Below are 72,089 nucleotides of genomic sequence, written 5' to 3' on the forward strand. Positions count from 1 at the left end.
GTACCCCATTTTTTACGTAGCCTTTGTCTTTAATCCACCTAGGTTCTAGATAAACGCATATAATACCAACTAATTTTCAGTCTTAGAGATTATTTTATTGTATTCAAGTTTTTTTGGAGTTATATACATTACTTTTCAAAGAAAGAGAAAAAGAACGTATATATAAGTAATACACCCAAGTAAAAGGAAGATATAAGAACATTTAACTATTTATGGTACACTCGTATGTATTCAGTCTGTGTCTAACCAATGTTACTGTTGATAACATAATAGGCAAAGTGCAAGCAAAATGCGTTGAATCGAAAGAAGCAGCTTTACACGCACACTGGTGGTTCTAAAAGCTTGGCTAGGGCAAGGGAAGAAGAGGTAATATAGATTTGAAATCAAGTATAGGTGCCTATCATTGTCTCGAATAATTCTCTTTTTTTTAAGCAAATCATTATTCAGTTTTGATTTATAAGGAATTGACAAGTGATGCTGATTTCCAAAAAACAAATGCTGGAGCTATTAAAATAAATTTACTATTTAAGTATAATCAATTACTCAATCCTTGAAAAATAAATGGAGCAATCATTAGATACTTAACCGAATGAGGTAAAATAAATTGGTTGGTATGTAGTTTGGATTTATTTATAGAGTAGAACAAGAAAAAATTATTGGAGAAAATTAAATAAGTGAAACTTATGGTATAAACTGTATTGTCACAGACACAAAAACAAGGGAGGAGAGTTGGTAGGGGAGAAGTATGGATCCTAAAGCACAAACGACGTGATGGCACCTAGATACACGAAGAAGTGTAGAGGATTGCTGTAAGTATACTTAATCATTTATCTTGTAACATGTTAGGTTTAATTATTAAAATGTCTTGAGTACGCTATATTCCTAGTGTGATTGTGTATGGTTATTTACGTCTGCAGAAAAAATAATGAGATTGAGCAACTGGATGAAACTACGAGAATATTGTCTGAAAATGATTCCCTTGCCCAGGCTCTCAGTAAAGAGCGCTTGGGTAGAGTGCGTGGCATGGGTTTCGAGCCGACACCAAGTCAACTCTTTCGTCCGAGTTCGCAGCCGCCAGTGGATAAAGCTCAAACAGAAGAGGCCCAAAGGATGCTGTTTAAACTACAGGTGGAGGTGACGGTCGAGAAATTAAGAAGGAAGACAGTGGAGGATGAAGTAGCAGCAGAAAAATTGAAAAGGAAGGCAATGGAAGATGAAATAGTAGCAGAGGAAACAAAGAGACAGGCATTAGAGAGTGTGCTGAGTTATGTAGTCCAACAGCAAGGTGGGGAGCTCCCACCAGACATCGCTGCACAGATTAATTCTTTAGATGGACATGGTGGGAAATAGAAATTAGGATATATGTGATAGTTTATTTTTCAGTATATGTTTTGTTTATGTTACTATGCAGCATTAATTATTAGCCAAATACTTTACTTTTTTGGGTGACTATTGAAATACTTTATTAATATTACAATAAATATGTTAGTTTTTTTTTTTTGCAGTTAAATATTCTTGAGTCTTTTGCCTGCAATATAGAATTTGAGGGGAACGATAAGATTTTTAAAATAAAAGAAATACTCCATACGATTAAGAAATACTCCCAGGTTAATAAAATAAATCAAAATAAAATTTTAGAAAAAAAAAAGCACGCGTTGAACAATTAGCGGCGGTTTAAAACCGTCGCAAATAAAAACCATATAAAACACAGGAAGCAAATAAGGCGGTTTAAATACGTCGCAAATAATATGGCGAAATCTCTCTTGCCGATTTGCGGCGGTTATAAACCGCCACGAAACCAACCGCCGCAAAATAAATGATTTGCTGCGGTTGCTGGAAACCGCCACAAAATGTCATCCCCGCCCCCTTATGCGCTGCGTTTGTAGTTTTGTTGGTGTTATGTTTAGCGGCGGTTTAAAACCGCCGCAAATTAGTAACTAAACCGCCGCTATCCTCTGTTCCTGTTGTAGTGACTAATCCCTTGATCAATATGGCACGGCTTCACAGGAGAAGGTGGTAGGGCACTCTTTCGCAATTTATTCCACTTGGTGTATGCCTCCAGGAGAAGGTGGTAGGGTACTCATCCCTCAATTGTATGCCTCCTGGGATGCGCAGAAGAGAGACGATATCCGGGTTAGCTATTGGATGTATCGGGTTCTGGCAGTTTAATCGACACGTGAGCTCATGGCCAGTAGGACAGGCGTGCATTATACTACAATTTTTTGAAATTTCTTGGGTCTACATAACTGTTTTGGTTTGCCTAATTAATTTTTTGTTAACTGTTAAATGTACTATTTGTTATATTTTCTCTCTAATTGTGTTTATTTTGTACTGCTTATTGTTTGTGTATGATTTTACTATTGAGACTTGGGATAAATGGTGATTATGACTATGGGAATGAATGAGATCGGTGGTAGTTCAGAGTATGTTAAACTTAGCAAATTAATCCCATATTGATTATTATTTGTGATTGATATTACTGAACTGAATTTTGAACTGAGCAATTGAATATTGGGAGGAAAGATGGTGATGTATTGAGAATGATTGAGGCTAGAGGTAATTGATAGAGCTGAGATTTTAGAAATTGACCTTGTTGAGATTAGTTAAGACCCTACGCTTGAACTTTTGTGAAGTTGGAGATTTAGGATTGCCTAGTGGGTTCATGTCTCTTTATATAGTCTTTATTTGGAACTGTTACCTTACTGGGAACCTTTAGATTCTCACATGTCGTGGATTTTCTATTTTTCAGAGGTAAGGCGTAATGCACCCTGTTGAGTGTGTAGGACTCTTTTGGCGAAATGAAGAAGACTTTTGTTGATACTTCTTTTGTATATAGCATTTCTCCACTTTTAAAAGTATTATTATATATTTCTCTTAGAGACTTTTATTTTGGAGAAACAGGATCTTATTTTGCACAATTTCTGGTTTGTAATGTTCTAGCCGGTCTCTTCTTTGCAGGTTGAAACTAGTAAATATTATGTATATTATTCCGGAACTTATGTACCTATATATATATAAATATGTTTTATTTCTGTATACGACGTTCTCTTGCGTTAACGTGGTTCGAGTGTAGATGTCCGTGCTCTTTATTTATCTCCACAGACTCCTAGTTATATTGTTATTCTTCAAGTATTATGCATGTTTCTTTTTTTTAGGTATCGTAATATCTCATCACTTTTAATTTACGACTTAAGCATAAAACTTTGAGTGATAAAGTGTTACATCTTTAAACACTCTTCGTCATTCCAAACATGAAGTAAGCTCTAGAAACAAAATAATATAATCTAAGAAAATTATGGGTTCAACTCAATCACAATATACAGTTAACTAATACATGCTAATGTGTGGAGTAAAAGAAAAGAGTGTAACGCTTTTTTGGAAAATAACAAATAATCAACTATTAAAGATAAATAAATTATCGGGTTTTAAATTTTTTTATAATCTTACAAAAAATAGTAAATTAACCTGAGATTAGCATGTTATCTTTTTAAATTCCAACTATATTACATATATATAAAATATATATTAAAATAAAATAAATAAAAAATATATTTATATGAAAATATAAAATATCAAATTTAATAGCTAATTTGTTATGTATACATTATTTTATTTTATGTCTATTTACATTTAATTCAACTACTAGCTTCATGATGAATAATAATTTTTAAGTAATAGACTTAAATTCGTTTTAAACTCACAAGGAACAAAAAAAATCACGGGATGCAGAAAGCTTTATGAAAAAGATACGTAAATTCACGACTAAATTTTTATTTTGGTCTCTGAGATTCACGCGATTATCTATTTTAGTCTCCGAAATTTAAAATTATTTGTATTGGTCCTCTAGATTTAAGTTTGGGTACCAATGGAGTCCCTCGACTCTTTCCGGCGATGACTAGACAAACGGAGTGTTGAGATGACACCCTCTCTGTCATGTTGGACGCTGCAACGGTTAGCTGACATGGCGAGGGTTGTATTTGTACCCAATTAAGTCCCTGAAACCCTAATTATCTTATTATTTATCTGAGTTAGGTTCTTCTTCAACCTTCTCCTCCTTCCTCTTGTCTTTTTATTCCTCTTTATGTTCTTATTGTTGTTGCTCCTCTCCTTGTTAAAGCTTTGTCATTCGTCGCTATTAGTTGAAGCACCGTAATGGGTGGTCGAAGCATAACATCTGGAAGCTTGGTTTGCTCTCCTTTGAGCAATAACTGAGTCAAGTCGCAAAGCCAAAACAAAAGTGCAAAGGTGCCGGAATAGTGTGGGTACAACAGCCGTCCAGTTCTGCAATGGTCTGAAACAGAATCAAATCAAAACAAGTCATTTTTTGGATGTTCCAATTATAATGTAAGTTAAACATATGATCATTTTGTTTGTTTGTTCTTGTCTGCTTCATTTCATCTTTGGTTGGATCATTTCAGACAAGGAAAAAGATTTGGTGTAGTATGTTTGTTTGGGCTGATATTGGACAAGATGAAGGTGCTCGGATAGCAGATTCTGATAGAGTCAATGCTGAAATGAATATGAACCTAGCATGGAGGGTGTGGAGTTTGGAAGCTGATGTAAGGAGTCAAAAATTTATGATTCATTTGTTGCTGGTACCTGTGTTTATGATGGTGGTGTTTTTATTATTGATTTGTTACAGCTTTTGAAGTAAAAGTTATGGAAAGATTCATCTGTAACGTAATGTAATAGAAGGTGTATTGTGTGATGAATATTTAAATTGAAATGAATAGTTTAATTTGTACAATTTCTGTGACTCATACATAATTAAACAACATTGCAAAAAAATGCATAAACTAACAAAGCTAACTTATATTTAAATAGGATTACATAAAGCAACTTAAACTAATAATTCTGACTTAAATAGGATCACATACTAATGTTTATAACTTCACTAAATACATTTAATTAATTTCTTCAAATCTTCTTCCTTGGTGCCTTGAAACTGAGAGTAGGCACGAACTTCATGATACTTGGTATTCTTGATGTTGTTCCTGAGCTAGCACCCTGTAATGGATCGACTGTGGCATAATTTGCTGGTGGAGAACTTCTTCTTCTTGCTGGCAACTTTGCAAGCCTTATATTTCCAGCAACCTATATGATATAAAAATATTCAGGTTTCGAAGTCAGCTTACAGTAATAGGTTATGATATAATAATGTTATTTATATCTTTACCTGCTGAGAGTCCTCTTATTCAAAATAGGTGGGTTGAGACAACTCAATTTCGACTGGTTGGACATCACTAGCTGCCAGCAATAGGTGTTGCATCAGTAGGTGACACATTTCCTCCTTTAGCTTCTTGGTTGGTTCCATCAGAGACAGTAGCACATGTTTGATCGGCTGGTGGATCACTCCTTCCTTCGCCGCTTTTATTTTTTTTAGCAGCCTCAATGGTAGCAGCAGCTGCATCAACCAATTTTTTCTTTTTACAGCTTCTCTTGGTGTGACCTTTATCACCACAGTAGTAAATTTCCCAAGCTGCCTTTTCAAATGAGTGTTATCATTTTTCTTAATGTCAAGCCTCGATCTTTTTTCACCTCCATATTTTTCATCAGAATTCATTCTTCTTATTATCTTCAATTTTTCTGGTGGCCTCTTAACCTTTGGTGCAAGTGGCTTAGTGAACTCTGAAACCTCCCACAAAGATTGTCCAGGTATTGGATTTATGTGGTGGTTATATGTTGTCTTGTATAATTCTATGATCACCAATGAATGACAAAAATTTTTTGGTGGCTTGTTCATGCTAAACAAGGCAGTACATGTATGTACACATGAGATTCCTACAACAATTCAGCAAATACGAAAATATTGAGATAATAATACTAAAAGAAAAAGTAGTCCAAACACTATAAATATTATCAGAATTGGCATGTACATAATCTTTTTTTCCAAATTAACAACATAGTTTGTTAGATATCCATGAACCTCAAATTTTTTATATCCATCACTACAAAAAAAAAAGCTTATAGTCACGGTAAAAGCTAGTAAAAAGGGTGACCATAGATCTATGGTCACGATTTTGGACCTATGGTCACAATTTTTTACCGTGGCCTATTCTGTCATGGCCATAGGTCTATGGTCACGGTTTTTTATCTATGGTCACGGTTTCAATTTTCAAATTCTGACACTTTAGGCCACGTTTTTTCACCGTGACCATAGCCTCTATGGTCAACCCTCCTTAAATTTGTGACCATAGCCTTATCTATGGTCACAGTTTTCATCGTGACCATAGATTCTATAGTCACCCCTCTTTAAAACCGTGACCATATCCTTATCTATGGTCACGGTTTTTGCCGTGACCATAGATCTATAGTCACCCCTCCTTAAACCGTGACCATAGCCTTATCTATGGTCACCCCTCCTTAAAACCGTGACCATAACTTATCTATGATCACCCTATTTAAAAAACCGTGACCATAGCCTACTCTATTTTATGAGATTTATCTTTTTAAAGCATAATCGCATCCCAAATTTATGATAATCACAAAATAAGTCTAAAAATGAGAAATTCAAAAAATCTAGATCATAAAATTTATATTATAAGTTGGATATGTTTTTATTCATTTCATGTAATACCGAGTAAAGTCTGTTTACAAAAAATACATAACACATCAAAATATTACATTTAGATAACTATATATATATATATATATATATATGAGACCCATCTCATCTCATATTGCTATGGAAAATATTTTCTTCATATCATCTCCACTGTGTTTAGCACTGTGTTCAACACATCTCTCAATTAGCCTCAAAACAAAATTTGGCATCCCCAATGTGTTCAGCATATCCAATGCTTTCCTATGAGCACTCTACAGTAATCATTTAATGTTAACATTGCTAGAAACGAAATCTAAAGAAACATTTTAAATTTAGCTTTTCACCAAAGAAGAGACACAAGCTACACTTGTTCAAAACCAACTTATTAGTCACAAATGAAATATGCAAGAAAATGAACCATTTTTTCAAGAAGTTCTATTTAAACAACAATTTTGACAACTATATATAAATATACAAAAAGTAAATGAGATGTCTGTTTCAAACTTGTTATGCCGTTTCATTAAACATCATTCAAAAACTAGTTGTTTACGTGAAAGTTCAAAAAATATACTATTACATATAATCTATCATTCATAAGAGATAATAAAAAAGGGGATTATAGCTATACATAAACAATAATTTTAATCTAAGTGTTTGTTGATCCTATCTTTCATATCTTTCTGGCCATGGATCAGGTATATCATCATCGTATTAAATGTATGAAAGGAAGGCAAGGTAAGAATGAAAATACCTTCAAGAGTTCCCTTTGCCCATGTATTGATGAAAGGATGGTTTTCCCAACTAAAGTAAAATTCTGCAGCTCAAGCCTTGAGTTTCGAATCGATTGCATAGCTTGTACCTCCTCATCAAAGATCCTTAAAATATGGCTGGAATTCCCATTCTGCCACATCAAATTAACAAAAATCAAATCAATCATACATGCATCAAAATCAAGCAAGAACATAAAAATAGTAATAGAGAGAATCACCAAAATCAGAACATGATGAAGGTTTTGTTGGGAAGGAGCAGCAAAGCGGTATGTTAGTAGAGAAAGAAACCAAATTCCAATAGATCCAGCTGGACTCAAATTGTCTTTTGGTACTATGCTGTAACAAGACTTGTTATCAATTATGATGATCATAGTCCTAAGGTACAAATATTTTTTATGTGAGTAAAACATTAGTTCTATATAATAAATAAGTTAAGTTGAAGTATATTAGTATTATTATGAGGAAAAATGAATAATAAAGTGCATTGAGTTCTACAGCAGCAACAACAAAATTAAAATCAACTCTATTATATCCACCAGTAGCATAAAGTGTACCACTGACTCCTACAACAGCAACAACAAATCTTTGAAAATGCACACAATGCCCACATAATAATAATAATAATGCACACAATGCCCTGACATTCATATTTGAAAAAAAAATCGTCCTTAGCATTACAACAAATGTTAACATGATCGTTTCGTTAAGAAAGGAACAATAATAATAATAATAATAATAATAATAATAATAATAATAATAATTACAGAATTAAAAGACAAAAATTTCACCTTACTCTACCCCTACCTGGTACAATATCAATAATAGAAATGATCAATTAATCTACTCTTCATTAACAACAAGATTAATATTAACTATACACAATTAATTAATTAATTAATCAATTCTCTGTAGCATATGAACATGATAGGATCAAAGAACAAATTAAAGCAGGTAAATTTAGAGAAGAGTGATGAGAATGAAGAGAAGAAGAGCAGCAATGAAAGAGTACTTGATTGCAGCGACAAGAATGGCGAAGGAGATGAACAACAGCTGCCAGAGAACTTGAACACTCGCCCATATCAGAATCCAGTCAACCTAAGCGCAACCACGTTGTTTGGGTCAGGGTCAAAAAGGGAATTCCAACTCAAACTGAAAATTGTTCTTCTTTCTTTGCTGAAATTCTTCTTATCATCTTCTTCTTCTCTAGTGGAACCATTGGGTTTTTGTTCTTCTTTGTCTTCCACTTCCCTCATGGCTCCGTTATTCTCCTCTTCCTTCTGTCAATCTGTATAATAAGTATACAAACATATATTATTACATCTAATTATGATATGTAAATTGCAGCAAACTTTGAGTTGAATTTAATTTAACTTGAATGATACGCGCAATTTTTTCAGCCTAGGATCTAGAAAATAAATTGCTATAACTGAGAGTTAAATAAATTCTAATGCTAGTAAGCTAAGCATATTTCAGAAACCAACTCAATTAGCCAAAATTAAGGTATATATATATATATATATATATATAAAAGCAAATTAATAAAGCTTTACAATGATACTTCAAGTAACGATTCAATCTTTGTTATGCATTGCATACGATTCAATCTGGAAAAATAATACTTGGCGATGACCACGGACGAAGAGTGGCAGAGCAGGGCTTTGAGAGCTTTAAAGCTATCAGATTTAAAATTATCACATTACAACCTAATAAAACCCTATAGCTCAATTTACTTTTTAGCTTAGGAATTTGGTACATTGTTGGGTGAAGGGGTCAGAGGAAGAGGGTACAAATATACCTGAGCACGTAGACAGCGACGGAATGGAGCAGCAGCTCTGACGGTGGCGTAGACAGCCACAGCTACCTCCGGTAACTACACAAAAAGCGGCAACGGCGACGGGAGGCATGAACGGCGGCAACTCCTCCCCCTGGGCCACTGGCCTGCATTTTCTTCTCCCTCTCTTCGTCAACGGCGACGCGATGGCGACACTGGACGACGACAGCGGCAATCTTGACGACAGAGCGATGTGCGACAATCCCTTCAACGGCGGCGTGGATTGCGATGGCCCCCTCTCTCTCTCGCGTTTGGCTAAACGACGTTCCTCTCTCTCAACGTCTCCTCCCTCTCCTTCTCGATTCTGACAATGACGACGGCGACGGCGATATCCAGCCTTGCCGACACTGTCACCTCCCTCTCTTCTTCTCCCTGCTCCCTCTCTTTCTCTTTCCTTCCTTTCTTCCTTCCTTCCTTTCTTTCTTTCTAACCGTGGGTGGGGGGTGAGGGGTAAGGGTGAGTGGATAGGGTTGTGAGGGTTAGTGTGTAATTTGAATTTTAGGGTCAATATTTGATAATTTTAATTAAATTAGAATATAGAATAATTTAAGATTTAATTTAATTCTTTAAAACTTATTTTAAGATTTGATAATTTTTATTAAATTAGGATATAGAATAATTTAAGATTTAATTTAATCCTTTAAAAATTATTTTAAAAATATTATTGAATTATTAATTTCTTCTTGATTTTTAATTAAGTATTTTAATTTAAAATTGTAATATTTAAATTAAATTATATAATTTTTTATTCATTTTTAATTATTAACTCATTAAATAGTTTTAAGTTTTAAATAATTTTTTAATTTAAAGTTAATAGTATTTTACTTAATTTTTTATTTATAAAATTAAATTTAAAATTTTAATATTTAAAATAAATCATATAAATTATCATTAATTTTTAGTTATTAAAATTTTTAAATTTTAAATATATGAAATAACTAAAATTATAAAAATATATAAGAGTCTTAATTAATTTATATTTAGATGATCAAAATCTGATTTAGTTACAAAAATATTTTTGAATAGTAATTAGAGTTAGGGTTAGGGTTAGGACCAGAGTATTTTAGAAATTTTAATAAAATTAGAAAGTAGAATAGTAATTAAAAATCAACCATAATTTATTTAAATTATTTTAAAATATAATATTTATTTGTCAATTTACTAATTAGATTTAAGTTTTAAATAATTTTTAATTTAAAATTAATAATATTCAACTTAATTTTTTATTTATAAAATTAGATTTAAAATTTTAATATTTAAACTAAATCATATAAATTTTTTATTAGTTTTTAATTATTAAAATTTTTAATTTTAAATATATAAAATATTTAAAATTATAAAAAAATGTAAAAACTGTGATCATAGACCCCTTTAGGTCACCCCCAAAACCGTGACCATAAATCCCTTTAGGCCACCCTTTTTTAAAAAATCGTGACCATAAGTATTCTATGGTCACCATTTTTCTAAAAACCGTGATTATAGCTTTTTTTTGTCACGGTAAAAAATCGTGACAAAAAAAACTGTGATCATGGACCCAAAATGTTGTAGTGCATCATCTCCTGTTCATATAGGGTATCAGTTCTTGGATTTCCTTCTTCACTTTCTCCAATTTACTTTTGATAATTGGTGGTAGTTTTTTAACATGGTTGCTCAATTTGATTTTGTTTTCTACAATGATTCCATGACAAACATTCGGACCTTCTTTAAAAGAGTAATTTTATCTGTTAATTTTAATGATATATTTTATAATAAAAATAAATAATTAAAATTATCAAATACTAATATTTTAAAAAATATTTAATAACCTTTTTATATTATCGACTCACTCTGAGTCTACGATTGTGATCGGTCAAAGTGTGAAACTAGCCGGATCGGAGTGGTTGCTTCTTTGGACGGCTGCGATGCTTGTTTTGAATATATATGATAGGAAGCGTTTCCGGTGAGCTAGTGTACAACACTGGAAGAGCAGTATACTACGTACGAATAAGTTTTCAGTATTATATTTGTCCTTTAGTGAGGTGTTGAATGACCATATTAGCCTTCGAAATAGCTTCCAAATTACTTGATTGGTCAACTAAATTAAGGAGTTGCTAATCCATATTCATTAGAATTTAATCTCCCCTCTTCTCCTCTGCTGCCTGCCACTGCCGCGTTGCAACTTTGAAGCTTTATTGTGATCCCCTACTCTAGCTGCTTCGGGGTTCTTGGCCTTCTCCTTTCCATCTGTTTCAACTTTCAACATCTTGCAATTCTAGTTCTGCTCTACATTTGCTATTGTTGGTTCCTGTCGTCGATGCACCTCTTCTGATTCCTGCTTTAACCCTAGCTTCTTTGTGCTTCTGACCCTGCTGCATTGTGCCTTTGAGTTGTGGTGACTTGTGACCCCCTGCTTCTACTTGGTGCTTATACAGATCTGCATCGAGCTGCTACAATTTTATAGTTTATTTTTTTAATATTTGCCATTATGTTTGAGCTAGTCAGTTTCACAATTGATGTAATTTTTTATTTTAAATTATTGCTGGGCCAATTACAAGTTTACAGTGTCATAACTAACAATTTATGTAGCTGTTAGTAGGTTGGTAAAAATTGTTTATGATGGTTTTTAGTTTTATTTGATGATTTGACATTGTTGAAGTAGATTATTTAGTAGTTAATTCTAAGTATTATTATTAGATATAATGTGAATATTTGTGTAAAGAAAAGTCACAAAGCATCTAATAACTGATGGATTAAAAAGTCAGAATAAATTATTATGATAGATATGTTTGTGGTGGATCTTTGTTGTGTAATTTGTAAGATTTATGATAAATTTTTTGTCAAATTTTAAATTTTTTGTCAGAGTATTATTATGGTCTTAATGCCTTTAAATGGATAAACACCTGAACTGCCAAAGATGTTATTTATCTCCGGATGCAAAAAATTTATAATATCTATAAGTTTCTCACTGTAACTAGCTAGAATGTGAATTTTACCACAATTTCCACACATTCTCCTTTTAAATTAGGAGACAAGAGATGAGATAATCAAATGCATGAGTCGCACTGAGTTATCCTTCTCTTCACGCTTACGTTGATAATCATGTTCAAATATATATAAAGCATGTAACTCTTGGTATAATTCCTGAGGTGATAAAAGTAATTTTTATCAAAATTTCTTAGAAAGAAGTTTTTACTATATTTGAGCTGTAAATCACTTCAGGAGAAACAGTAAATATTCTTTTAACAAAGGAATACAATCACAACTGTAAATTGATCCCAACTTGTTGCGTGATCAATTTTGCCTCATCTCTTGATTGTATTTGAGGACTAAGTTTTCTGATAATTCTAAATTTACAATTAAAAAGAAAAGAAAAAAAAAAGAAGAAAAATGGTCAGAATACCTAACAATATAAAGATTTAAAAGATATTTTTTTGAAAAGCTCAACACTAAGACAAATCTGTGCCACCCCTCTTTATTAGAACCCTGTTTTGTGGACTATTCGTTGTGACCCTGTTGCTTCAACAGTTTCAACTCAGCTCCTCGAGCTAAGTTGATGCACATAATCCGTCGTGCCAGTGTGCCTCATAGTTCAAGTAATATTTAGTTGGGTTGGCGTTGTCATTGTAGAGATCCGAAAACCCTTAGCGGATTCATCACCTTCATCTAATATACTATGATTTGCTCTGACTCTCCCGTTGTATTGGTTTGCACATCATTTCGCTTGTACTGCTGTACGAGTGTTAATTTGATGACATTCTTAATCGAACTGCTGCTTTGCATTGCAACAGAGAGACAACTCATCCCCTTAGACAAAATCGACATCTTCAATATTTAAACACTCTCGCAACGAAAGAACCGATTGCATTTTCTCCGTGCATTTTTTTAGGTTCATATCTACAACAAACATGTTTTTCTCATTCTGAACCCTTGGTATATTTTACATTAAATTTAGTTGGTGAAAAAGAGCGAAAGTTTAAAATTCCAGTAAAATACAATGCCACACTTAAAATGCTTCCTATATGATATCACCTAGCCAACTTTGCTAATTAATTAGTTTAAATTTTCAAAAAAGTTAGTGATATTATGACGGGACTTTCCGTGCATCAGCATGACATAGACCCTCCTATTTGATTGAAGTGCGATGATGCACATGCGTGACTTTCCTTGACAGATAGTCAATCATGAGTGTTTGCCGAAACAGACTTATTGGATGGTTGGCGCATATTGAAAAAGAAGTTATGCTCCACTTTAATTAGAAGAAGAGTGATTTCCTTGTTTCTGGAAATTTTTTTGGGGATAATATTAAACCATCTTTTGTAGACAACGGGGAATGAGGAGTACATATAACCATACACATTAAGGTAGGGCCGTAGGGGCGGATCTAAAGAGAGGGCAATTAAGTACTGGTTTTGGTCCCTCAAAATTTTGAAAAAGTATATATATAACTTAGTAATTTTATATATAATTACTTTTAATAATATAATAAATTTAAGTTTTAATTATTTGTTTTATTAATATTATTATTTAATTAATTTAATATTATATATACAAATTTTTTTTAAGATTAATTTTTATATATTTATTTTTATAGAGTTTATATTATTATGTTTTGATAATTATATTATTTATTTTAGATATTTTTTTATAAAAAATACAAATTTTTCTTCTAAATTTATATTGGTAGAAGGAAAAACTTTCAACTTACTTTTTTAAGATAATTTATTTTAACTATCATTTTATTTTTAGTGTTGTACCTTGTATTTTATAAAAGTATTGGTATCTTTCAGATAATTAATAATTTATGATTTATCTTTAAATTTTAAAACTTTTAAAAAATTAATTTTAATTAAAAAGATGTATAACTTTTTAACTAAATATATTATAAAAATATTAATATTATGTGGTTTTATTAAAAATTATTGTTGATATTGTTATGTTTCTTTTATGTAATTTTTATGTCAAAAATAAAATTATTATAAAAATTATATATTTTTTTATATATTGATAAATCTTAAAAAAATTCATTAATTATATATCATGCGTAAATTATTTTTAGGGCAATTTACGTTAGTAAATTGTTTGATCCCCAATATTACGCAAATGCATTGTTTCCAAATTCAATACGCAAATGCGTTGTTTCACTAATTTATGTAAACCGCTACTGGCAGTAGCGGTTTACAGGAGTGCATAAACCGCTACAACCAGCCGCGATTTATGTGTGTGAGTGTGTGAGTGTGCCAGCAGCGGTTTACGTGCGTGTGTGTAAGTGTAAACCGCTACTGGCAGTAGCGGTTTACGTGTGTGTGTGTGTGTAAACCGCTACTGCCAGTAGCGGTTTACGTGTGTGTGTGTGTGTGTAAACCGCTACTGCCAGTAGCGGTTTACGTGTGTTGCGTTGCCTATATAAACCGTGGTTGTAGCCGCGGATTATGCATTTAGATGGTTTGTGGAGTTTTTTAGAGAGAGAAAATTCTAGAGAGAGGTCAGAGCAAGTTGTGAGCGGGTCCGAGGTATCTCAGCGGTGACATCTGGCCAGTTATCATGGCAGGCAGGACTCTGTACCGACTGAACGGTGTTGCGCATATTGCCGGTTCTATTGGTGACGAGGTTAGTTAACATTTATTTTTTTCTAGGCTTTGCATATGTTAGTCAGAAAAATGGTAGGTTAGGTAGACGAACTAGAATTTATAGATTATTCCCTCTAGTTTGAAATTAGGCTTCGCATGCTAGGATGTTACTTCACTGGTTAAGGAAAGGGATAGCTGACGTTAGTGAATTATTTTAGTTTGGTTAGGGCATTTGTATGATATGAAGTTTTAAATTTTAAAGCTTTATAGTATTTTAACATTTCTGGCTGTTATTTATTAAAGTATGGATGTTGTTATTTTTCCTATCGTGACTAGGGAATTTTTTTTATTTTTTACCTAGGAGAATCTGTTGATGGTTTAATATATTTGTATCCAGTTAGTTATGGCAAATTTTTTAAGGATAGGAGAATTTAATTGGACTCTGTATATCTTTCTTGTTCTGTGCAGCCCACTAGGTGTATATACAGTGTGAGACGGCAACAGAATATGCCCTTGCATGATAGGATCATCCCGTATTTAGAGAGGGTTGGATTGTACCATTTGGCCAGGCTAAATAGCGAATGGTTCTGGTTGGATGAGCCACTGGTTAGTGCGTTCGTTGAGAGGTGGCGTCCTGAGACGCATACGTTCCACCTGCCTTTCGGAGAATGCACAGTGACATTGCAGGACGTGGCATTCCAGCTAGGGCTGCCTGTGGATGGTGAGGCTGTGAGTGGTTGCCTTGGTGAGTTTGAGACATACATGGAGGGTGGCCGACCAGCTTGGGAGTGGTTTGAGGACCTATTTGGTGAGCGCCCTCCACCGAATAAGGTCAAGCAGATGACAGTACACTTTACATGGTTTCGCGATAGGTTTAGGGTGCTACCAGTAGATGCGAGCGAGGAGACTGTCCGCATCTACACACGGGCCTACATCATGATGATGTTATCGACTCAGTTATTTGGGGACAAGAGTGCGAACCGGGTACATATACGGTGGTTGCCATTTGTGGCAAACCTTGATGACATGGGGAGGTATAGCTGGGGGTCGGCCGCTCTGGCATGGCTGTACCGATGCATGTGTCGGGTAGCGAACAGAAATGTGACTAATCTTACGGGCCCGCTCCAGTTGCTACAGAGTTGGATATTCTGGCGGTTTCCGTCTTTGAGGCCGGAAGGGTTTGAGGCTTTCTCTTTCCCACTGGCATCCAGGTATGTGTTATATTTTATTACTGTTAACAAATTTCTTTGGCGTTTTTATGGTAGTTTGTGTCTCATATGACTTAAATTTAGGTGGTCTGCCTACTTACCTCCTAACGATGGAAAGGAGCAGAGAGTCATAAGGTATCGGCTTGCATTGGATCGATTGACCGCTTGTGATGTAAGTTTTATAGCAGTTAGAGTTTTTATTTTTGCTTCGCTATCTAAATGTGACTAGATATATACTTGTTCTTGTAATGTATGATGAGTTTTGAAATTTCAGATTGTATGGGAGCCCTACTCCGCACTTGATGTACTTGCCGTTGTCCATCCAGAGATACTTACAGAGGAGCATAGTCGCCTATGGCGAGCGGTGACCAGTTTGATATACTTTGCGGTCATTGAGTGGCATCAGGTTGACAGGGTTGTTCCACAGCTGGGTGGAGTACAGCATATCCCTGAGGACGCTTTGAACGTAGACTGGCTGCATGCTAAGGACAGGAAGGGAGGGGATAGGTGGTTCCCCCATTACTATCAGGTCTGGCATTTGCACTGGGGAGGGGATAGGTGGTTCCCTCTTAGGTCGGCTGGTGTCAGCTTCATCCATGTTGTTGCGGATGCGGGTGGAACGTGGTCGTCCTTCTCTTGCCCTTCTCATGCCTGGGTCGGGGATCACTGTCGGCCCGTCATATGGTGGCCAAAGCCCCTCTGGAATACAAGGTGAAAAGGACATTTGATACACCTTAAAGACCTCAGATATGGTGTAAACCTCATCGACATAAGTGGCCCAATCTCGCCGTGACTGCGCACAGCATACGAGGGCATGGCAACAGGGATAATGCAGCGCCTGGAAGTATCCACAATCGCAGGTGCGATCCCTAAGAGAAACCTGATAGCTACCCAAAGAGAATTTGCCGGTGGGCGTCGTCTCAGCCACTGTATAGTCAAGGTGATGTCTATCAAACACAGTCACGGTGAAGCACCTCGAATCCTTCAGGTTACGCTCAATGGCCTTAACTACTGCCTGTGAAAACCGGTGCCCGGACCCTAACTGTGCCTCTGCCGTCTGACCCCTGACAACAAACAACTCCGCCAATTGGAGATATGTCGACTTAACCAGAGACGTCACTGGTAGGTTTCTTGTGCCCTTCAAGACAGAGTTCACACACTCAGAAATGTTGGTGGTCATGTGACCATATCTTCTCCCCCCATCCTTGTGTTGTGTCCACCTCTCATACTCCGTTCTGTTTGCCCAGTCGCACATGGCCGGGTTCTCCGTCCTCATTATATCAAACCAATAGTCGAATTCTGCTTCTATCTTCGCATACGCGGCATTCACCAGCCACCTCCTCGCATCCTGTCCCTTGAAAGTGAGGGCAAAATTTGCAGCAACATGCCGAATACAAAATGCCCGATAAGCATGTGGAGGTTGCCAACCACTATCGGGAGACTCTAGTGCAGCCTTGATGCCGTTGTGTCTATCAGATATCACGAGAATACCTTCCTGTGGAGTGACATGCCTTCTAAGGTTCGAAAGAAAGTACGACCAAGACTCTGCATTCTCCCCCTCCACGAGTGCAAACGCAACAGGCAAAATATTCGAGTTACCATCCTGAGCGATCGCCAACAACAATGTCCCGCCATACTTGCCATAGAGGTGTGTTCCATCGATGCTAACGAGCGACTTACAGTGGCGGAATGCCTCAATACACGGAGGGAATGTCCAAAACATCCGATGAAAGTAGACTCTATCTTCATCAACTTGGCCACCCACCCTAATCGGGGACGTCTTGAGTAGAGCAACGGAACCTTCCATCGTGCATGAGACCCCAAGGATCCACCGAGGCAGATCAGCATATGACTCCTCCCAATCGCCATATATTTGCGCTACTGCCTTCTGTTTCGCCAACCACACCTTCTGATAACTAGGCCGGAATCCATAAGTCGCCTCCGTTGCCTCTTGCAACACCTTGATCGACACCGACGCATCAGCTCGAACCAACGGATAGATTCTCGCACAAATCACATGATAATCAAGCTGCTTGTGGTCGCTTGATATCGATGTGGCCATACACGTGTGCGGACCGTTGTACCTCCTAACTTTCCATGTGCTCTTCCTTTTCCGCATGACTATCCGAATCAACCACGTGCACCCGTTACCAAACTCTTTGCATCTCCCTTGGTATTTCAGATTGTCGGACTCCATAACCTTGTACTCAACTCCACGCCGAATATTGTAATCTTTTACACTCAACACGGCTTCCTCTTTACTCTGGAAAGATTGGCCAATCTGAAATTCAGTCATAGGTGTCCCATCATGCATGCCCTGCCCATCGAATGTTGCATCTACATTCTGCTGTTGGCCGACGACTTTCAAGTTCAAAGAAGAGAGGTGGGGAGGGTACTCTTGTGTTGCAGAACCGGAACCTCCATGAGCTGAAGGTCCACCTCTTGGAATATCATCATCACTATCCCCACCAATATCGACAGGCTCCGCATCTAAATCATCGTCAAACAGTGTATTCTCAACTCGATCCGGTCCGGCATCGCATTCAAAATCAGGAACAACATGACCAATATATGCATGAACAGCCCCAGCACGTTCGGGCTCCGCATTCGGAACGGCCACTGCTACCACAGGCATCGATGTTGATGCACCACCAGCTGGGGTCGACTGAGGATTAGGTGCTGATACTCCCGAGCTATCCACACCATCTTCTAACTTCGCAAACAGCTCAGTTATCCTCACCTCCGGAAAACTGCGCCTGCAGTGAAACAAGACCTGCAAGTCTTCATCCGATCCGATCACGAAGGTCTCATATCGCACAGCAGTTGAGACAACATCAATGGGAATCTTGTAAAATAATTTTTTTACCCACTTCATCCCACACGTACCGAGCTTTCGTAATATGCTTTGCTTAATCTCGGCCAACGTATTCGACGATCGGATAAAAATACTAAGCGGTTCTCTATCTGTGAATTTTACACCGTGCCTTTTGCTCTTTTGAATTTTTCCAGAGCAGTGAACCAGAGCTACAAAACTATCCTCCCCCTCCATTTGTGAATAACACTCTACCTCTCCACATTTGGCCCCTCTATGGTTTATATAGGCAGCCCCATTCAGCCCATCACACGTAAACCGCTACTGGCAGTAGCGGTTTACACACACACACACACACGTAAACTGCTACTGCCAGTAGCGGTTTACACACACACACACACATGCACGTAAACCGCTGCTGGCAGCAGCGGTTTACACTCACACACTCACACACGTAAACCGCTACTGCCAGTAGCGGTTTACATAAAATAGTGAAACAATGCATTTGCGTATTGAATTTGAAAACAATGTATTTGCGTAATATTGGGGGTCAAACAATTTAGATGCGTAAATTGCCCTTATTTTTATGTAATAAAAAAAACACAAAAAAATAATTAAAAAAGTCGTATAAATTCAATCACTGCATATTAAAATTTTTAAATTCGTTCCTTTATTATTAAAAAATTATTTATTTGTTTTATCCTAATAATAAGATTGCAATGTATCGATTTAAATAAATTCTCCTTTTTTGTCATATATATATATATATATATATATATATATATATATATATATATATATATATTTTAAAAATTCATTGATAAAAAATGAAAAAAATATATTTGATACTATAAAAAAAGGGATTTATCTATCTTATTTTCTAAGGACACATATTAAATTTATAAATTAAGAAAATTTTTATTAAAAATATAAAAAATTTAAATTTTAATGCATTTATTTTACATTTATTAATTGAAAATATTTAAAACTTTTTACTAATGATAAGTAGGGCCGTCAAAATGGGCTAAACCCATCGGGACAGCCCGTTTACCCATTTAAATGGGCGGGCTTTGCCTCTAAAATTAAACCCGTTTAAATTTCGGGCTAAACGGGCTAAGCCTCACTAACCCGAAAAAAATGACGGGTTAAACGGGCTAGCCCGCGGGCTAAACGGGTGGCCCGTTTATTTTTTTTTTATATTTTTTAAAAAAAGTATCACTTTTAGCTAATATTTCTCCCGATCCGACCCCAATATCCGACCCATCAACGAAAAAAAATTATTTTTAATGGTTTTTGACCTAAAAGTAGTATTTTTCATTTTTTTGTCAAAATATTTTTCAAAAAAAAAATAAAATGATAAACGGGCTAGCCCGTTTAATCCATTGGGCTGGCCATAAACGATCCGGGTTAGAAAATTCTGGCCCGCGAACCCGCGAGCTTAACGGACCGGGTCTAAATGGGCCGGGCTAGCCCGTTTGACAGCCCTAATGATAAGTTTATCATGTGCCCTTAAGACACATGTTAGCAAAACCCTAAAAAGAATATACAAAAAATAGAGTCATGCTACACATTCAAATCTTTCTGATAACCAAGTCCAATTAAGTTGGTCCAAACCCAACAAAAATCAAATTTCATTACTGAAATATACGCTCCAACTACATGAACGTTCTCGCGTTTCTCTCCTCATCTTCCTTCTTTGCGTTTTTTCTTCTTTTTCGCATGTTTTCTTCTTATCATCGGTCTTTTATTGCTGTTGTTGTATTTTTTCTTTTCTTCCTCATCTTTTTAGTGATTTTGCAACATTATGCGTTTCTTCTTTTTCTTTGTTTGATTTTTTCTTCTTTTTATTCTTGTTAAGAGAGTAAACCAGACGAATAATGAGAAGGTAAAATAACAAGAAGAAGAAGAACAAGAAAAAAAAGAAGAAGATGATGATAATGATGAAGAAAAAGAAGAAGAAGGAGGAGAAATTTTGAGTTCGGTGCATTCTGGATTTAAATAAGGTACACTTTTAGTTTAAACTTGTTTTAAACTGAGTTTGTTTGTGTGTCGTCATCATTAAAAAAATTTACTGCATTCTGAATTTGAACGGTTATACATATAAAAAGAGGATAACGATGATGAAAATAATGATAATGATGATGATAATAATGACGATAGAGGATGATGATGAGGAAAAGGAAGGAGCAGATCGAGAAAATTCAAATAAAAAAGGAAGGAAGATGAGTAGGAAAAAGAGGAGATGGAGGTGGTGGTGGTGATGACAATAACAAAATAGAAAGATGAGAAAAAAAAAAGAGGAGGAGGAGGAGGAGGAGGAGGAGAAGATGATGATGATGATAATGAAGAAGAAAAAGGATGAGGAGGAGTTTTGAGTTATCATTAAGTAATTTCAGTGCATTCTAGATTTAATTTCGGTGCATTTTGGATTTAATTTTGTTCATTCTGGTCTAAACTTATCGTTAAAAAATTTTGATGCATTTTGAATTTAAATTGTTATACATATAAGAAGAAGATGATGATGATGATGACAATAACGATAACGATGATGATAATAATGATGATAGAATAAGAGTAGGAGAAAAATGAAGGAAAAGATCAAAGAAATTCAAATTAAAAAAAGAAAGAGGAGGAGGAAGAAGAAGAGGATGAGGAGATGGAGATGGAGGTGGTGGTGTAGTAGTGGTGACGACGACAACAAAAAAGAAATATGAGAAAAAAAAAAGAAAGAGAAAAAGAGGAAGAAATAGTGACATGAGTAGAAGAAAGAGAAGCGACTGCGAAAAAAAAAATGAAAAGAAATGCAAAGAGAAGGAGAAAAAAAAATGCATAATGTATGGTAACAGTTATAACAACTTGATTAAGTATTTTATTTTGTTATACAACTTTATTTCAAAAGATATTATGTCGTTTTTAGTTGTGCCTACAATTCCGAGAAACAGTATATATATTTAGTCTCATGAGAGGAATGTATTATAAGTTCACTTCAAAATACAACTACATATACATTACATTACTTGCACCCCATCCTGCTTTAATTTCGTCCCAATTCACAAATGGCTCCCGCATCAGAATCCGATGCAAAACTACTTGAGCTCCTCAAGCTACCACAAGATGAAGAAGAAGTAGATGGCTTCTTGTTTTCTCAAATGGCATGGTCAATTGTGGTTCCAATGGCTTTGAGAACCACAATAGAGCTTGGTGTATTTGACATCATAGCAAAAGAAGGCGAAGGTGCAAAGCTCTCAGCAAAAGACATTGTGGATGACATTGGAACCAAAAACCCTGAAGCAGCATCAATGTTGGATCGTGTTCTTAGGCTTCTTGCAAGTCACTCATTACTGTCTTGTTCTGTTGTTGAAGATCCACAAAGCTCTAATAACTTGCATCAGAGGCTGTATAGTCTCTCCCCTGTTTCCAAATATTTTTTGGGTGATGCTGATGGTGTATCTTTGGGACCCTCGTTGTGGCTGCATCTAGATAAAGTCTTCACCCAAAGTTGGTTAGTATATAGAATTATAGATAGATGCATAGATATAATGTGGAGCCTGATAATAGCTACCATGACCGATCAAATTAACAATATTTAAAAACATTAAAATTAAAATCATATTTTTTTTTTATATTTAAACAATATTTTTTAGTTTTATTTTTTAAATTAAAAATGTTGTGAAATAGAAAAAAAAAAATATTACTTTAGTTTTTGCAATACTTTTATTAGGGTCATCATAGTCATTAAAAGGTTTAATTACTTTGTTGTTGTTTATAGTTTTACAAAATTTGTAATTAAGTTTTTATATTTTTTTATTGGATCACTACATTGCTTTTAACGTTGTAATTAGGTTTTTGCTAGTGTAAAAAATATTAGAATTAACAGAATATTTCTCTAAAAATTGAAGGTATCTGCAATTAAAAATATAATTAGATCTTTGACTATATATTTTTTTTGGAAGAATATTTCGTTAACTTTAACATTTTTGATATAGAAAAAATCTGATTACAAAATTAAAAATAGTATTGGAATCTAATTATTAAAAGGAAAAAAAGTATAGAAACTAATTACAAATTTGATAAAATTATAGGAACCAATAAAATAATTAAACCTCATTATTATAATAGACATCATAACACACATATACATACACACATATTGAGTTTAATTTTGATGCACTAACAGTGTAAAATATTTTATATAGTCGTACAATCACATCCATCTGTTAAGATGATCATTCATGCGGTCAATAAAAATTAAATAATAGTTGTTTTTATGATATGGTGTTACGTATTTACATTGATAGTGCATTAAAATTAAATTCTATTTAAAAGCATTGTTAAATAATAAAACTGTTACTTTAATTTAACCGTGTATATATATATATATATATATATATATATATATATATATATAGAAACTCAAGAAACATTACAAGCTCTCTCCTAAATAAAGAAAAGACAAAGAAAAAGAACCTCATAAAAATCAGATTTTCTATTTTAATTACAAAAAATTAGGTCATATTAGTAAGTACGATAAACTCAAGAGAAATATCAACAATCTCAACCTTGATCTTCAGAGAGAGAGAGAGAGAAATTCTATTATATCTATGTTTATGGTGGCTATGGTAATTATACAAGTGTTTTAAAAATTAAAGTCACATTTTTTTCTATTTTAGTTACACTTTTTTAGCAATCCTTTTTAAAAAGTGTTGCTAAATAATAAAAAAACGTTTATATATGTTAAAATACTAGTATACAAGCTTTTAGCATCACTTGTTTGTTTTCAATGATTATTGTTAAGATAGTAAACACCTGATTAGTCATACATTTTTGCTAATTAATAATTAATTACATGTTTTTGTAAACTTTTTATATTTATTAAATTCTGTTATAATATGTTGCTTCTTTTTATTAGCATAAATTTTTAGAAAGAATGATATTATAATATAGTATTAGAGTTTTAGGTTCGAAAGATGGGGAATTCGATTTTTAATAAATTCCAAAAGTATAAAAGAACACAAGACAAATAAAAAAAAAGGTCCATGCAAAATAATTCAAATAAACCTAAAAAAAATTCTTACTTAAAAGAAAATGTTAAAAATATAACTATTTATATTATCTTTTTCTACCAGTTTATATTGATCATTGAATCTATTTCTAATTAAAATAATTATTTTGATAAATGTTAATTCTTTTAAAAAATGTATTAATAGGAATAATTAATAATTATTATAAAAAATTAAGTAGACTTAACTTATTCTAAAAATTAACTCAAAAAATAAGAGTTTTCTCACACTTACAAGAATTATCAGACTTTTAATTTTAAACAATGTAAAATTTAATAATTATATTAAAAGATTTTCAAATGTATTTCTGACGTTCATCACTTAATTGTCATAAAAATAATTTAGTATTTTTAATTGTCAATGATTATTAAAAATAATTATTTTTAAAAACATTTAACAAGGATTTAATTATAAAAAAAATATTGATAATATTTTTATTGAATGTTATCTTTTACTATTAATAATAACCGAATATTAAGTATTTTAACATAGATGTTTTTACAATTAAGTGAATGTCAAAAAATTTAAACATTTTTTTATGTATATTTTTGAGCTCTATGTATGTATATATATCTCTCACTATATATAATATTCTTTAGAAAAAAATTACTGTAAAACATAATTTTTGCTGCAATAGAACATATTTTGCAACAAAAAATAATGTTGTTGCATATCTCTGCATTACAACTTGTTGCCAGTTTTTTTTTTTTTTTTTTTTTTTTTTTTTTTTTTTATTTCGAACGGCCGTTTGAAATACTAGACAGTAGACACTTTTTTTTCTGGATAATTTAGTAAAAATAAAAAATAATATTTTAAAATAGTTATTTTTTATACACTAATAATAATCGTAATGCTAAACTTTTCGACACTAATGCTTATTGTATTGTTTATGTGTTTTGTATCATTAGGAATGAATTGAAAGGAGCAATCCTTGAAGGAGGTATACCATTCAATAGGGCTCATGGCATGCATGTTTTCGAGTATGCAAAAATTGATGGTAGGTTCAACGAGGTCTTCAACAAAGCAATGCACAACTCCTCCACTTTATTAATGAAGAGGATTCTTGATGTCTACAAAGGTTTCGACCACATCAATAAACTAGTGGATGTTGGTGGTGGTGTTGGGGCAACTATCAAATTAATCACTTCCAAACACCCTCATATTCTTGGTATCAATTTTGATTTGCCTCATGTCATAGAATGTGCCTCAGCCTATGATGATGGTATGTGTGATACTTTATTATTTGTTTGATTTTATTATTATATATAGATTTTTCCTTTTAAAGGAAATATGACAAATGACAATTGTATTTTCTAATAATGTTGCAGGCGTGGAGCATGTGGGAGGAGATATGTTTGAGAGTGTTCCTAATGGAGACGCCATTTTCATGAAGGTGGGAGGAATATATATTATGCTTTTTCGGACTAAATTTTTTTTATATATTGTTTTAGTGATGGTGAATCACTTAAATATTAGTGAATCACCTTAAATTTAAATATTGGATGATTTAATATTTAACAATTTTTTAAGGGCGTCTGTGATAAAAATAATTTGTCAGAGATGTATTATAAAAAAGAATATTTTTTTATTAAAAAAAAATACAATTTGTGAAAGACGCATTGTGTTAATCTGCCAAATGCGTATTATGAAAAAAAAAATATTCATAAAAACATAATTCACAGATAACATATTATCAATCATGACACATACAGAAAATATATTGTCAAATTTCAACCTTCTACTAAATAGTGTTATTTTAATTTACTTAGCTGAGATAATTAGCCTTAAGAACTTAAAAATCTATTGTAGAAAGAGAGTCTGATTTGTTAACCATATATCATTTTTTATTAGGCTCTATTTTTTTTTAAATGAATAACTAACAAAAATGATGTGACATAATTCTTCTAAATGTTTCTTTAATCAAGGATAAGAAAAAGACTATCGATCAATCATGCATTTGAGGTTCATTATAAGAGAAATGATAAAATGATTTTTCTTTTCGGGGGTACATATACTTTAAATTTTAAATCTCATTATTTCATTATCATAGGATATATAAAACATAACATTCGCTAATAAAATAAAAAAAATATCTGCACTATTGTTATTTGTATATTTTTCTTATATACTTTTTTTTTGGATAAAATATTATTTTAGCCCTTAATATTTGGGTCAATTTTAATTTAGTCTCTAACGTTTTAAATATTTTATTTTAGCCTTAAAATTTTTCAAACGTCTTATTTTAATTCTAAAAAAGTTTTAAACAGATTTAATATTGTCCAACCATTAGATTTGATACAAATAATTCGCATTTTGAAAAATAAATAGCATTCGATTTCAGTATGTTAGTAAAATCAATCTACCAACGATCATTAATATAAATTTTTTTTTAATTTTAAAATATTAATAATTAATTTTTAGGATTTGAGGTTTTGTATATAGAGAAAATTGAAGGCAAAAAAAGTATTACAAGAAGATTTTGGTTATACACGTAAAAAAATATATGACTTAACTAATAACGTTATAATGTCTACGTCCCTTATATATTCTGTTAACTATTAGCGCCAATTTTAGTAGTAGGACCACATTAAAACTATTTAAAAGTTTTTGGAATTGAAATAAAACATTTGAAACATTAAAGACCAAATTAAGATCCAACCTAAATATTAGGGACAAAGCAATACTTTATCGTTTTTTTTTATATAAAAGACGAACATTTTATCTTTTTTCACTTGTTATCAATAGTTTTAATATCAAAAAATAAAAAATTCCACTATACAAAAAATAGAACCGTATACAAAGATAGTGCATATAATATTTTTATAAAAAAAAATTGCAATTCCCATAAACATTAATTATATAATTATCATATCACATATTTGATGTCATAGAATTGTCGAACCGAAAATTTTGTAGAGAATACTTTATGATTGGGGAGATGAAAAATGCTTGAAGATATTGAAAAATTGCCTCAAGGCTATTCCGAATGATGGGAAGGTTATTGTGGTGGAAACAATGGTTTTCATTGTTCCTGAGCCAACATCTTTTGCCAAGAATGCTTTTGGAAATGATGTTATCATGATGACTCAAATGCCCGGAGGGATTGAGAGAACAAAACAAGATTTCATGGAGTTAGCACATGGATCTGGATTTAGTGGCATAAGATTTGTGTGTTGTGTTTCTAGCGTCTGGGTCATGGAGTTCTACAAGTAATTCTACACACGCGTATGTTACTGCATTTTAGACTATATTTGTATTTTGAAATGTTTACGATGTTTCTTTCTAGTTGTTTCAATTGAACAAGTGTTTGTGATTGTTTGGATAGCATATCTTTTTTAAGAAATAATTTTTTTAAAATATAATTTTATATATTTAAAGCACGTTTCAAAAATACATTTTAATAGAGAAATATGAATTCAAAATAGACACATGTTAGTAAAAAATAATTATATTCGAAGGTTGAGATGGTTTGAGATGTTAATAAAGTTTCGAAATGGAAGTTGAGATCAAAAGAGATGCACGTGAAGGCATCGAATGGAAAGCTATTTGGCACGGATTCGATGGACATAGTAAATTGAATAGCTACTTGAATGAGGAAGATCGAAGGTTTTTTCGAGTTAAAGGGATTTTCAGTAACTGTCACACGTTTGGGCAGAAGAGCGGGAACAGTTACCCAAATTTTCGCACACAAGGGGGCATCATGTCATTAATGGTCGGTTATGGAAAAAGGGCTATAAATATTAGAAAGTAATAAGGAACCGAGGTTGGAACTTTTCTTCAGAAATACACTCGAGCACACTCATATCCCAGCAAATTTCTGATTCTGTATTCGAGTTCGATTTCTGTAGGGTTCCTTCCATCTCTTTTTCTTTTCAATTTACAATTTTAGCAAATTCTACTTTTCCTGTTCAATTTATCTTTAAAGCATCTTTTAATTTCATTGTCATAATTACATTTCAGTACCTTTAATTTTCAAGTCAAAAGTCCTTTGATTCAATCGGAGGCATTTTTATCTCTTTGTTTAAATTCAACGCAAACCATTTCAGTTCCAGTCATTTTTACTTTCAAAGCCTTTATTTTACACTTTTCCAGTCTTTTCCTTTAATTCTCGTCTAATTCGAAGGTCTTTGATGCACTTATAGAAAAACTGGTACCTGCAAGAGAGGAGTAGGTTTCGCTCCCAAACCATTAGAATTGAACCACCTTCAATTTGCTAAAAATCGACAAAACAAATTGGCACACCCGGTGGGACAGTTTTAAACTGAAGTCTGTCAAATGATTTTGGTTTCATTTGGTGTATGCAATTAAGAAGTGGAAGAATTATTCACATGGCGGATGAAATGTCGAATGTGAATGGTGGTTTGTCCACCAATGACAGCATACTAGTAACTGTACAACCTTCGGACGTTACTTCATGTTCAGAAGGCATAATTGTGAGTGAAAGTATAGTGGTTACTAATGTTCAGACTGGAAAAAATGGACGTAATATTCGTCCACGTAGTAACTTACCACCAATACAGCCTCCGGTAACTACTGGTTGGCCTCCTTATGGCCTTCCTCCTGGTTATACTCCGCCAGTGAGCGGTTTTGTTCCTCCTATCCTTGTTGGGAGTGTAATTGGAGTAAATAATTCTCAAAACCCACAACAACATTCTGAGTATTCTCGTGATTATAATGTGGACTCTACGTCGAACGCCTCCAATTCGATGGCAGCGTTTCGACAACAGGTAGAGGAAAGTCATCATGATTTGGTTATCTTATTGACTCAGCAAATGACCACAATTCTAAATCCTATGATGGCTGATTACAAATTGAAATTCGACTGTCTTGCAAGGCAAGTCGAACGGGTTGCTCGAATCGTTGATTATGATGAAGGAGAAAGGCATGATGCCAGGGGGAATAATGAGGGTTTCGAAAATATATTTCAAAATTAAAATAATATTTTAAGAAACAGAGAGAATCCTCAGTTAAATCCCCGTGGTCAAAATACAGATAACGTTCTGGCCCGATTACGCGCTAATCAGGGTGGTGAACATTATCAAGTTACGAGAATTGTGGAAGATGTGCTCAATAGAGTCGGTTTGAATGTCGGGTTCATGAATCGACCCCATTTTGTATCTGTTTTTCCTCAAGTTATTCAAATGGCCGAAGTGCCAAGAGGTGTGAAAATCCCGAAAATAATTACAAAATTTGTAGGAAAAGTTGGAGAATCGACTACTGAACATGTCGCTCGATATTTAGTCGAGATTGGGAATCCAGCTAATGATGAGAATTTTAAAATGAAGTTTTTTCCTTCTTCGTTAACGAAGAATGCGTTTACTTGGTTTTTGAATCTTAGACCAAATTCGATAATGACTTGGGCTCAGTTGGAAACTGCTTTTTATGCCCAATTTTATCGAGGGGAATTGAACGTAGCAGTTACTGATCTAGTAGCTTTGAAACGAGAAGATAGTGAAACCATAGATGATTATATGATACGTTTCAAAAATGCTAGAAGTAGATGTTATATGTCATTGCCTGAGAGTGAAGTAGTGAAAATAGCAGTTATGGGGTTAGGATTTTATATGCATCGAAATTTGTTTAATGTGCATATTCCTAACTTAGCCAATTTGGCAGAAAGGGTTCGTCAAGTCAAACTTCTGAAGAAGGAAAAGGAGAAATATGAGAATGAAAAAAGGCTAAAGAATAGACCTTTTACTCAAAAGGAAAAGGTTGCTTATGTGGCCATGGAATCCTAGGAGGAGGAGTCTGATTTAGAAGCAGAGGTTGATATAGCCGAACTTAATAAGGGTCCTCCATATGTTTGTTATTTGCTTAAAAAGCTCCCTAGTAATGAAACGAATAATTCAAAACTGAAGAGTGGAAAGAGATATAGTTTTGATATCTTGAAATCTGACAAGATTTTTGATGTGTTGCTGAAAGATAAATAGTTAATTTTGCCTGAAGGCAGAACTTTACTTTTGGTGAAAGATTTAAAAGGGAAACCTTATTGTAAATTTCACCAAGAAACTAGTCATTCGACTAACAACTGTGTTCGTTTCAGGGATCTTATACAGGAGGCTATTATGGAAGGGTGTTTGAAGTTTGATGATGGGAAAAAGGAAATGAAGATTGATTCTGATCCTTTTGATGCTGAAGCCAGTTTTGCGGAGCCATATTTTGGTGTGAATATGGTTGGAATGTCGTATGATTCCGATGCAGCTTTGGGTGATTTTGAATCACAAGTCCGATCTGTATACCCTCGTGTGGGAGACGGTTTGTTGGATTTTTTGATGCAGTAAAAGCTTAATGATCGGGACGTATCTCTGTGTCTCGATGCAATGCGGTGTTTGACGCTGAAGCCGCAGCGATATTTGAGAGAAAGAATGAAGAAAGAACTGGCTCATAGAGAGGAGCAGGCTCGTCAGAAGCAACCAATTCGACGAGTTGAAGGACAAAGCTCCAAGGCTCTTCATCAAAATGCTAGTGCACCAATAAGCCATTCTAAGGCTATGGAAGTTCAATGGATTCGAAATTATTAAGAATTCCAGAATCGAGATGCTCAATATAAGCAGAACCCACAGTGGGGACATCGAGGACTCCCTCAAGGCCAATATCCCTATTATCGTGGTCGAGCTAGGGGATACCCAAGGGGTAGAGGAAGAAGGAATCAACAGCAAACAAAGAAGCCTCAAACTGATAAAGGCAAGGGGGCAACGCCTTCGGTGCACTCTCGAATAGTCTTTCCATCCGATGGAGAAATATATCCAAAGGGTATTCCTTCCCCTGCAAAGTCGGATAAAGGCAAAGCAGTAGTTAGCACTTCAAGTGTTGACAAAGAAAAGAATGCTGACTTAAATGAGGAGTATTTTGAAGAAGGAGATGATGAGATGATTGGGACTATTTCAATTATCTCGACTGAGTATTTGGGTGAGTATGAAGGTGATCCTGAAGATGATTATGATATGGATGATGAAGAGGCTTTTTCGTTCATTCAATATGAGGATGAACCGGGATATTTTATGAGGCCTTCTGAAAACACAAAAGTCACATCTCCGCCCACTTCATATTACTGCAACTATGAGTGGAATTAAAGTAAATAAAGGACTAAAACCCCAAAGTGGTCCCTGAGATTGGGCGAGTTACCCATACTTGTCCTTGACTTTCAAAATTCCCTAAAAGCATCCCTGACATTTTGCTCTGGGACCCATAGTTGCCCTGCAACCCTTTTTGGTGCCAAGTCAGCAAACGGAGGGATGATCTGGCACCTCCAATGCCACGCTGGAGCCAAGTGAAACGACGCAGTATCAATTTGGCGCCCAATGAAAAAGTAAACGACGTCATTCCTAAGTTGGAGCCCTTGAAAACGGTTTTCCTTCAGCATATTTGTTTGAACAGTCTCACACTTCGTCTCCTCTCCTCCGCTCAGTCCTCGTCTTCCCATTCTTTCATCAATGGCAGCGACTTAGCCTCGTCTTCCCCGTCTCCTCCACTGTCACACTTCGTTTGAATAGTTTGCTGCTCCTTTGGAGGCAAGTGGTTTCTCTGTCTTCTGCGTCGTTGAAGGTATGTGTTGGTTGAAATAATTTTCGAATTTATTTCATGAATCAATATATGATGAAGGTGTATAATTGTCTTGTTACTGTGTTGGGTTGTCCTAGAGTTTCATGGCTGCATTACCTTAATGGATTATATTTAAGGATTTTTGTTAGGGCAAAGGGTTTGGTGTATATATGCTCTATTTTTTGGCAATGAAACAGAGATTTTTTCAATAGTGGGTTAATGCATGTTGGTGACTGTGATATTAATGTATAGGATTTTAATATGATGTTGAAGTCCTCTGGGACGATTGTGTGAGATTTAATCGTTTTGATTTGTTGGTGCAGATGGATGTGTTGTTGGATATAATGTTTCATCATGGAGGAAACTTTGAGAAAGATGATTAAGGAAATTTGAGATATACCCCTGATAACTTAACATGCCTAGGTGATCTGGATGAGGATACCTTGGACGTTTTCTTCATAAGGAATTATTACAAGGAGTTAGGCTATGACAAGATCCTTCATTGTTGGTGGCTAGTTTCTAACGTCCTCCCGGGAACTAGATTATTACTCACGTTTTCTTCTTAATCCAGTGCTACTCTCATTCGGCAAACCATGAGAGTAGCACTCTTGCGCTCCTCCATTTCCAGTACAACAAAGTCAGTGGGAAAGGCGAATGGCCCAACTCTGACAATCATGTCTTCAATCACGCCTGATGGGTATTTAGTGGAACCATCAGCAAGTTGGAGACATATCCGGGTTGGTTTAACTTCTTCAGTTAAGCCAAGCTTTCTGATAGTGGATGCAGGTATTAGGTTGATGCTTGCCCCAAGATCGCATAAAGTTGTCTTGGTGCAATTACCTTCTAATATGCATGGTATCAGAAAACTCCCAGGGTCTTTAAGCTTTTCAGGAAAGCTCTTCAGAATGACTGCACTGCATTCTTCAGTGAGGAGAACTCTTTCTGTTTCTCTCCAATCCTTTTTATGACTCAAGATCTCTTTCATGAACTTGGCATAAGAAGGTATTTGCTCAAGTGCTTCTGCAAAAGGAATCTTTATTTCAAGAGTCTTGAGATAATCTGCAAAGCGAGCAAATTGCTTATCCTGCTCCTCTTTCCGGAGTTTTTGAGGATAAGGTATCTTGGCTTTATATTCTTCAACCTTAGTTGTTGTAGGTTTATTGCCTACAGAAGTGGTTGAAGAAGCCTTTTTAGAGGGGTTGCTTTCAGCATTTGTGTGTGTCTGATCCCTCACTGGCAATTGAATGCCAGAGTTAGAGACTGGAGTAACGTTAGATGCCAACTCCTTCTCTGTTCCTGGCGTCTGAACGCCAGAATTGTGCCCATTTTGGGCGTTCAGCGCCAGATCCTGCCCATTTTGGGCATTCAACGCCAGATCCTTGCCCATTTCTGGCGTTGAACGCCAATCCTGCTTTGTTTCTGGCGTTGAACGCCAGTTTTGGCCATGGTCTGGGCGTTCAGCGCCAGCCTTCCACCAATTTTCTGGCATTTTAGCGCCAGAATTATTTTTCCCTGGGCTCTTACTGTCCTCAGGTGAATCTTGGGTGGTTTGCTCATTTCTTGGCTTTTTGCTGCCTTGAGGTGGGGTATTTAATATTTTCCCACTTCTTAGTTGAACTGCTTGGCATTCTTCTGTTATTTGCCTTGACAGCTGCTGCTTTGTTTGCTTAAACTGTTCGTCCATATGTATATTAGCCATCCTTGTCTCTTGTAGTCTATCTTTGAATTCGGCTAACTGCTTTGTTAGAAAGTCCAATTGCTGATTGAATTCAGCAGCTTGTTTTACAGGACTGAGTTCAGCAGTTGCTGTTTTAACCTCTTCTTTCATGGAAGGGTCACTGCTTAGGTACAGATGCTGATTCCTGGCAACTGTATCAATGAGCTCTTGAGCCTCTTCAATTGTCTTTCTCATGTGGATAGATCCACCAGCTGAATAATCTAGAGACATCTGAGCTCCTTCAGCAAGCCCATAATAGAAGATGTCTAACTGAACCCACTCTGAAAACATTTCAGAGGGGCATTTTCTTAGCATCTCTCTGTATCTCTCCCAGGCATCATAAAGAGATTCATTATCTCCTTGTTTAAAGCCTTGGATGTCTAGCCTTAGCTGTGTCATCCGTTTTGGGGAAAGTATTGATTCAGGAATTTTTCTGTCAGCTGTTTCCATGTCCTTATGCTGGCCTTAGGTTGGTTATTTAACCACCTCTTAGCTTGATCTTTCACAGCAAATGGAAACAGTAATAGTCTGTAGACATCCTGATCTATTTCCTTATCATGTACTGTGTCAGCAATTTGTAAAAACTGTGCCAGAAACTCTGTAGGTTCTTCCTGTGGAAGACCGGAATACTGGCAATTTTGCTGCACCATGATAATGAGCTGAGGATTCAACTCAAAGCTACTGACTCCAATGGAGGGTATGCAGATACTACTCCCATATGAAGCAGTAGAGGGGTTAGAATATGACCCCAGAGTCCTCCTGGACTGTTCATTTCCGCTTATGTCCATGATGGAGAAAGGGAGATGATGTAAAATAGAGAAAATATTTTTATTTATTTATTTCAAAAATAAAATAAATTAAAATAAAATAAAAAAATTTGAGTGAAGAATTTCGAAAAACTGAGGAGAGAGAAAATGGTTAGGAAGTTTTGAAAAGGATATGATGATTTTTTTTTTGAAAAAGCTTTTAAATTTTGAAATAAAAATCTGAATTTTAGAAATAGATTTCGAAAATTTGCTTTTAAAACAGAGAGAAAAGATATTTTTGAATTTAAAGAGGAGAGAGAAAACAATAAGATAGCACAAGATTTAAAATTTTTAGATCTGATGCTCCTTGTTTTCGAAAAATTTTAAGGGAAAAACACTAAGGAACACCAAACTTAAAAATTTTAAGATCAAGACACAAGGGAAACTCAAGAACACTTTGAAGATTCACAAGAACACAAGAACACGCAGGAAGAACACCAAACTTAAAATTTTTAGAAAACCAAACTAAAATTTTCGAAAAACACAGAGAAATCAACAAGAAAACACCAAACTTAAAGTTTGGCACATGATTTAATAGAAAAATTATTTTTGAAAAAGTTTTTAAAAAAAGAAAATAAGGATTCTAAAATTTTAACACGACACTAATATGAGACTCTAAACAAAAAGAGAAATTTTTCCTAATCTAAGCAACAAAATAAACCGTTAGTTCTCCAAACACGAACAATCCCCGGCAACGGCGCCAAAAACTTGGTGCACAAATTGTGAATCACACTTTTCACAACTCGTACCACTTACCAACAAGTGCACTGGGTCGTCCAAGTAATACCTTACGTGAGTAAGGGTCGAATCCCACGGAGATTGTTGGTTTGAAGCAATCTATGGTTATCTTGTAAATCTTAGTCAGGAAGTCAGTTATATTTATCAGTTGAATTGCGAATAACCAAGAGAGCATAAATTAAAGGTTACTTGTTATGCAGTAATGGAGAATATGTTGGAGTTTTGGAGATGCTTTGTCTTCTGAATCTCTGCTTTCCTCTGTCTTCTGATTCACGCATGCACGTCCTCCCATGGCAAGCTGTATGTAGGGGGTCACCGTCGTCAATGGCTACATCCCATCCTCTCAGTGAAGAATATGCTCACATGGTCTGTCACAGCACGGCTAATCATCTGTCGGTTCTCGATCATACTGGAATAGGATTCTTTATCCTTTTGCGCCTGTCACTAACGCCCAGCACTCGCGAGTTTGAAGCTCGTCACAGTCATTCGATCATTGAATCCTACTCGGAATACCACAGACAAGGTTTAGACTTTCCGGATTTTCATGAATGCCGCCATCAGTTCTAGCTTATACCATGAAGATTCTAATTAAGAGATCTAAGAGATACTCATTCAATCGGATATAGAACGGAGGTGGTTGTCAGGCACACGTTCATGGGTTGAGGAAGGTGATGAGTGTCACGGATCATCACCTTCATCACAGTTAAGCGCGAATGAACATCTTAGGTAGGAACAAACGTGTTTGAATGGAAAACAGAAATACTTGCATTAATTCATCGAGACACAGCAGAGCTCCTCACACCCAACAATGGAGTTTAGAGACTCATGCCATCAAAGAGTACAAAGTTTTGATCTAAAATGTCATGAGATCCAAAATAAGTCTCTAAAAGTTGTTTAAATACTAAACTAGTAGCCTAGGTTTACAGAAAATGAGTAAACTATAGCAGATGGTATAGAGATCCACTTCTGGGGCCCACTTGGTGTGTGCTGGGGATGAGACTTAAGCAATTCACGTGCATAAGGCCATTTTGGGCGTTCAACGCCAGGTTTGGATCCATTTCTGGCGTTGAACTCCAACTTTTAATCCTTTTCTGGCGCTGGACGCCAGAATTGGGCAGAGAACTGGCGTTAAATGCCAGTTTACGTCGTCTATTCTTGAGCAAAGTAGACTATTATATATTTCTGGAAAGCCATGGATGTCTACTTTTCAACGCAATTGGAAGCACGCCATTTCGAGTTCTGTAGCTCCAGAAAATCCACTTTGAGTGCAGGGAGGTCAGAATCCAACAGCATCAGCAGTCCTTTTTCAGCCTGAATCAAATTTTTGCTCAGCTCCCTCAATTTCAGCCAGAAAAATACCTGAAATTACAGAAAAACACACAACTCATAGTAAAGTCCAGAAATATGAATTTTTCCTAAAAACTAATGAAAATAAACTAAAAACTAACCAAAACATACTAAAAGCTATATGAAATTAACCCCAAAAAGCGTATAAAATATCCGCTCATCAATGTCATGGTCAAGTCGAATTCGGTGAACCAGCACATTGATCATTTGAGAAAGGCATTCATTACTATGCGAAGGAAAGGGTTAAAAATGAATCCTTTGAAATGCGCCTTTAGAGTGTCGGCAGGAAACTTCCTAGGTTTTGTTGTACATAAAACGGGGATTGCAATCAATAAGAATAAGGCTGATGCAATTTTAGCATTGACTTCTCCTAAGTCGAAAAAAGAAGTACAGTCGTTCCTGGGGAAAGTGAATTACCTTCGAAGGTTCATATCGAATCTTTCTAGCCGAACTCGAGTGTTTGCACCTTTAGTAAAATTAAAGAATGATTCGCAGTTCGAATCGACAAATGGGCATCAATAGACTTTCGAGTCAATATAGACTTATTTGTCCAAAGCTCCAATAATGGCGAATATTCGCCCACATGAGCCTTTGAAATTGTACATTGTTGCCTCTACAAACACAATTGGGTGTATGTTAGTCCAAGATGATGAGAATGGATATGAATGGGCCATTTATTACCTTAGTCGAGTATTGACCAATATCGAGACAAGGTATTCATCAATAGAAAGATTGTATTTGTCTTTATACTATGCGTGCACGAAATTAAAGTGTTATATGGTGGCCAAGCCTGTGAAAATTATTGCACAAACTGACCTTGTCAAATATATGTTGAGTTCTCCAATGTTGCGAGGTCGTTTGGGGAAGTGGATGTTAGCTCTGACAGAGTTCGATTTACAATACGTTCTAGCAAAGGCTGTAAAAGGTCAAGTCATTGCAAATTTTTTAGTTGATAATTCGAATAATTTGAATATCCAGGGGGAAAAGGTGCTCGATATTAAAGTCAATTACTGCAAGTTATATTTCGATGGATCGAAGCACAAAGATGGTGCAGGGGTAGGAATTCTTATTATTTCACCAGAAGGAATTCCATCGGAATTTATGTTTAAGCTAAAATATCCTTGCTCAAATAATATGGTAGAATATGAAGCTTTAATTTTAGGCCTTGAAATTTTGATTGGAAAAGGGGCTCTAGAAGTCCAGATCTTAGGGGATTCTTAATTAGTCTTGAAACAGCTATCGAAAGAGTTCAAGTATAACAGTGAGAAGTTGCAAATATTTGGCAACGGCTTAGGAGTTGTTAACGTCCTTTCGAAAAGTTTCATTGGTCCATATCCTGAGGATCCAGAATGAAATTACTAACGAGTTGACCCAAATAGCTTCAAGATATAGAATAGGCCCAGAAACACTGAGAAAATTGGCAAATATTCGTCAAATATTAGTGCTTGTGGATGAAAGAGAGGCTTTGTGTGTGGATGAATGGGAAGATGATGATTGGAGGAAACATATTACTGAGTATTTGAGAAATCCTAGTATACAAGTTGATAGAAAGACAAAATTACGAGCAATGAATTTTGTCTTGATGGCTGATGAGCTGTATAAGAAAGGAATCGACGGGAGCTTTTCGAGATGCTTAAGTCAAGTAGATAAAAATACTGCTTTAGGAGAAGTTCATGAAGAAATATGTGGTGTTCATCAAGTTGAGATTAAAATGAAATGGGTACTATGTCGAAATCATGTCTATTGGCCCTCCATGATCAAAGACTATATTGATTATGCAAAAGCATGTCAAGAATGTCAACGACATGGGGCAATACAACAGATCCCAGTGTCTGAGTTGCGTTCGATCATTAAGCCATGGCCGTTTAAAGGTTTGGCTCTGGACTTAATTGGATTGATACACCCCTTTATCGAAACATCATAAATTTATTCTGGTAGCAATAGATTATTTTACGAAGTAGGTCGAAGCAGTTCCTTTAATAGAGGCTCAGCAAAATGAAATAATAGATTTTATTGAGAAACATATAATCCATCGATTTGGAATTCCTCAAACATTGAGTACTGACCAAGGAACTATATTTACTGGTTAGCGAATTAAAAATTTTGCAGCTTCAAAAAATATTAATATGGTTACTTCAACCCCTTATTATGCACAGGCCAATGGACAAGTTGAGGCGGCAAATAAAATTTTGATCAAGATAGGTACCTCCCCTTATAATTTAGTATATGGACATGATGCTGTGTTACCATTAGAGATCAATCTTAATACTTTGAGAGTATTAAAGCAAGATGATTTTTCTATTGACGATTGTTGGAATGCAATGTTCGATGAGTTAAATGATTTAGACTCAGGGCGTATATCGGCGCTTGAAAATATGATTCGGCAAAAAGAAAGTATTGCTCGAAGTTATAACCGTTGAGTAAAAGAAAAATGCTTCAGTATAGGAGAGTTGGTTTTGAAAGTTATTTTGCCAATGGAAAAGAAATCGAGGGTTCTTGGCAAATGGTCCCATACTTGGGAGGGGCCTTTTCAAATAATTGAATTATACTCCGGAAATTATCGAATCAAAGATATCGAATCTGGAAATGTAGTCAAATCGATAAATGAAAAGTACTTGAAGCAATACCATTGTTTGATAAATCAAAACTAAAATGCATAAGTTTGGAGATAAAAAGGATGTCATTACAAATATTGATATCATAAGGTGGAGAAATAAAAGCTGCTAGGAGCTTGGCCAAGTCAGAATACAGTTGAATTCTCTCACTGTCTAGGGCTGAGAGTTTTTCAGTCTGCTCATACTCTTCATGTTGAATTTTTTTGAATTGCTTTGCGCACTCCTCTTGTTCGGCTTCAATGGTATATATCTCCTTGAAAAGTTGCTGTTGCTTGCGTTGAGCAGTGGCCAGAGGTAGATTTATAATAGCTTTACTCTCTCCAACCATGGCAAGCCTTTAGTTGATCCGAGTTAATTCTACTTCAAGTTTTTCTTCTTCTTTGACATGATAGGCTCGAGCAGTAAAGGCTTGAAAGATTCTTAGACTAAATTCTTCGCAAGAATCTTTCATTGGTTGAAGAGCTGCATTATATTCCTCTGTTTTATAGATGATTGTGGTCGCTTTCTCCTTAATCTCTTGTAACTTATTTTGGGCAGCAACATAATCATTGGTAGTCTTTATGAATTTCTTGACTATGGCAGAATGCTGAGCTGGAACTTGAAACTCAAGGGAAGAACCTAGAATCTCAGAAAGAATTGGTTGCAAGCCTGATGGATTGGTCCATTCAAGGAGAGAATGTGATAGGAATCAAAGAAGAGTGATCAATTGGTTGCGAGCACTTTCATCTAGTTCGAGAGGGAGACTGGATGCTGAAGGTCCTGTAGGTGTTGGAGTGGAAATGGGCACCTTGTCTTCTTGAACAAGTTGGTTTAAGGCATTAACCAACCTAATTAGATTATTGTCATTTGGTTGGGGATCATTCTAAGAGTTCCATAAGGTGGTCCCAAGTCATGAGGAGTTGAAAGTCCGGCATCCTTGGGCAGACTGAATGATTTTTGTGGTGAAGGGACAGTTTTTGGAATTCAGGTAGGTGAATCGGATTCAGGAGCAATGGGTTTTGGCACTCGAGAAGGTGAATCGGAATTGGATTCCAGAATTCAAGAAGGAGAGTTAGAGTCAGGAGCCACTTGGGATCTAGTAGAAGCCCCATCCTAAACCGATGAAAGAAAGTGTTCGATGTTTGCAGTCTGAGATGGTGAATGTTGTTCCTCTAATAAATCAACCACTTATGTTTCAGTCAAAATTGGGGGAACCACCTAAATGGGTTCAGCAGATGCAATGGTTTGGGCTGATGAATGAGATCCTTGTTGTTCTGGCCTTGGCTGATTTTATTGTGTGGATTGATCAGGGACAATAGAAGAAGAAGTTGATTGGGCAGTGGTCTCAAGCTGAAATAAGCACATAAAATCGTTGGGCATAGTTTGATAGATTTAATATATTCGAAAAGACAAAATAGGTTTACCAGAATGGGTTGTCTTTTTCTTTGAATCAATTGAGAAGCTGGATCAGCTTCATCATCATCATCCGAGTCTATGAAGGTAGCAGTAAGATTTTTAATTGAAGATTCATTAGCTTCAGAAGAGCTAATGAAAAGAATTGAGATCAAGACAAGTTCAAACAAATGTAATTTCTAAGAAATCAAATTGGACTATATACCCTTCTAGAAGTTCTTGCGGAAGTCTGTTGACTCTTTCTCTGAGGTTGTCTCGAAGATGTAGTGGTTTTAGTTTTTCTTTTCAAAGAGTTTTTGGAGAGCCTTCAGCAGTAGATGCAATTCGAGTGGCAGAATTCTTAATCTCCTCAAGGGTGCGACTATACTTAGAGTAGTATGTAGTCCACCAATCAAAGCAAGATTTGGTAATAAATGAACTACGTTCATAAATGAGATATTGGTAGCCCATTTTTGTTGTTGGTTCGAAGAGAGACAAGTGTCGAGTGCTTCCTTCAAAACTAGGGTGACATGGCAAAGACGCTTGCTATTTTTGGGGAGTGGAGTTGGAATAGCCTGAGAAAAATCTAGTTGTCTGGCTGCATAATGAGGAGCATAAATAGTGGCCTTGAAATGTTCCTTTTTGTGTTGTGGCAGCCCTGTTGGGATCTCTTGGACAGCCAATAAGTTTGCCTAAATCCTTTTGGCAATTTTGTCCTCTTGATTATCATTGGGGAAGAGGAGACGTTCAAGCCAGGCAGGACCACAATTGCGACATAAAAAGGGAGTGAAATTGAGGTCATCATTATTGAAGTTTTTACAGGAATGGAAAAGAGAGAAAACAACCCAGAATCGATCTTCATCCGACTGAGCCGTTGGGAAGTGTGGCTTGAAAGTAGCCAATCGAAAACCCTCAATGTGTTGCTTATCAGATGCACCATCTCTAGGTTTTATCATGAATTTTTTGAAAACGGCATTCAACCAGAGTTGGAGAAGTCAGAGAGGACCACCTGTGCTAATCAGGAAGTTTTTTCGAAAGCAATTGACAAACTAGCCAAGTTCTTCGAAAATATATCCTAGAAGCAGCTTCGCTAAATTGAAGTTTTTTCCCTCATGCAAAAGAGCGGAAAGGGGATAAAAAAGCTTCTGCATTTGGATACTTCGAGAGGAGAAGACTATGGTGTTTAGCCAATAAAATAAAAATGCCACGTGTTCATCATCCGTTACAGGTTCATTGTCTGCACCCATATGGTGGGCAATAAATTCACCGTAAGAAGTCATAGAACCTATTTTGTATTGTCGCTCAGGAATCATATCAGAGGTAAATTCAGGGGAGCTTATTGGAAGCCCTGTGATAGCAGCTACATCAAGGAGTGACATACCAATCATCCAACAGGGAAGGTGAAAGTTGTTGGTGGTTCTGTTCCAGAAATGAGTCACAGCCCCAATCATCCAAGGATGCGTCGAGGGTGCAAAATGAGAGAGTCGAAGGAGATCTTGAATTCCAAGAGCACCCCATGCAGCATTTTTCTCCAGTGTGAGACGTCTGTGCCAAGCCATAAAATCAGTTCCTCGTTGGGTGACTTTAGGGTTGTTTCTAAAGAGTTGTTTCTAAAGAGTGTTTTAGGATTGGTGAAGAAAGAGATGTCGAGGTCTTGACTAATCAGTAAATCTTCCCCTTGGGCATTTGAGAAGAGATGAAGCCACCTGTTTTCCCTTTCTAAGTTGTCAATAGGACCAACGAAACGGTGAGTTTTGTCACTTATGATGAAGGGGATAAGGATTCTGGGGTCTTCAATTTGAAGTTGAGGGTCTCCAATGATTTCATCATTGATTTGGTTCAAGATGTGAAAAGACGAAGGAGCCAGTTGTTGGGTTGTTGGACCCTTGCCCTTATCTTGAGCAGTAGCTTGAGAAGATGAGAAAGCCATTAATGAACAAGGAGAAAAGTGAAAGATAAAAATGGCAGTTGTGGAATGGAATAGAATGCAAGGTTTCAGGGAACAAAGATTCAAGAAAAGAAAAAGACAATAGGGGGAGTTTAATTTAAATAGGGTTTGCTTCCTAACCATTGTCATAGAGAATATTCAGAGAAAAGAGGTAACTTCGCGAAGAAGGCGAAGTGGTAAAGAGAGAGACTATGAATCGTGGGAGACGTGTCAAACGGGTCAAATTTGATGGAGAAAGTAAACGGTAATTATGGCCAATTAAGGTAATTCCCAATAAACCATGATTAAAGATTGAATTAGGATTAAGTGTTTCATCTTCCGAGGAGTTACTTCGAAAATAAATACGTTAATCCTAGGGGGAAATTTGTTATTAAGAAATAATTATATTCGAAGGTTGAGATGATTCCAGATGTTAATAAAGTTTCGAAATGGAAGTTGAGATCAAAAGGGATCCACGTGAAGGCATCGAGTGGAAAACTACTTGGCAAAGATTCGATGGACATAGTAAATCGAATAGCTACTCGAATGAGGAAGATCGAAGGTTTTTTTCGAGTTAAAGGAATTTTCAGTAACTGTCACACGTTTGGGCAGAAGAGCGGGAACAGTTACCCAAATTTTCGCACACAAGGGGGCATCATGTCATTAATAGTCGGTTATGGAAAAAGGCTATAAATATTAGAAAGTACTAAGGAACCAAGGTTGGAACTTTTCTTCAGAAATACACTCAAGCACACTCATATCCCAGCGAATTTCTAAGTCTGCGTTCGAGTTCGATTTCTGTAGGGTTCCTTCCATCTTTTTTTTTTTCGATTTACAATTTTAGCAAACTCTACTTTTTCTGTTCAATTTATCTCTAAAGCATCTTTCAATTTTATTGTCATATTTACATTTCAGTACCTTTAATTTTCAAGTCAAAAGTCCTTTGATTTAATCAGAGGCATTTTTATCGCTTTGTTTAAATTCAATGCAAACCATTTCAGTTCCAGTCAATTTTACTTTCAAAGCCTTTATTTTACACTTTTCTAGTCTTTTCCTTTAATTCTTGTCTAATTCGAAGGTCTTTGATGCACTTATAGAAAAACTGGTACCTGTAAAAGAGGAGTAGGTTTCGCTCCCAGACCATTAGAATCGAACCACTTTTGATTTGCTAAAAATCGATAAAACAACACAATAACTAGAGGTGAAACGTCGATCATCTACATCCGAGCCATAGTTTACATTTGCAAACCAAATATGCGGAATGAGTAGAAGGATTAAAGAGAATTTCTTAGTCAATACTACCTGATAAGTAGCGAAGGATTCGCTTGACTGATTTTCAATGAGTTACCAAGGAATTATGCATGTATTGACTCATTTTGTTCACTGAAAAAGCAATCTCAAGACGAGTTAAAATACAATACTACAATACTTCCACAATGGATCGATATTGTGAGGGATCAGAATGAGACTCTGAGCCATGCTGGGACAATTTCTCAGAAGTGGTCATTGGGATTGGAATAGGTCTAACATCTGCCATATCAATCCTATGAAATAATTCTCAAATATATTTTTCTTAAGAGAGATTATAAGAACTAGATTCTAATTTTGTTACTTCAATACCAAAAAAATAGTTAAAATTTCCAAGAGTTTTAAGAACAAAAATTTCATTTAATTTAAACATTAAAAAAGAAATGGCTTGTTGATTATTTCTTATGACTAAGACATCGTCAACGTAGATAATTGGATAGTTACCTATAGTTCAATCACAAAGTCACTAGTTGAATTGGTCACAACTAACTAAATATATAATTTATAATAAAAATTTAAATTTAAAAATAAAATAAAAATACAAATGAAAAATTACATCTTAAAATGATTTATGATCATAATGAATGAATTTAAAATAAATAAATACATTCGGCAATATACTTTTTTTTATGGTGAAGGGGGCTAAATGGCCCAAAAACAAAAAATATACTACTTTCTTATAACTCTACCAAACGTAACATTTCTTCTATCTGCTTTTAGAAATGGAGACAAGAAAGGGGAGGGTCCGCAAAAAGGTGAAGACCTGCCTGGAGATCATGTGCAGGCTTCGCCAAGGCATCAGCATTGAAGTTTGCTTCTCACAAAGTATGGCTGATGTTGAACTCTCTTGGTTTAGCTTGAAGATCCTTTACTGTTCAAATGAGAGAGATGTTGCCATGAATGGGGGGTGGATTATTCTCTAGTAACCTAACAGTGTAAGTGGAGTTAGTTTCGAGCTTGATCCAGTTTAGACCCATGTCGCTAGCAATCTTTAAACACAGGTAAATTGATCATAACTCAGCTTCTTTAATCGTTACTTTCCCAATATTCATCATAAACCCGGCCAGTATCATGATATTTGAGTTTTTGATGATTCCTCCATAGGAACACAAATTGGAGGCTTGGAGCATTGACCCATCCACATTAATATTGTTACAACCTTTCTTCGGCAGTTTCCACTCTATCAGAATGGACGTTGTTGGTCTAAGTTTCCAGCTGCTTTGTTTGGCGAGGTCAAGAACTTCATTGTAATTTTTTGCTATCCTTTTACTTCCGCAGTAACTTGCTGAAATGGGTTATTCTCTTGTCTGAAGATTAACTTATTCCACTTTCTCCAAATGATGTTGCATATAGTGAGGAAGAAGGTGGGCCATGGAGTCCCATAGTTTATGCAAGAGGCTTTGCTCAGGTTCTCTTTGAGCCAATTCTGGAAGTTTTGACTAAAAAAGGGGTCCTGAGGGTCCCTAGTCGAGTTGCTATTTGATGCGGAATTTTCAAATCACAAATTACCGGCAAGTGCACCAAATCGTATCAAGTAGCGGGAGTGGGTTATCGTTCCCACGAGAATTAATAGATTCAGCAAGCAATGGTCAATTGATTATTATAGTCAGACAATAAAAAATAAGGGTTTCAATAGTAAATAACATGAAAACAGAGAATTAAACAAGAACACACTAAAATTGGTTAAGAAAGTAATATGATAAAGATAGTTAAGGTATTAGAGATGTTCACTCTTAAGAAAAATAATCATTGTGTCTATTTAGATGAGGTATGCAAAGATTAATCATGACGAATAAAAAATAATCAAATTCCAATTCCTTGGCAATTCAATTTCTCTTTAACCTAATTAACCGCTAATTTCTTAGTCAATTACTTAAGAAAAAGAGGTGAAGCACAATTATGATTCAGTTTCAAGTAAGATTCAAGAATAGTCCTTATGTTGAATTATATGTCACTTATCCAAGTTAGTCCTAAATAACTGAAACTTACAAAGTGTCGCGCACTCTTTAAAACTATTCCTAGTTAAATAAAAAAGTAGTGAGAAAGAGTTTTCAAGCTAATTCAAATATTAATTGTTTTCAAAACAATATTTAGAATTGAAGATGGAGTTAGAATATTTCCCAACAATTCTAAATCTTTAGGGATGAAAAATAAAAACTCAATCATGAAATAAATCAAAGCATAAACCTTATATAAAATAAAATACTTAGATTAATAATCTATAAAAAGATGAACAGAGCTCCTAACCTTAACAATGGAGGTTTAGTTGCTTATAGTGTAGCAAATTCAAATCCTAATTCTAATGTAAAACCTAAAACAAAAAACAAAGAAGAGAAGAGAGGAGCTCCCTTATGTGTTGCTTCCTTCCCCTTTTTAAAGCAAAATCTTTTATTCCCAGCATCCAAACGTATCTCCCTTTTTTGACAATCAAATCTTATCATTAATAATGATTTTTTGGGTTCTGGGCTGCGAGTATGGCATTTAGCGCCATTTTCTTGGCGTTCAGTGCCGCTCCTCCCAAGAAGAATGAGTAGTGGGACGCGGTTTGGTGTTTAGCACCGATGTCACGGCGTTTAACGCCGTGAAGCCAGAGAGAAGTTATAGACTATTGTATATCATTAGAAAGCTCTAGAAGTTGACTTTCTAATGCTGCTAGAACCGCATCATTTGAACCTCTATAGCTTAAATTATGCACGTTGGAGTGTAAGGAGGTCAGGGTTGATAGTATCCACAAATTCTCTTTGTACTTGTCTTCAATTCTTGGTTCCTCCTTATCCTTTTTTTTTTTTTTAAGTTTTTAATACTTTTCTACATAAATCAAAGCTCAAAGAAACTCCAAAAAATATTGACTAAAAGCATAAGAATCTTAATATAGTTAAGGAAATCACCAACTTTATTCAAAGAAATAATAACTAAAAACAACTAAAGATTCTCATGCATCACAACTCCGAAAGCTTCAGATGTAAGGGTAATCCCTCAACACATGGAGCAAGCTCTCTTCAATATTCGGATATCTAGGGAAGCAACCATTTTGGTAAATCCTCTGCTCTTCCTTTTAGCATTTGTTAAAAGTGCATTATGACTAAGAAGCCAAGAGAAGGATTTTAATCTTTGAGGAATTCTTACTTGTCAACATATTTTAAAGTTGTGCTCTTGATCATTATCTTTCACATAGTATGTTTCATATGCTGATTTGATTGAAAATTTACTTTGAGAGTCTGGCAGTCAGGTTATAAAATCTTGTCCTAGAGCTGGGTATGGGACTTTTAGAGTGTGAATCAAGTCCGTTATCTTCTTTGGGACAAACTGAGATAACTTACCCCAGTCCCAATCTCCCTTGGGTGTAGCATAACTCCCTAAGCTCTTGTTTTCTTTGTCCTCACTGATCTGAATTAACAAAAGCTCACTCAAGTTAGTTATTTCTGGGATCCAATGATCCTTCTAAATCTTGATTCTTTCCCCCAAATCTTCCAGATAAGATTCTGTTGAAATTGATTTTAAACTTTAACAATTCCTCTCCACGCATCTGAACTGTTCATTTTCTTTTTCTGCTGAAATTGATTCTAAACTTTAGCAATTCCTCTCTACGCATCTGAACTGTTCATTCTCTTTATCACTTTAGGAATAGGGTTATCCTCGCAGTCGTATTTGGCCTCATGACCTTGCATAATCCTAGTCCACCAAGTTCTTTAGGCTACAAATAGTATCCTAGTTGATGTGATGGATCTTTTTTCAAAATTAGCCCTCCAAAAAAATTTTCTACAAACTTTATCAATTTGATTGTAAAATTCTTTTAGAATCTTCATGGTTTGCATTGTGTAACTTGGGATAGAGGAAAGAACTAACTGAACAAGGGTTCATCTACTCACTAGAGAAAATGTCTTATTGCTATGGCTAGACAACTTGGCTTGTATTTTGTCCAGAATAGGCTAAAAGTGTTGTCAGCCCTACCCACCCTATTTCCATTTCTACACTGAACCAACTAATCCTACTTGTTCTACTTAACCTTGTTTAGATCACATTGTAAATGATGAACATGAATCTCCTCCCTCCATTACTTCTAAACCTTCTCATCACACTGATCATACTATACTGATGGTTTCAGTGGCTAAAAGAAGGGGGGTTGAATCTTAGCCCCCTTTTTGCTTGCTAATACTTGCTGGACTTAGAGGAGACTTTTCTGTTTTAGCTCGTCCCTAGCCACGAGACTTTTTCATTTTGTCTCGGCACTTGGCACGAGACATTTTTGGTTTTTGCTCCTGTGCAGTAGATAACAGAAATGGAGTAGGAGAGAAGGAAGATTACACCCAGATATATCCTGGTTCAGCTGCTAAGTGCAGTGCTGCCTACATCCAGTCTCCATCACAACAATGATGGAATTTCACTATAATCAACCTGATTACAAACTGTAAAGTGCTAACCCAACTTACAAGGGGATTCTCACAGAATCATGAAACACAACATAGATGAACAAAGGAACTCTAAGACATCTATGGCTTTTTCTTTTAATTTTGCACTCTCTGCCTTTTTCCGCTCTATGACTTTTTTATACAAACCTCACTGTTTGCCTTTTTCCATGAGACTCAAGACATGACAAAATTAAATAGAAAAATACTAAACAGAATACATTGAAGGAGAAGAAAAACTGTAAGCTTAGGTAGCTCTGAGAATCCTGTGCCTTGCACTCTCACTGCTTACTTCTAACTCCTTACTCCAAACAATGGATGTTCTCCCTTTTTATAGAAGAGAGAAGCCTCCACACTTGAAGCCAAAAACCCAAGCCAACTTCTTCTTCCTTCAAGAAACCGGTTCGGCCACACAGAGAGAGAAGAGATAACCATGCAATAACCAACATGCAATTACCTCTAGTCCTTCCTTGGTCATCACTCTTCATCAATCCGAGCTCTCCATCCTTGGCTTGCTCTCCAAGATGGATTTTTGGCCCTTGATGCTTCATGATGATGATGACTTCATCTGCTTCAATCTCTGCCTCTACCATCACTTCGCCACTCTAGCTACTTCCTGTGGTGGTTGAGTAGAATCAAAGACAAGCCATGCCTCCAAGAATCTCACCTTGCTGGCCGAGATCTTCTTCTTCCTTTTTGAGCATGAAGAACCCAAGATTACCTCACCAAATCTATCCATATTTGATGACAATCTCAGCCACAGCTCATTTTTATTTTAGTATATTTTCTTGCCATCATTAGCTTGATGGTCTTGTTGCATGCAGCTCCTTCTTTCTTTTGGTAGCTGAACATAGCTTCCATTATTTCCTGGACAATGACCGAAAAAGAAGAAAGAATGAGAGAGAAGAGAGAATCTGAAGAAAAGCAATTCAAAGTGATTAAACAAATTAATTGAAAATAACTTGCTTTTACTTCCCTTAGAGTGGCGTGTAGCAATGATGCCTTCAATCAAATCAATGTCAAATTCTCTCTCATGTTTCCAATGCTAGTAATTAAGTTTTGAAATCCATCTCTAATAAGGAAATGGAATCCGTTGAAAGCATGGAGCCAACTTGTTTTCTTTTTAACTTGGTTTCAGATCAAGCTTGGAAACATTCATCAAAAATAATATTGGGCTTGGTAGCAACAAAATTTAATCTGGCCCAATTGGTAACATTTGCTTTCCTGATGAATTTTTGGATCATGCATAAAACACATAGGAAAGCATTTTCAGTTTGATTAAGTTGGCCCAAGTAACATAACAAAATCAATTCAGTCATATTCATCATATATTATCAAAACTAAAGGCTGAATGTGATTGGACTTGCACCAGAATTATTTTTTCGGCCCAAGTAAACCCTGCACAGCAAAATTAATTTAATTAACATATATAGATTAGATTAATAATTTTGCTGTTAATAATGTTTGATCATCATCAATTTAATTTAGAGTTTTCCAAACTCATCATATACAATCAAATTTTGCCCCACCTTCATCCATTAATGATCCAACCATCCTTATTTTTACTGTTAAAATTTCATTACCTTTATCCTCACCTAATTTGAATGCTCCTAATAGTCATCCTATGCTTACTAGATCTAAAATGGATAACTTGAAACCCAAGGCATTCCATGTTGTCACTTCCTCTTCCAATTTTAAGTCTTCTTCTATAATTTCTAAAACTATTAAGACTGCTCTATAATCCAAACATTAGAAATATGCTATGTTTTTTGAATATAGAGCTTTGGTTTACCACAAAACATGAACTCTTATTGAACTTTCACCCAATGTCAATACCATTAGTTGTAGTAAGGTGTTTGAGGTAGAAAAGAACTTGAGGGGTTGGATAATTAGAAACAAGGCATGCTGGGTTGCTAGAGGGATTAAGCAAGTAGCTAGTATTAATTTTGATTAAGTATATTCACCAATTATTAAACCTTTAATAATTAGACTTGTCTTAACTTTAACTTTGTCTAAGGGTTGGCGCATCAAGTAATATGACTTTCATAATGCTTTCTCAAATGACACTCTACATAAAAAAATATATATGAGTCAACCGTCAGGCTTTCAATACTCTAATCCTAATCTAGTATGTAAATTAAATAAAACACTTTATAACTTGAAGCAAACCCTGCATGCATGGTATCTCACTCTAACTTCTACTTTATCAAAATTTATTTTTTCATGCACTCATTCAGGTCCCTCTTTATTTTACTAGGATTTTAGGTTCTAATGTCACATATATTCTAATATATGTGGATGATATGTTGGTCATGAGTAGCAATAAAAATGGGGTATAAAATACAATTACTCAGCTTCATTCTACTTTCTTACTTAAAGATTTGAGATATGTAAATTTTTTCTGAGGCATTGAATCCACACACTATTTACCAACTCATGTTAACCTGAGCCAAACCAAATATATCAATAAACTCTTGGTGACATCTGAAATGCAACACTCCAAACTTATATTTACATTAGTCGCCAGCTCAATTCAATTAACATCTACCAACATTACAAGAAAGGTGCTGAATACTGTCGGATTTAGTGACGGACATTTGAGGCGGCTTCACTGGTAGATTTACCGGGGGGTTTCAGTGTTGAATTCATCAGCTGAAAGCATAACTGGTGGAGTTTCAATTCCGATGGTAAATTCGCCGGTAATAAATGACAGAAAGACAAGAAAGATAGGAGAAAAATTTAGCATCGAATTTACCGTCGGATCTTTTCGACAATAAACACCTTTAGTGGAACGCTGCGTTTTGGTGATCCACAATGTGTTACCGTCGGATTTAACCGCCGAAAAATTCGACGGTAATCTTGTCCTAAATTCAAACCGTGAATCTTCTTTCCTATCATTTCGAATTTCTCTCTCTCTCTCTCTCTAACCTCTTGCCTCCTAGTCTCTCTTTAACTCTCTCATCTTTCCTCTCCGTTAACACCTCACTGTTAGCCACCTCCTCTCCTCTCCGGCAACACCTCACCGTTAGCAACCTCACTATTCTGCTGCCACTGCTGCTACAAATGCTTCTGTCGCTGCTTCTGTTGTAAGTACCGAAAGTTTAATTAACTAATTAATTAAAATAAAATAATAATTTAATTGTCCAGAATAAGTTCAAAAATTTAGAAATATTAATTATAAAATTTAAAGATGATATTTGAATTCAACATATTTTTCTGAGTGGAAAAATGTATTTTCTGTGAAAATACGTAAAAATGCGTACCAATAACTTAGCCGGAAGTACTAGCTTAAGTCTTTCTGGTACTGTATAAGAGAAATCAAAACTACAAAAAAACTTAGAAAAATATTTAGAATTGAAAATCGGTCACTTATTCTAAAGGTTTTGGCCCGAAGTTAGGTCAAACAAACCTAAAATGATAAACAGTTGGACCAGACCTAAGTTGGGCTCAAGCTTAATGTATATATACCTTTTAATGAGGCTATTTCAGCCATATTCATCAAACAAAGAGAGGGGGGGCAGCTGAGTTAGAAGGGAAAGGAGAACCCTAACACTACTTTTCACCCCAATCTTCAATCGCTCATATCTTGAGCTACAGAGTTTCGATTTACGTGCCATTTGTGGCTATGCGAAGCTCTTACCGAGCTCTTCGATTCTATCTAAACAAAGTAATAAGAATCTTGAAATCCATGCTCTAGTTCTCTGCACTATAGATTTTTGTATTTTTGGGTTTGGTTATTGAAAAAATTTTGTGATTTTGGTTATTTAGGTGCTATCTAGCAATGAGTAATTATTGGGTTTTATCTCAATCCACAGTGGATAAGGTAAGAAATCTCTTAATCCTTGTGGTTTGTCAATCTGTTAAATCCTAGGATTGATTCTTGGTGATTTGTATCAATTAGCTTGGAATTCTTGTTGATTTTGGTGGCTAAGCTTGAAGGCTTGTGAGGAGGAGACTATTTTCAGTGATTTTTATGCTTGTATAGAAATTGGCCAAGGTATGGTTTCGATTTTCTTTAAATAATATGTAATGTTGTGAGCAACTTAGGCTAGTAGACCTTAGGATATGATTGAATTGAATGAATTGCATGAGTTTGGTTAATTTTTGTTGAATTTGTTGTGGTGACATGAAGTTAATGTTGATAATAATTTATTATAATTGTTGATGTTGATAAGGAGTTATGATGATTATTGATGTTGATAACAATTGATGATGATTATGAGTTTTGATGATGATGAATTGATGAATAATAATTTTGATGGATATGGCTAATGGTGGATGATGTTTGTTGATGATTGTGATGATAATAGTGTTGATGAGGATTTAGGGAAATTAATGAGTATTGATATGAGTTATGCTGAATTGAGAACTTTGAATGAGTTGATGAGGTGAGAATTGAATGGTTTAGATAGTTGAATGATTGAGAAATGGTTGAGGAATATTTGGTATAGATTTTTGGGTTGTTTTGATATTGTTGGGATGTGATTAAATTGATTTGGTTGGGGAGATTTGGTACTTTGAGGATTTGACAAATTTGGTAAAATCTTATTTTTAACCAACTTCGACGGGCTATAAATTTACCCTCGGAGTTTGGAATTGATTGAACTTTATTCAAATTAAAGACAGTTGTGAGAGCTGTAAAACGGTATAAAGATAAGTGAAATTGGATTTTTGTAGAGAAAATTATAAACGTCGAAAATTCAATATAAAAAACTGAACTCTATAATGTCGCAAAAAACTAAAAATTCTGGTTTGTGTGCCCACACACACTATCGTGCGCTCGCATAGACTAGAGCGTGTGTTGTGATGCACGAGGGGGTGTGCATACGCACACCTTGAAAATTTTGCAAGTTTTGCATAGCATAGGCTAGGAAAAGCTGTCTAGTGCGTGCGTACGCACAGCTTTGATGCGTACTCACAAGCCCTGTTTTTCCCAAAAATCCTATTTTTAACTATTTAAAGACCCCGACAAGATTATAAACTTTTGTAACACTTGTTTAAGATCCACTAGCTAGTATTTAGGCTTTGAAACAAGGGAGAGCACAATAAGTGAATTTAAATGGGTATTTTCTGTTGTGAGTTAGAGACGGTGACTTATGCTTGGGAAGTTCTGTGGATGGAATAACTAGAGCGAGTTGGCGGAGTGTTGCGTTGATGATGAACTGAGAAAATGAAAGATTGAGATTGATGAAACTGATGAGAATGAGAAGTCTTCACTGAATTGGATATATATTTCTTATGTGCCATGATTGGTAAGTCGCTATGCGCCTGGCTAGGACGATGGTTAATCTCACTTGTCGAGGTTGCGACGCCGGCGTAATGACGGTGGTTAATCCCACTTATATTCAGATGTGAGGTCTGAGGCAGAGTATCCCACTCGCATCCTTTCGAGTCATAAGAGTGTGTCGGGCACTATATCCCTGGATAGTGTGTCAGGCACTATATCCCTAGAACCCTCATTATTTGTGACCGAAAGGCAACATCCCAAGGGGATGTGTCGGGTTGGCTGTTGAACCAACAAGTGATATCATGACCAATAGGATAAGCATTCATCATATGCATTCTTATGTGATTGTTTGCTTTTTTTACTTGCATTGTGCCAACTTATATAACATGTTTAATTGCTAATTGAACTACCTGCTATATATGTATATTACTTGTGTTTTACCTGCTTGTACTACTTGTGTTTTCTGTTAGAATTGAAGAAGATTAGTAGGCGATGGTGATGGGATCGCATGGAGAATAGGTTGGCGAAGGCTGTGGGACAGCGGTGATCTGTTAGTTTAGGAATCCCCTAAGTTAGATAACCTTTTTATGGGTTAAATTTTTATTATAAGTTGAATCTTTATATTGGTTTGAAGTTCTAGGATTGCCTTTGGCTTTCCGGAACCTTATATCTTATCTATTGGGCACTGTTACTATACTAAGAATCTCCGGTTCTCATACCATATGTTGTTATTATTTTTCAGATGCAGGTCGCAACCCACCTCAGTGAATTTGCAGATAGTGATAGATCGGAGAATGGCTCGCTTTTGTCTTTTGTTTATTTTGCTATAGTTATTCTCTCACTTTTGATTATTGTACTTGTTGCCTTAGAGGCTTAAATTTTGAGAGTCAGGATGTATCCGTTTTAACTTTCAAAAATTCTGTTGTATCTATTTTAACTAGTTAGCCTAAACTCCGTAGACTGTGATTGGTTTTCCTTTGGATATATATATATATATATATATATATATATATATATATATATATATATATATATACCTTTTTTATCTTGTTTCCATAATCTCTTCTTCTTACCTTTGCGCTTTAGTTATCGTGTGTGAATATCTCGCGCTTTTGTATCTCTGTTTTCTGCGTCTTTAAGCTTTTATTCTTTCATCGGACTTCTAGTGTATTATATTCCTTGATTATATATGATCGTATGAGTTTTAGAATTGTTGTGGCGTTTTGTCGTCCTTTGCTTTATGGCTAGAGGTAAGGTTTAGGATGATAGGGTGTTACATCTGCCACCGCGTCTTCTCTTCTTCTTCTCCTGCTACTATTCTTCTTGGCGGCTGCATGAGGAAGAAGGCCATAAACTCCTGCTCAATCGTACCCTTCCCCTGTTAAAGCTCATTTCAGGTAATGCTTCTAAACTTCTAAAATAGGATTAAGGTCTGAGCTTACTTGTCATTGTGAAATAGGATTTATGTTGATTATTGTTGATTTGTGTTGATTATTTAGGTTGTTTAGTGAAGTTTTTATTATATATTTTTTATTATTGTTGATTTAATTTGTTCTTAATTTAGAATCAGTTAGAGAATTTATAAAAATTAGCTCAACATGCTATTACGTTTTTTGAGTTTGAATTAAATTGATTGATTTTCTGTTGAATTTCTGTAATACGCTATTCATTATTGTGCTATTGATGCTGATTTGTGTGAATTAATGCATATATTTCATATATTCAAGTTATTTTGTTCAAATGAACGTATTGCTAAACGTTTGTAAGGTTAGTTAAGCTTATTTTTATACGGGTCAATTTTTGGTTAAACTAATTTTATGTGTAATTAAATAATTAATTCTCTATCATTCTAGTAGTTCTTTATTTTATAAATAGTCAGTGCAATAGTCAACAAGTTGATTAAAGACTCCAATAATAAGTCACATTAATTTTTAATATGTTTTAAGAGTGAAAATAACAGTAAATTAAAAAAAATCAAATATGAGATCATTTTAAATTACTTATGGATGACTTTTTATTTGCATTGGACAAAATTATACATGTATTAATATATATTGCAAAAAATATTTGTGAAGTTGAAATATGCACTTACCTCTTTTGTTTTATTTGATTTCAATGGATAATGTATTTTTTTAACTAAGTTTAACATAGTTTATTTTGATTAATCATTTTGAATGATGTTTTGAATATGTTTAGTACATTTTTAATTAGTATGCTCTTTACAGACATGATGATAGGTAGAGGTATTTTGGATCAGCCTAGTGGTCGTGGTCGTGGTAGAGGGAAGGTTTCTCCGGTACCCCTGGGAATTCTGCATCCTCTCTCTCTAATCCAGGTACCCCGGTGACGTTACAGATTGCGGGTGCATCGGAATAGCCGTTCATCATGGAACCTAACCCCAACTACGTCCATGCGTCTACAGCGACGATGCGGCCTCCGTCCGCTCCCACTGTCTTGTCGATGCAACCTCCAGCGATGGACACCGCGACACTGGAATCCTCTCACGAAAGCCAGCCAGCTAACGCCCCTCCACCACCTCCCATCGTATGGATGACGATTTGGTCTGATGGCGGAACATCGTAAGTACTATTTTAAGTCTTTTATATGCTGAAAGTGTTTGATATATCGTGATTAGTGATTCTTGATTATTGATTCTAGTTTTAGTGGATTTAGGGATGTAGGTTTGAACTATTGAGAGTGTTTGATACATCGTGATTAGTAATTCTTGATTATTGATTCTAGTTTTAGGGTTGTAAGTTTGAACTGCTGAAAGTGTTTGATATATCTCCTGATTATTAATTCTTGATTACTGATTATAGTTTAGTGAATTTAGTAGATTTATAGATGTTGCTTCTTGATTATTGATTGTTGTTCATTGATTGTTGACGGTTGGTGCTGTTTAAGATTATTGTTGATGGATAGAGTATGGCGAATTCCAGTTATAGATGAAACTCTGCCAAAACTTCTAAAAAAATCTCTATAAATTTTGATTATTTGCTTCTAAAGTTTTATTTATATTGCCATCTTGGGTTGTTTGTGAATTGTCGATAGGTTTGTGCCGAACAACAACGCACATTCTTAGGAGATGACCAATATCATCAAGCGAATGTACGACCATCCATGGCCGAGCTATAAGAAGATCTTCTCTGAGACTAGAGAGCGATGGTTTCAGAAGTGGGCAGTAAAAACTTAATATAATCAAACCTTATTAGCTAGTTTATATCTTCTATTTTGTTTAATACGATATATTTTGATTAACTAATTTTAAAGTTTCTTTGTGCAGGTGAACTTTATATGGGACAAGGAGCACGACGCCCTCATCGAGAAGATCTACGACCATCAAATGGGTAGGCAGTTGCAACAGATGTTGGAGGATGTACGTGAGAGGCACGACTACCTCACTTCCTGGCTCCACCTAGAAATCAAGAAGGCTCTGTATGTTCACTGGGAGACCGATGAGGGATTCAGGCATCGGCGTCTCACAAACAGAGCTAACAGGGTATTGGCCAGATCGTCCAAGTATACTGGTGGCTCAGAGATCTTCATGAAGACAAAGGCCAGACTGGTATGTAGCTTCACTAATTTTGTTATTAACATAGTTATATTCTTTGACATATCATTAGTAGGGATCTTAACATATTGTTTTAATACAACATGTGTAGTCGAAGTCATTGGATTGCGATGCGATATTAGCGGAGACCTTCAATTATACCCACACTTTGAAGGAGAACAAAGAGAGATTTGCTGATCAGCGGTCTGCGGATCATTATGTGAGAAAACATTTGATCTTGTAATATAAAATTTTCAATTAACTGTACAGCTGTCGTCCTAATCATAATAACATGTGTTACACAGGAGGCCTACACGCAGAGATTGGAGGTCGCAACTCAGTAATCTCAGCAAAATAGGAAGGACGCTAGTGGTTCTGCTGTTTCAGTTGTCGATCTCGAGATCGCCTCAGAGTCGTACAAGAACCACGTATACGGACTGGAGTCGTTCTTTGCCAGCAGCCTCCGTACCTCCACATTGAGACCATCATCCGCCTCTGCCACCAATCGAGCTATCAATCCCGAAGAAGGCATTGATTTGAGGCTGCAGGTGCAGGAACTCATAGGGCTATCAAACGGGCTATTCCGACCCATTTAGGCCCGGCCCGTTAATCCCGTGGGTTAAATGGGCTAGACCGTTTAAGCCCGCTTTATTCGCGGGCCATAATTTTTCAGCCCGTACCATTTATGGTCAGCCCGATGGGTTAAACGGGCTGGCCCGTTTATCCTTTATTTTATTTTTTGAAAAATATTTTGACAAAAAATATCACTTTTAGATAAAAAATCTTTAAAAAATAATATTTTTTATTTAATGGGTCAGATTTTCTGGTTGGATCGAAAGAAATATCGGCTAAAGTACTTTTTTTTTGAAAAAATATAAAAAAAAATAAACGGGCCACCCGTTTAGCCCGCGGGCTAGCCCGTTTAACCCATCTTTTTTCAGGTTAATTGAGCTCAGCCCGTTTAGCCCGAAATTTAAACGGGCTTAATTTTAGAAGCAAAGCCCGTCCATTTAAATGGGTAAACAGGCTGGCCCGATGGGTTTGGCCCATTTTGACGGCCCTAGGAACTCATCCGGAGCCTTCACGAACAAACTCAGCAGCTGAACGAGACTTGGGAGAGGTATTAGGAGATCCTTACAGGAGTGACGGACACAGATGAGTTCATGTTAGAGTGGAGGGAGCAGCTGGAGTGACTTCAGCGGATGGAGTAGCTGATGGCGGTGTACCAGGCTCAAATACACGCCAGTGACAAGCGACGCTGTTGGTGGCAGCAGTGCTGCTGGTGGGACACAAATGAACATCACAGCCTTTTCCGGCGCCTCAGCAGGTCCACGGGAATAACGACGACGACAACTACTAGAATTTTTGGTGATTAAGGCTTTATTGTACTGTTTCATTATATTTGATTTATTTAACTTTTAATTTATTTGAATATTTGATATTTAATATTTAATAATTAGTTTCTATTATTTATAATTTGTCCACTAGTTGCGTGAAAATAAGTTTAAATAAAAAATTAATATTAAAAAGAAAAAAATTTAAAAAAATTGCATCACAATATATTTTTTTTTAAAAAATTGACATCACCTACCATTGAATTTATCGAGAGAATAATTCAACGATATTAGTGTGAGAAAGGTGTATCTAAGACTAACAAATATAAAGTTAAAAAATATATAAGTTATAATAATTTAAAAGTTAATTTTGTAACAAATCTAAGACTAACTAAGGTGTATCTAAAACAATTACGGATTTGACTCCTCTAAACTTATATTATCACATTAGAGAAAAAAATACACCATTTATTATTCTTGGATTAAGATAATAGGGCTCACAAATAATAAATGTTACAAATTTAAAGGTGATTAAAGTAACACTTTACTACTTACTATTTTACTAACATTATCACTTTAGAGGATCTTTTTCGGACAATCACATATAAAAATTAAAATTTAAGTTATATTTAATTCTCACCGACAAAATAGATAAGATTTTAGTGAGTGAAATATACTGGACTTGATAATTCCTTTCTTTCATATAGGTTTCTGTTTGCTGGAGATCAGAAACGAGGGTTGATGAGAGAAAATGACATGACGTTGATGATGATTATGTGGTTAGGAAATTAAAAAGAAAAATTGACTAACTAATAAAGAATTAAATTAAAATATTCTTAATATTTAGTTTTATTTAATATTGCCCTAACGTTTTTAATTTCGTGCTAAAATTATTTTTGAATGTTAATTTTATATAAAATATTAAAAATAAAATTAAATGTTTGAGACAAAATTTTAAAAATAAAATTAAATAAATCAAAAATATTAAAAATAAAATTAAACCTTAGGAATATTTTTTTAAAAAATAGTAAACGTTAGGCCAGAATTTGCAATTGTGCGAGACTCCAACTATATAGCATCGTCAAGGCCACAATTGCGTCCTCCATCAAGAAGTTTGTCCTTCTTCTTCTTTGAATTATTTGAGCCTCCAAAAAATTAAAGCTGCAATTCCGTTCGTTTGAACTTTGAACGAGTTACTCATCTCCTAGACACTGCCTAGACATTCCAAACACACTTGTCAGCGAATGATTTGGCGTGGTTCAAATTTTTTGTGGGAGCAATATTGGGGATTGGTTTGGTTTGGTTGGGGTAGGGTTTTATATTAGATTGAAAAAGTTGGGCAACTTTTCATTGAAAAAAAAAAGGGTTAAAACGGTAACATTTAATAGTGACTAGTGACTTGAATCAAAACTTCAAAAGTAGTTTTAAATATCAACGTAACAAGAAGAGAAATGTTAAGAGAGATATTATTTTTTAAAAAAATTTAAGTTGTCAGAGGCACATAAATGGTTAAATCTAATACATTTTTTGTAAAAGAGTTTTATTAAAATTTTTGTATACATGTTTTTTATTTGTCATATGTTCATTTTTTTTAGAATAAAAAGAATCCAATTCTAAACTTTTTCGTCATAAAAATTTTAATACTATACCAAAATATTTTATTTTTTAAAAAACTTAAATTAATAAAAAGAATTAAATAAATAGTTATATCTAACAAAAAAGCATGTGTTTTTTTTTTTTTTTTGGTCAAAGTAAAGCAAGCATAAACATATTATCACGTTAATTTTCATATTTTGTTTTTACTTTTGTCAATGAATCCATTTTTAATGAATACTTTTGATAGTTTAGTAAAATATTTTGAATAAACAAAAAGAAAGAAGAGGGAAACATGTGTATTATATATTTTTGTTTTGGACAAAGTAAAATAAGCACAAACATATATAAATTGTACAATTATACTTTCCATTGCTTTTATTTATTTCTATCTTTTCTTTAAAAAAAATCCGTATATCAAGATCTTAATAAAAGAGATAATATATAAAAGTGACAATTAAAACAAAAATAAAATAAAATAAAAAGTATTGCACATACCAACATCGGCGTGTATGCCATAAACCCTCCTATTTGATTGAAGGAATGAAGATTTACATTAGGAGTAGAAATAGATTAAATGTGTCATATAGTTAACTATTCTGAACTTAACTTACTTAAAATTTGATTTGTTATTAAGTTTGGTTTGACCTAAAATCTAATAAAAAATTTAACATTTTTTATAGAAATAAAAATTAAAAAAATATTATTTTAAAAATTTTCTAATATATATTATAATTATATATTTAATAAATAAAATCATAGATTAATATAAATATTAAAGTGTATTAATACGCTAATAGATATAGATAAAGACGGAATCATGTGTTAATGTTGTAAGTGAGAGAATGTATGAAATTAGTTTCACTGAAAAAAGTAAAAAAAAATGAAGAATTTATAAGATGTAACAGATTAAATGTTTACGTAATTATTCTGTATTTTATATATTTTGGCAAATTTTATATTTATTTAATTTAAATAAAAAAAAATCCGGAAAGCGAGATACATGCACACATTTTTTCCGTGCATCAACAAAATGACATAAACCCTCCTATTTGATTGAAGTACGATGCACATGCGTAACTTTCATTGACAGATAGTCAATCACAGATTCACCATTCACAAGTGTTGTGCGAGAAACAGACTTAGAAGAGGAGTCATGTTTCTTTGTTTTTAGTTATCCTTTCTTGGATAATATTAGACCATCTTTTGTGGACAACGGAAGGTCTGAGAATGAGGAGTATATATATAACCATACATTAAGGGATGGTTTATCGAAAAGGATAAATAAGTTATTTATCTTTTAATTTATAGATATTTAAATTTTTAAAAATTTAATAATATATTTAAATTTTCAGGTCTGCTATACATATTAGTTTTTTTAGCTTATAAGTTATACAAGTTGCTCCAAGTCTAAAAAAAAAAAAATACGCGCACTATTCTTAATATGATCCAACAGAAGGGTAGAAGGGTTCGATCCCAGACCAGGCTCCACTCAAGGCGATGAATGACTAATATATTAGTCTTTTCCCTACGACCGAGTGAGCTGCTGCTCTTTAATCAGTTGCATTTGATTTGGGAAGGATCGGTATTCAAAGTAGTTCCGGAAAGGCTAAATTAAATGTATTTAGGAGCGAAATAAGCCGGCTATCCCCTTCTTAATAGACGTTGGCCCCGGAACCGGCTCGGGGTAAATCAAAATAGCAGCAATCAAGATACCAGGTCGTTTAAATCAGAGTACACTTCTAGAATCCCTGTGGTATGTAGAAAGCCCGCATTAAAGACGAGTCCTGTTCGTCCAACAGTTTCACCAGCCATATCTACACATAAAGAGAGCTAGTTTCCCACCTAGGTGAACCCGAAGCTAGAGCACAGGTAGAGACAGTGGATTCTTGAGTCAAGCGTCCACAACACGTTTACTCGATCTTCCTCTTCTTCCTCAATCAAAACGCAAACCGTCAAGATTCAAGGGACATTTGAAACAAACTACAATTCTGTAGAAACGTTCCAACTCTTCGCGAAGAGTCGAAGAAATCAAGAAGAAAAGATACAAATCTCTGTCAAAAATCACCAGAAAAAACGAAGAAACATTATTCAAGGTACTGTTTTACTGTTTTTCTAGGTTTTTCTTTTAGATTGTCTTTGCCATGTGCCTCATCCTTAACCAGCAAAATATTAAAAGATTTCAAGAAGAAATATACTGTCTCCTCCTGTTTTGGGTGTATTTCTTAAATCCTTTGGGTGTATTTCTGTAATCCTTTGGGTATATTTCTGTAATTGTTTGGATGTATTTCTGTAATCCTTTCTGTAACCGTTTGGGTATATTTCTATAACCGTTTGGTGTATTACTGTAATCGGTTGAGTGTATTTATGTAATCGTTTGGGTGTATTTCTGAAGTTCCATTATCTTCAAAACGATTTCAAAGCTTGATTTCAGAAACCATGAAAATCGAAAAAAAAAAAAAACTAAGCAAAGAGAGAACACACGAAGGAGATCCAACAAATTTGGCAACAAACTCGAAAAAGAAACGAAATCTTTTGAAAAATGGAAGTTATATATTTGTGCGTTAATTGATTTGAATTGATTTAGAAGTCTGTTAAAGAGGCACGTAACATAAGCAGCGCGTTTAGTGGGTTTCATAATTCTCTTCAGACTTGTAAAGCTTGTAAACACAAAACATTTGTATGTAGAGATTTTCTCTTAAGTTTTTGACCTTTTAAAATTTAGATATATTGATCTTTTATGTTCACTTAAGTCTGTCAGACTTAACAGAAAAATTAAACGTGACTCTCGTTATACTGACTTGATTAATATGGATACACACGTGAAAGAATTTTTAAAATTAGACAAATTAGACTTAATAATTGGTATGTCCAAATTTTAAAGAGATGAAAAGATCTTAAATATATTTTTAAATTTTCAAAAATTTTGTTAGAGAATCATTAGAATCCATTTAGATCAATTAGTATCGTCTATATTTATATAGTATATCTGTACATTAATTGTAGGATTTTATGTCTTTATTACTTTGATTCATTTAGCACCTATAAATACCTCTTGTATATTGTACCTTCAACACAACTCAATAATACACTTTTCAGATTACTCTCTCAGTCTCTCGTTTCTAACATGGTATCAAGAGCCTAAATTTTTTTTTTCATGAATTTTTGTTCATAGCCCTTTTTGTTTTTTTCCTCTGACCGTGCCTCTTCTCTCTCGTTTTTCGATCTGTTTTTGACACTTTGGTTCGTCACCTCCGGCATCATCATGTTCTCCTCTTCGTCAGCTTTCCAACGCTGCCAAGATCGCCGCCATCCACCACCGGACGCGCCGTCACGCGCCGCCGGAAGTTCACTGTCCACCTCCATCGTTCTCCTTCCAGAAGCTTCAGCAGCCGTTAGATCTCGGCGCTGATCGGACGCTCCTCCCTCTGCCACGTGTCGCACGAAGCTCCTTGGTTGACCCGCGCGCGACCCGGTCCGACCCGACGTTGACCCGCGTCCCCTCGCTGCCAGCGTGTCTCTCTTGCTCCTCTCTGGTGGCGCCACGTGTCCTTGTCTCGCTGACGTGGCTGCTGACGTGGCACTGACATGGCAGACAAGTGGGACCCTCCCTAAGATTTTTTGGTGAGCTCTTTCCGATTCTGCACTCCGATTTCTCATTTTTTGCTTCGAAATTGCTATTTTCTCTCCTCTCTTTGATCTTTGTGACTGCTATCATGGAAAGGCCAGATGTTTTTGCTGCCACCGACAGAAAGGATAAATTCTGTCGAAACTATAACCATTCTGGGCACCTCTTTCCCGACTGTCCTTCTATTGAATGTCGCACATGCCACCAGAAGGGTCATCTTAGCTACCATTGTTCACAGCTGTTCTGCCGTTACTGCAAGCTCTCGGGACATTTAATTACTGCCTGTCCTACTCGCCCGCCACGTCCTAGTCCACTCAACTCGTCTCCTGTCTCTCTTTCTGATATTGCATCTCTTCTTCAGCGTCTTCTCTCTATTTTTGGTAATACCCCTGCTGCTTTTTTTACCTCTCTAGGTAATTCTAAATGGTACTTTGACTCAGGTTATTTTAATCACATGTCTCCGTTGCGTAATATTTTCTCGTCCATGTCTACCACTGCAAATGGACCTTCTGTCAATACTGCAAATGGCTCCCTCTTGCACGCAACACACAAGGGTTCTATATCCCAGTCAACTCTTAATCTTCCTGATACTTATTATATTCCCAAATTAAACTTCAATCTTATTTCTGTTGGTCAACTTGTTGATCTGGATTTTGAAGTCACTTTTTCTGTTTCTGGTTGTCGTGTACAGGATCCTCGGACGGGACAAATCATCGGGATTGGACGTAAGGTCGGAAGGTTGTTTGAACTCGAGAATCTTCATATTCCTCCTGTACCAAATCTCTGTGCTGCTTCTTCTCCCTCTACCCTCCACTTATGGCATCAGCGTCTTGCCCACACCTCCCTAGGAAAACTGCATCCTCTTGTCTCTATGGGTGTTTTAGGTCAGGTTCTAAATGAATCTTTTGATTGTATTTCTTGTCAAACTGCCAAACAACCTGCTTTATCTTTTCATAATAATTCATCTCTTGCTTGCTCTCCTTTTGATCTCATTCACTCTGATGTTTGGGGCCCCGCTCCCACTCCCTCTATGGGGGGAGCTCGATACTTTGTCGTTTTCATTGATGATTATTCCCGTTTTACTTGGATTTATTTGATGACTAATCGCCATGAGTTACCTCGGATCTATATCAACTTTGCTACTATGATTAAAACTCAGTTTTCCAAGGTCATTAAGGTTTTCCGTCGTGATAATGCTATGGAATACCGTGATTCCAAAATCTTAGCCTTTCTTGCAGAACAGGGTACTTTATCTGAGTTTTCTTGTCCTGGTACATCTCAACAAAATGGTAGAGCTGAACGCAAACATCGTCACATTCTTGACTCCGTACGTGCAATGCTCCTTTCTTCTTCGTGTCCTGAGCGTACTTGGGGTGAAGCTGTTCTTACTGCTGTTCATGTTATCAATAGACTCCCTTCTTCTGTTCTTGGTAATGTTACTCCCTTTGAGCGTCTTTATCATACCTCCCCAGATTATAGTTCTCTTCGAGTTTCAGTTGTGTATGTTTTGTTCTTCTTCAGCCTCATGAACATAGTGAACTTGAACCTCGGTCTCGTATGTGTTATTTTTTTGGTTATGGCAATGAACACAAGGGTTATCGTTTTTGGGATCCTCTCTCTAAACGTATTCGTATATCTCGTCATGTTGTCTTTTGGGAGCACCACATGTTTTCTCGTTTCTCATCCTTTGAGTCGATTCCTACTACTCAGTCACCTTTGTGTACTAACCCCAATGTTGATCTTTTTCCTAGTGATGATTCTACAAATTCTATCTCGAGTGACTCTCCACAGCCTCCTGTTCTTCCGCCTTCTCCATCTCCCGATGATTCCAGACCGGACGATGATCCTGCTCCTACCGTCATGCCTCCTCCTCCCGCTCGTTCTTCTAGGGTAAGGAATCCACCTCCTCATCTTCTTGATTACCATTTCTTTTCTACTATTCTTCATCAACATGAACCTAAGACATTCAGAGAAGCCTCCTCAAACCCAAATTGGCAACAAGCAATGCAAGAAGAATTACAGGCACTTGAAAAAGCACACACTTGGGATCTGGTTGATCCTCCTTCTGATCAGGAAGTTGTGGGCAGTAGATGGGTATACAAGATCAAGACTCGCTCTGATGGTTCTATTGACCGTTATAAGGCCCACTTGATTGCTCAAGGTTGTACGCAAGAGTATGGTATTGATTATGAAGAGACTTTTGCCCCTGTCGCTCGTCTTACATCTGTTAGAGCTCTTCTTGCCATTGCCGCGGTTAAAAAATGCTCTCTCAATCAGATGGATGTGAAGAATGCATTTCTTAATGGGGATTTGAAAAAGAAAGTCTATATGAAACCACCTCCAGGATATCCTTGTCCTTCTAATAAGGTTTGTCTCTTTCGCAAGGCACTTTATGGACTTAAGCAAGCTCCTCGTGAATGGTTTGACAAGTTCAGCACTACCATATGCAGTCTTAGTTTTACTTCTAGCCCTCATGAGAATGCGCTCTTCATTCGTAAAAGCAAACGTGGAGTTGTTCTTCTACTTTTGTATGTTGATGACATGATTATTACTGCGGATGATGTTGATGGTATCTCTGATCTCAAGGCCTCACTTCATCGTACCTTTGAGATGAAAGATCTTGGTTCTCTCAGCTATTTTCTTGGTCTCGAGATCATCTCCACCGATGATGGCATCTATCTCTCTCAGGCTAAATATGCTTCAGATATTCTTATTCGTGCTGGGATTACAGATAGTCGCACTGAGTCTACTCTTCTTAAGCCTAATGTTCGATTTACCCCTATGGATGGCACTGTTTTGGATAATCCGACTCTCTATCGACAGTTAGTTGGCGGTCTCGTCTACTTGACTATCACCCGACCAGAAATCGCCTATCTGGTTCATGTACTTAGCCAGTTCTTGTCAGCTCCTTGTACCACTCACTATGCGGCAGTTCTACGCATTCTTCGCTACATCAAAGACACTCTATTTCATGGCCTTTATTTTTCTGCCCATTCCTCTTTGTCTCTTCAGGCTTACTCCGATGCTGATTGGGCTGGTGATCCCACTGATTGTCGTTCTACTACTGGTTACTGTTTGTTTCTTGGCGACGCTCTCATTTCTTGGCGTGTTAAGAAGCAAACGTTCACTGCTCGCTCAAGCACAGAAGCTGAGTACCGTGCCCTCGCTGACACCACTGCTGAAGTTATCTCAGTTCGTTGGCTTCTCGAAGATTTGGGTGCTCCTCAGTCATTTCCTACTGATGTTTTTTGTGATAACCGTAGTACTATTCAGATCGCCCATAATGATGTGTTTTATGAACGCACCAAACACATTGAGATTGATTGTCACTTTGTTCGACAACGTATCCTTATTGATGTTGTTCATCTCATTACTGTTGGAACACTAGATCAGACTGCTGATATCTTCACGAAAGCTCATCACCCGACTTGTTTTTGGACTTTGTTATCCAAACTCAAGTTGGTATCCTTAGCTCCCACTTGAGTTTGAGGGGGGATGTTAGAGAATCATTAGAATCCATTTAGATCAATTAGTATCGTCTATATTTATATAGGATATCTGTATATTAATTGTAGGATTCTATGTCTTTATTACTTTGATTCATTTAGTACCTATAAATACCTCTTTTATATTGTACCTTCAACACAACTCAATAATACACTTTTCAGATTACTCTCTCAGTCTCTCGTTTCTAACAAATTCAAATGTTTACGGTCCAAAAATTCAGAAATCGATTTATCCTTTTCTCTTATTTTTTTATCCTAATAATAAGATTGCGATGTATCTGGTTTAAATAAATTGTCCTATTTTTGTTTAATTTTTTGTGTATTTTTATTTTTTAAAAAATTCATCGATAAAAATAAAAAATCTTTTATACCATATACAAAAGAGACATATTTTTATTTGTCGGTGCAATTCCGAAAAACAGTATATTCGGTCTCATGAGAGGAATGTTACAAGTTCACTTCAAAATATAAAAAAAAAAAAAAGAAACAAACAAGAGAATTATGAGAATTTATTATTTTTAGTTATTAATTAGTTATTAATATTTAAAATATAAAATAAAATATATTATTAAATTATTATATTAAAAAAAATAAAAAAATTAAATTAATAATTAAATAATAATAAAAAATAATAAATTTTAATAAATTTTAATAATTTTTAATATTTCTTTAAAAACGAATATACAAAAAATATATCTTTTTTATTTGTGGGTGCAATTCCGAGAAACAGTATATATTTGGTCTCATGAGAGGAATATTTTATAAGTTCACTTCAAAATATAACTACACACATTACATTACTTGCACTCCATCCTGCTTTAATTTCGTCCCAATTCACAAATGGCTGCTGCATCAGAATCCGATGCAAAACTACTTGAGCTCCTCAAGCTACCACAAGATGAAGAAGAAGTAGATGGCTTCTTGTTTTCTCAAATGGCATGGTCAATTGTGGTTCCAATGGCTTTGAGGACCACAATAGAGCTTGGTGTATTTGACATCATAGCAAAAGAAGGCAAAGGTGCAAAGCTCTCAGCAAAAGACATTGTTGATCACATTGGAACCAACAACCCTGAAGCAGCATCAATGTTGGATCGTCTTCTTAGGCTTCTTGCAAGTCACTCATTACTGTCTTGTTCTGTTGTTGAAGATCCAGAAAGCTCTAATAACTTGCATCACAGGCTGTATAGCCTCTCACCTGTTTCCAAATATTTTGTGGGTGATGCCGATGGTGTATCTTTGGGACCCTCGTTGTTGCTGCATCTAGATCAAGTCTTCACCCAAAGTTGGTTAGTATATAAATAGAATAATAGATACATATTAAGAGAGCTACTCAAATGAAAATGCAAAAAATATCTTTTTATTAAGATGCTTTGTATAAAAGTGTGATTTATTAATTTGGCCACACTTTAAATAAAAACAACACTTTTATAACATATCAAAATCTAACCCTACAATCCATCATCTAAAAATCAAAAAGAAAAATCATCACATGAAGACAATTATAATATCTTCATGGGAGTACCCACCACATATTAATTAGGGCTAATTTTTTTTTTATATTGGAGGAGTGTGTGAGTTGTGTTTGGTTATGGTGTATACATACAGGTGTTAGACACAGGTGTGGGACAAGGTAAGATCGGACCGTTCGAGTTTTTTGTTAAAAAATTTATTGACCACAAATCGGACCATCTGGTTAGTTTTTATTTTTTTTTTTTATATTTGAAATCAAATCGGACCCTCCGTTTTCAGATTTTTATTTTTTTAATTTTTCCCTTAAAAGAAAATGGACCCTCCGTTTTTAGATTTTTTTTTAATTTTTTCCTTAAAAGAAAACGGACCCTCCGTTTTCAGATTTTTCTATTTTTTTTTTTTAAATCAAAACGGACCCTCTGAGTTTTTTGCTGCAGTTCTCGCACAGTCCGATTTTGCTTTGGCAAGTTCCTCGGTCTGATTTGCATGTAAACTGACACCATACGAATGTAAAGTTCTCCTCCTCTCCACAACGCCGTCCAGCACCAATATTGGTTGCATAATAAAATTAATTTCCGTATTAATTACGTTAAAAGTACATTAAAATTAATTATTAAAATATAATACATATTAAAATATATAAATAAATATTAAAAATAAAAAATATATATTTAATGCATATATATAATAACTATATATACAAATTTTTTTATCAATTAAATACAATTAAATAATTTAACATTAATAACAGAAATTATTTTTATCATTCTCACTCACTTATTCACCTAAATTTTATTATTCAATTTGGTTAAATATTTAGTTCATAACAAAATTTGTACATATGACATTTCTCATAGCTACTATAACAGTATAAATTTATTAGAGAAATAATAGAGGGTTATCAAAATTTATTTTTTATTATTATTTAACTATCAATTTAATTTTTTTAAATTTAATTCTTTTAGATTAATAATCTAATAATATACTTTATCATATATTTTTAAATATTAATGGTTAAACTTTTCTTCATGATAATGCTAAACTTTTCTAATTGTTTATATGTGTTTTGTATCATTAGGAATGAATTGAAAGGAGCGATCCTTGAAGGAGGTATACCATTCAATAGGGCTCATGGCATGCATGTTTTCGAGTATGCAAAAATTGATGGTAGGTTCAACGAGGTCTTCAACAAAGCAATGCACAACTCCTCCACTTTATTAATGAAGAGGATTCTTGATGTCTACAAAGGTTTCGACCACATCAATAAACTAGTGGATGTTGGTGGTGGTGTTGGGGCAACTATCAAATTAATCACTTCCAAACACCCTCATATTCTTGGTATCAATTTTGATTTGCCTCATGTCATAGAATGTGCCTCAGCCTATGATGATGGTATGTGTGATACTTTATTATTTGTTTGATTTTAGCCCGCGTTTTTACTTTTTTTTTTTCTCCATTTATTCTTTCATTGAAGGTTCAATAATCCTTTAGATATATTGTTTTAAGATATAAAATAGATAAAGCAAAACAGAACGAAGTATATATATAATTGTTCAGTAGTATATATAAATTTTTCTTTTTAAAGGAAATATGACCAATGACAATTGTATTTTCTAATAATGTTGTAGGTGTGGAGCACATGGGAGGAGATATGTTTGAGAGTGTTCCTAATGCAGATGCCATTTTCATGAAGGTGGGAGGAATATATATTATGCTTTTTTGGACTAATTTTTTTTATATATATTGTTTTAGTGATGGTGAATCACTTAAATATTAGTGAATCACCTTAAATTTAAATATTGGATGATTTAATATTTAACAAATTTTTAAGGGCGTCTGTGATACAAATAATTTGTCAGACACGTATTCCGAATTCGCAAGGTGCGTATTATAAAAAAAAAAATTATTCGTAAAAATATAATAATTCACAGATAACATATTATCAATACACACAAAATATATTATCAATTTCCAACTTTCTATTAAATACTGTTATGTTAATTTACTTAGCTGAGATAATTAGTCTTAAGAACTTAAAAATCTATTTTAGAGAGAGAGTCTGATTTGTTAACCATATATCATTTTGTATTAGGCTCTATTTTTTTAAATGAATAACTAGCAAAAATGATGTTTCATAATTCTTCTAAATATTGCTTTAATCAAGGATAAGAAAGATACTATCGATCAATCATGCATTTGAGGTTAATTATAAGAGAAATGATAAAAGGTTTTTCTTTTGGGGGGTATATATACTTTAAATTTTAAATCTCATTATTTCATTATCATAGGATATATAAAACATAACATCCGCTAATAAAATAAAAAAATATATGAATTATTGTTATTTGTATATTTTTTTATACGGGTTAATAGTCAAATTAATCCCTAAAAAATAAGATATTTTTTAAATTTATTTCTAAAAATTTTTTTCAATTAAATTAGTCCTTCAAAAATTGTGAATTAATCATATTTGTCCTCTAGTCACTTTATTAACAATTTTTTTTTAAAGATTGATGTTGTAAAATATTAATTGATAACATATATAATACCTGATATGTCTAATTGGATATTGACCAAATATATTTATGAAAATTTATTAATTTAGTCATTTTCCCAATTACAAAAATCATATTTCTAATATAACCTAGTGACTAAATTGATAGATTTTTGTAAACATATTTAGTCAATGTTTAATTGAACATGTTAAGTGTTATGTATGCTATTAGTTAACATTTCACATCATCAATCGTTACCGAAAATTGTGAGTAGAGTAACAAAGATAGATATGACTAATTCGTAATCTTTAAAGGACCAATTTGATTGAAAAAATCTTTCATGGACAAATTTAAAAGATGCTTTATCTTTCAGGGGCTAATTTGACTATTAACCCCATTTTTTTTGGGTAAAGTATTATTTTGGTTCTAAATATTTGGGTTGAATTCTAATTTAGTCTCTAACGTTTCAAACGTCCTATTTTAGTCCAAAAAACTTTTAAACGTCCTATTTTAATCCCAAAAATATTTTAAACAGGTTCAATATTGTTCCATCATGCATTAAATTTGACACAAATAATTCGTCTATATTAAAAAACAAATAACATTCAATTTTAATATGTAAGTAAAATCAATTCGCCAATGATCATTAATATAAAAATTTTCCTTTGATTTTGAAATGTTAATAATTGATTGTTAGGATTTGAGATTTTTTTGTACAAAAAGAAAATTGAATAAAAAAAATATTACAAGAAGATTTTGGTTATATTTTTTTAACACATGAATAAAAATATGGCTTAATTAGTATAATTAGTATCAATTTTAATGGTAGGACCACATTAATCTTATTTGAAACTTTTTTGGGACTGAAATAAGATATTTAAAACGTTAGAAACCAAAGTAAAATTCAACCTAAACGTTAGAAACCGAAATAATACTTTACCTATTTTTTTTATATATAAAACACGAACATTTTATTTTATTTTTTTACCTGTTATTAATAGTTTTAATATCAAAAAATAAAAAATTCCACTATACAAGAAATAGAAACGTATACAAAGATAGTGCATATAATATCTTTATAAAAAAAATAAAAAAACAAAAATTACGAATCTCATAAACATTAATTATATTATCATATTATATATTTGATTTCATAGATTTGTCGAACTGAAAATTTTGTAGACAATACTTCATGATTGGGGAGATGAAGAATGCTTGAAGATATTGAAAAATTGCCTCAAGGCTATTCCGAATGATGGGAAGGTTATTGTGGTGGAAACAATGGTTTCCATTTTTCCTGAGCCAACATCTTTTGCCGAGAATGCTTTTAGAAATGATGTTATCATGATGACTCAAATGCTCGGAGGGATTGAGAGAACAAAACAAGATTTCATGGACTTAGCAAATGGATCTGGATTTAGTGGCATAAGATTTGTGTGTTGTGTCTCTAGCTTCTGGGTCATGGAGTTCTACAAGTAATTCCACACACGCGCGTATTACTACTTTTTAGACTATATTTGTATTTTGAAATGTTTACAATGTTTTTATCTAGTTGTTTCAATTGAACAAGTATTTGTGTTTGTTTGGATAGCATATCTTTTTTAAGAAATAATTTTTTAAAATATAATTTTATATATTTAAAGCACGTTCCAAAAATACATTTTAATAGAGAAATATAATGTTGAATTCAAAATAGACACAATAACTAGAGGTGAAACGTCGATCATCTACATCCGAG

General features: G+C 34.8%; 6 protein-coding genes across 6 annotated transcripts in view; 5 read left to right on the forward strand and 1 right to left on the reverse strand.

Annotated features, from left to right (window-relative positions):
* LOC110264885 (uncharacterized) overlaps window positions 1-782 on the forward strand; it is a 1,787-nt gene extending 1,005 nt beyond the window's left edge. The window contains exons 5-6 of the mRNA XM_021107421.2: window positions 274-366; window positions 708-782. Of these exons, the coding sequence (XP_020963080.2) occupies window positions 274-366; window positions 708-782 (168 nt within the window). The remainder of the gene's footprint in view (window positions 1-273; window positions 367-707) is intronic.
* A 13,883-nt stretch (window positions 783-14,665) lies between these two features.
* On the forward strand, window positions 14,666-16,614 carry LOC110265004 (serine/threonine-protein phosphatase 7 long form homolog). The gene is made up of 4 exons (XM_021107722.2): window positions 14,666-14,731; window positions 15,160-15,902; window positions 15,984-16,071; window positions 16,174-16,614. Exons 1-4 carry the CDS (start codon window positions 14,666-14,668, stop codon window positions 16,612-16,614), a joined length of 1,338 nt encoding a protein of 445 aa, XP_020963381.2.
* Window positions 16,615-16,660: 46 nt separating this feature from the next.
* LOC148550491 (uncharacterized) lies at window positions 16,661-18,948 on the reverse strand. Its single transcript, XM_088494516.1, has 2 exons — window positions 16,791-18,948; window positions 16,661-16,692 (listed from the first exon to the last, which is right to left on the reverse strand). Exons 1-2 carry the CDS (start codon window positions 18,946-18,948, stop codon window positions 16,661-16,663), a joined length of 2,190 nt encoding a protein of 729 aa, XP_088350642.1.
* Window positions 18,949-21,767: 2,819 nt separating this feature from the next.
* Window positions 21,768-26,984, forward strand: LOC107606822 (isoflavone 3'-O-methyltransferase 4-like). The gene is made up of 4 exons (XM_088493711.1): window positions 21,768-22,213; window positions 24,680-24,993; window positions 25,100-25,164; window positions 26,688-26,984. Exons 1-4 carry the CDS (start codon window positions 21,768-21,770, stop codon window positions 26,982-26,984), a joined length of 1,122 nt encoding a protein of 373 aa, XP_088349837.1.
* Window positions 26,985-36,485: 9,501 nt separating this feature from the next.
* On the forward strand, window positions 36,486-38,341 carry LOC148550492 (uncharacterized). The gene is made up of 3 exons (XM_088494517.1): window positions 36,486-36,977; window positions 37,270-37,792; window positions 38,031-38,341. Exons 1-3 carry the CDS (start codon window positions 36,486-36,488, stop codon window positions 38,339-38,341), a joined length of 1,326 nt encoding a protein of 441 aa, XP_088350643.1.
* A 28,834-nt stretch (window positions 38,342-67,175) lies between these two features.
* LOC107606823 (isoflavone 3'-O-methyltransferase 4-like) lies at window positions 67,176-71,941 on the forward strand. The gene is made up of 4 exons (XM_088493805.1): window positions 67,176-67,672; window positions 68,935-69,248; window positions 69,485-69,549; window positions 71,534-71,941. The coding sequence occupies exons 1-4, from the start codon at window positions 67,227-67,229 to the stop codon at window positions 71,828-71,830; spliced, it is 1,122 nt and encodes a 373-aa protein (XP_088349931.1). The 5' UTR covers window positions 67,176-67,226; the 3' UTR covers window positions 71,831-71,941.
* The last annotated feature ends 148 nt before the right edge of the window (window positions 71,942-72,089 follow it).

The sequence above is a fragment of the Arachis ipaensis genome, chromosome B7, assembly GCF_059453495.1.
Source record: "Arachis ipaensis isolate K30076 ecotype BB chromosome B7, ASM5945349v1, whole genome shotgun sequence".
NCBI lineage: Eukaryota > Viridiplantae > Streptophyta > Magnoliopsida > Fabales > Fabaceae > Arachis > Arachis ipaensis.

Coding starts and splice junctions, on each gene's coding strand:
- LOC110265004 (XM_021107722.2), top strand. CDS start 14,666: ATGGCAGGCAGGACTCTGTACCGACTGAACGGTGTTGCGCATATTGCC. Junction 14,732..15,159: donor CCGGTTCTATTGGTGACGAG/GTTAGTTAACAT, acceptor TGTTCTGTGCAG/CCCACTAGGTGTATATACAG. Junction 15,903..15,983: donor TCTTTCCCACTGGCATCCAG/GTATGTGTTATA, acceptor ACTTAAATTTAG/GTGGTCTGCCTACTTACCTC.
- LOC148550491 (XM_088494516.1), bottom strand. CDS start 18,948: ATGGAGGGGGAGGATAGTTTTGTAGCTCTGGTTCACTGCTCTGGAAAA. Junction 16,693..16,790: donor CACCGGCAAATTCTCTTTGG/GTAGCTATCAGG, acceptor TGCTGTGCGCAG/TCACGGCGAGATTGGGCCAC.
- LOC107606822 (XM_088493711.1), top strand. CDS start 21,768: ATGGCTCCCGCATCAGAATCCGATGCAAAACTACTTGAGCTCCTCAAG. Junction 24,994..25,099: donor TGCCTCAGCCTATGATGATG/GTATGTGTGATA, acceptor ATAATGTTGCAG/GCGTGGAGCATGTGGGAGGA. Junction 25,165..26,687: donor GAGACGCCATTTTCATGAAG/GTGGGAGGAATA, acceptor AAAATTTTGTAG/AGAATACTTTATGATTGGGG.
- LOC148550492 (XM_088494517.1), top strand. CDS start 36,486: ATGGCGAATATTCGCCCACATGAGCCTTTGAAATTGTACATTGTTGCC. Junction 36,978..37,269: donor AGCACAAAGATGGTGCAGGG/GTAGGAATTCTT, acceptor CTGAGGATCCAG/AATGAAATTACTAACGAGTT. Junction 37,793..38,030: donor TAAGCCATGGCCGTTTAAAG/GTTTGGCTCTGG, acceptor AAAATTTTGCAG/CTTCAAAAAATATTAATATG.
- LOC107606823 (XM_088493805.1), top strand. CDS start 67,227: ATGGCTGCTGCATCAGAATCCGATGCAAAACTACTTGAGCTCCTCAAG. Junction 67,673..68,934: donor CAAGTCTTCACCCAAAGTTG/GTTAGTATATAA, acceptor TTGTATCATTAG/GAATGAATTGAAAGGAGCGA. Junction 69,550..71,533: donor CAGATGCCATTTTCATGAAG/GTGGGAGGAATA, acceptor AAAATTTTGTAG/ACAATACTTCATGATTGGGG.